Source organism: Thunnus albacares, chromosome 10, assembly GCF_914725855.1.
Source record: "Thunnus albacares chromosome 10, fThuAlb1.1, whole genome shotgun sequence".
Lineage (NCBI taxonomy): Eukaryota > Metazoa > Chordata > Actinopteri > Scombriformes > Scombridae > Thunnus > Thunnus albacares.
This window is the reverse complement of record NC_058115.1, coordinates 2464614-2536702: the sequence shown is the minus strand read 5'-3', so window position 1 is coordinate 2536702 and position 72089 is coordinate 2464614. Positions and strand designations below refer to the sequence as shown.

The 72089-nt window shown below is 40.0% G+C and overlaps 1 protein-coding gene and 1 long non-coding RNA gene across 4 annotated transcripts; one reads left to right on the top strand and one right to left on the bottom strand.

Annotated features, from left to right (window-relative positions):
• Nucleotides 1–42662: 42662 nt before the first annotated feature.
• slc7a11 (solute carrier family 7 member 11) lies at nucleotides 42663–71458 on the top strand. 2 transcript variants are annotated; one of them, XM_044363485.1, is made up of 13 exons: nucleotides 42663–43633; nucleotides 46380–46506; nucleotides 49093–49208; nucleotides 52241–52366; nucleotides 54673–54772; nucleotides 54901–54945; nucleotides 61469–61592; nucleotides 66326–66429; nucleotides 67311–67407; nucleotides 67907–68056; nucleotides 69109–69286; nucleotides 70260–70317; nucleotides 71230–71458. In XM_044363485.1, the coding sequence occupies exons 1-12, from the start codon at nucleotides 43345–43347 to the stop codon at nucleotides 70313–70315; spliced, it is 1512 nt and encodes a 503-aa protein (XP_044219420.1). In that variant the 5' UTR covers nucleotides 42663–43344; the 3' UTR covers nucleotides 70316–70317; nucleotides 71230–71458. The 2 variants fall into 2 exon arrangements, with proteins under 2 accessions (XP_044219420.1, XP_044219419.1); XM_044363484.1 differs by lacking the exon at nucleotides 71230–71458 and having other exon boundaries at nucleotides 42670–43633; nucleotides 70260–70526.
• On the bottom strand, nucleotides 45558–68497 carry LOC122990237. 2 transcript variants are annotated; one of them, XR_006405289.1, is made up of 4 exons: nucleotides 68460–68497; nucleotides 67308–67416; nucleotides 66684–66763; nucleotides 63881–64551 (listed from the first exon to the last, which is right to left on the bottom strand). It is a non-coding gene; the product is annotated as an uncharacterized LOC122990237 (long non-coding RNA). The 2 variants fall into 2 exon arrangements; XR_006405288.1 differs by lacking the exons at nucleotides 63881–64551; nucleotides 66684–66763 and adding an exon at nucleotides 45558–45857.
• Nucleotides 71459–72089: the final 631 nt, after the last annotated feature.

Sequence of the window (72089 nt, the reverse complement as noted above, 5' to 3'; positions counted from 1 at the left end):
CAGTCATCTTTCTCAGTGCAAACTGTTCCAAGACACGTGGTCTGTGAACACATGGTGTCACATACAGTACATTCTACATGGTATTTCTGCACCGAAGCTGCTGATTGCTGATGTGATGTGGGGGACAATGAGAGCTTGACTGCTCTACTGATAAGAGACTGACAGCCACAGCTCCAGCTGCACAGCTGAACACTGCATTCATTTATTTGAGGAGAGACCTGTGTCGGTGCACACCTTCAAGGTTCGCTGTGGAGTTTTCTTGTTAACAAAGCAATGTTTATAATCAGTGTTGCTCACCAAAGCATTTTGTGTATTCTGGAGGTCTAACAAATGTCTTGAATGTATTTACTTCTTCATAAAACATTTACAAAGCCGTATTTTAAATACCGCATTGTTTCCTACACATTCACGTGTATCCTCCTGCGTATACACAAGACACACAAAATGGGGACTGACTCATAGAAAAACTACTGCTACCTTTTGGACCAGAACTCCACAGGCTCCCTTTAATGGCTCTCTTTAGGTGCTTGGATTCAACTGATAGCGGGTTGTCCATCACTATACCCAGTGCTGCTCACACTGAATGATGAATTACGTGCCACATGTTTTTAACTTGTGGGTGTATGAGTGATATGCATGAATAGTAAGATGAATGTGCATACAATGGCAGCATAGAAGTACAAAATATTGCAATTTGGTCTAAATCTTATAATGCAGAACATGGAAATGACATGAAAAATGTTTTGCCTACCTTCTGATAAAGAGTGACATAAATAATATCATGGCAGACACTGACATGTCATAACAAGCAACGTGTGATTAATATCATTAATAATGGCTAAATTACATTAAAATGTGCAAGTTCCAGCTTTTTCTTTATAGAAAAAGACCAAAATATTAAAGTCAGGACAGCCACAGAACATAAAGTGGGTGCTTAAAAAAACTAGACAACAATGACAACTGAAATGGGCACTCCCATGATTTAGTATTTCATTTCTTGCGGGACTCATGAGAGATGGACTAAAAAAAGAATGGTCAAAATCCAAGGAGCAGAGTCCAAGATATGCTTCTAAGATATGCTATTCAGTGTGTTTTTAGTTCATGAAAGTTAATTATAACATTTTGGTCACCTAAAAAATCTTGTTTAGCATTTGGTTGTACTAAAAGACCCTCTAAGGAGTCGAGTGTTCAGTTTTGCCAGTAAGTACATTTTGTTTTAATGGGTTTAAGTCTGTTTTCCGCTAGCAAAAAGTAGCATTAGCATTATCACACTTAGCCATAAACTGTAAATGCACTGTGCTAACCAAGCTAGCAGTGAGACTCAGCTTCACCCTCTTGTCCAAATATATTCACTTCTCATCACTTCTGGCTCCAAAAATCCAAGACGGTGATTGTCCACAAGCCAATGGGTCATAGTGGCTACCTCCATTATTTTTATAAAGTCTATGGTCTTTCATTAGAGCCTATGTGCCTGGTAAATACTCCCTCTGTCAAATTCCACACCCCCAGTTTGTAACACTTTTTCCAGTAAATATGAAGTCTCGAAAACCAAGCTAAAATAACCTAGATGACATCACTATGACATCATGAGGGTTATTTTCTCAGACAACATTGCAGTCGGTGGTTCTGGAAGGAAAAAATGTACACAGAAAAAATGATACAACTGTTTTCACAGGGTAAGTAGTACTTTCCAAATAAACAGAACTTGAAATGTAAAATCAGTGGAGTGCCCCTTTGATAAATACATTAACATAGAAAAGAGTTAATGAATAAAAATGTAACTAAATTTTGAAAAAAATCTATGACTTTTATAATTGCATTGCAACAAAATATATAATTTATGAGTGCATATAATTTGATTCGAATGTAGGGGTGGTTTGGTGCTTTTTTACAAGGATAATATGTTTTTCTTCTTGGTCCTTTACTTGGATGTTTGAGCTTCACTATGCAGAATGATGTATGTGCAGACTTTGACACTAAAAGGCTGTTTTCACATTTATCTGTTTAAGTGGGAAAGTTTCTCTGTGCTCATTGACAATCTCAGTTTAAGTAAGGTGTAAACCTAAGAGCATGATTTGTGACATCACAACTATGTTGGAGCCATTCATTGTTCAGTATGTTACTTATACAGGTGTGATGTGGAAACTTGAAGCCTACATTGCACATACACTGAGAATGGACTTTGCAGTGAAGTAGAAGACATCTTGTGTCCAGCAGTTAAAGTTTTGAAATGAATAATATTTCCATATTAATAGATTCTGAATGAATAAATAGACATTTTAAAGTTTCTAACAAGATTTTTGTGGAAAAACCAAATCAGAAACAAATTATCATTCAAAGCAGAGTATTTTTTATATTTCTTTAAACATGCCTGGAGGGGATCTTTGAGGAATTTTAAAAAGTAATAAAAGTCTACCAAAACTAGTGTATAATTTGGCCTGGATGCATTATTCTTGACTTATGAATGTGGAAGTTAAGAAGAATCAGAAGATTGGTGGTATCATCTATTACAGAGTTTTCAGTATTACAATCTGAAAACAAGACAGCTAATTACTGAAGTTCTTAACTTCTGGTGAAAGTGGGCCATTTAAAGAATAAAGTGGAGCAAATATGTGTTGCATGAGTATCTACAGCCTGGTCACCAGAATAAACGTTGGCAGCAAACCACAGAAATTTGAATATCTACGTTTCAACACGTGAAATACGTAGCATATTAACATTTCAACAATATGTATCATATCAACATTTCTACAAAACGTATTATGTCAACATTTCCAAAATACATATTATGTCAACATTTCTAAAGTGAGGTAGTTCACATGCGATCTATATGAGCTGATCTTTCCTATTGAGAGGAGGAGGGGATGTTTAGTAAGTTTCTTGGCAGCAAGTTGGAAGTCAGCAGAGTACGGTTCAAGACCACCTCGAAATCAACATCCGCTTCCCGTTTCAACCGACAAAAGCGGGTGTTTTTAGCGAGACATCGGCTGTTTTTATTTTATTTATTTGTTTTTTTTTTTAACCCAAACCACAATCTTTCCCTAACCCTAACCAAGTGGTCTTTGTGCCTGAACCTAACCAGACCTTAAACACAGTGTTGTCACACCATAAAACATCATTATTCAATGGATAGAAATATTAATAAGCTATGTTTGTAGAAATGTTGATATGATACGTATTTCATGTGCTGAAATGTATATATTCAACGTTTCTGTGATTTGCAGAAACGTTCAATGCCAATGTTTTCTTCTGGTGATTGGGTTGATATCTGTGTAATCTAATATGTATTTCTTTGACTTTATTTTGTAAAACAAATTTGAGGATCACAAAAGTATAGCAAATGACACTGAGGAGCACTTCAATCAAACAGACATCATTATCATTAGCTACAACTGTGACTTCTTTGATGTTACTAGTCGAAATGTCTGCCAAGAACAATTCTTCCGCAAGTAAGCACCATATTAACTAGAGCACTTATAACATTTGCTACAGGATCACAACAGCAGCTACAATGCAGCTAGCACAGGGTGACAGACATTCTGCTTAGGCCAGCTGTCCGCTAGCACGTTAGCTTAAATTGTGCCTTACCATTGAAATTCTGCTGTATACTTTTAGATGACTTTAATTACAGTGTAGTTATTTTTGTGTCTGTGCTTTGCTTGAACTGTTGCAGCTTCTAAGTAATGTTTGTTGTGCCTGTGTGGCTACTGCCATCTACTGGCAGCAACTGAACTCCTGCTCTACTTCAGGGCTAGTCGGTGTTTCATTAGCCTGAACCACAAAATGTAATGTTTCAGTGTGGGTTTTTTAAAATTTTATTTTCATGTTCCTGAAAAGTTGAGCTGGAGTATATTTAAGCTGAATGGCATGTTGTAGACTACTGACTAGCATTCCACGACAAGTATTTCCATGAGTCTAACAAACAGGTGCCTCATCAAAATGCTAATATATTGCGGGAAAAGAAGTTTTGAATGTTAAAAATGTATTTAATAATATCTGGCATTTTTTATGTGCAGCTTTGAGACACAGCCTTGAAGCTTTCGCCCTTCCTGCTTGGTTGTTGTATTATCCGGTGCTTGACTGACATCTTTCTCAGTCTGCTGGGTTTTTTTTTTTTTGGTACCTTTTTAAAAGCCACATCTACAGCTACCATTTTATAGTGATGCATTTAGTGACATGCGTGGGAGATTCTACACTATGCACACAGTTTCATCTGTCTTTTCCATTATGTACAACTTGATGAAATGGTTCACTTATTGAATCTACAAGACTCTTGTTCTGACTCAGTTGAATGCTCTGAGGATTGCTGTAATTACTGATCTGACGTCAGTTCATTTCATCTCTGTGGGCAGTAAAAGAGGCAAAGCCATGCTGTGAAGACAAGATACTGTTGTGATGGATGCTCCGATACTGAACCTGCCCAGATTACTACACAGAGAATATTGAGCCAGTAATCAGAGCTGAAGGAAGCTGGAATTGTGAAGTCCGTAGCCCCATCATTCTCAACTGACCCCTGGCTTACCTCCTGCACACACGCAGACATGCATGAATCATGAGGGGAAACACACGCACATTGGCACAGGAGCACTGTTGCACAAAGAACATAGTCAAACATGAACTGATACATAGAGGCAACATTCAACTGCAGAAGAGAGAGAGAAAGAAGGGAGAGAAAACAATATTTTTTAGAAAGTGTGTAATTCTTATAGAATGATCAGTTAACACTCCACACACACAAATAACTAGAGGATCAGGTTTGGCTGGCTGAGTCGCTGTGTTAAAGTCAGCTGGGGTGATATAGCAGTATCTACGTCCCCATAGGGCTTTGTGTCCTCCTGCTGCTACTGATGATAAGAGAGGCCGACTTGTAGATTGCACTCACCCTGCTCACACACAAACACCTCAGCAGGAGACAGTATGTGTTTCTGGCTGGGAGATACTGCAGGTAGTATGAGGTACCTTGGGATGTAAAAACCACAGAGTGCACAAAGGAAGACCAGCCTTTACTCAGGTGCCTTTTCATTTAAAATCTCCACTGTTATTTCAGCTGAGTACAGAATGTGGATCAGAATAGAACATTGTTTAGATATTTGCAAATTAGTTATATTTGTTCTGTTTTGCACAACAGAATAAAGGAACAAATTCACTTTCCATAAGAGCCATTTACCAGAATAGATTTCAGTTATGACAAAGTATATGACGCTTTTACACAGAGACAACTGGGTGATTACTTCCAATGCCAGCAGGTGCTCATGAGAATTAGATCTTGGACTACAAGCACATCCTGTATAAATAGAAAGTATTACCACTGAGTGCAAGAAAAGATAAACATTTATTTTTTAAAATTATTCATAAAAGGTTATAAGATCCAGGCATGCTGCTGAGTTCATCCAAATATTTACATGTATTTTGAGAGATGTTTATACAGTTTATTTCTGAGTGAAATGAGAAGATCACTATCAACCTCATCTTTTTGATTTAAGGAAATGAGTTAGCCTAGCTTAGCATAAAGATGGAGCTGGAAGCAGGGGGAAACAGCTGGCCTGGCTCTGTCCAAAGTTAAAAAATATACCTACCAACACCTCTCTGTACCTTGTTTATGTAACTGGTATCCAAATAGAACAGTGAAATCACAGTGAGGTTGTCAGGTTTGGTGCCATTGTGCTTATACAGAGACTAAATCCAAAACTTGTCTTCACCAACCTTATGTGGCAAACCACACTGTGATGAAGAAACTGCACAGAGGGCAGAAGGATAAACTGTTCATCAAGACATAGTTCCATTCAGAACTCTTCCCTAAAACCACAAATTATTATTGTTATATGTTTGTGTGATTAAAGCTTTAGCGATGTTAGTAGTCCTATTGTTTTGAGTCAAGTTTGTGTGCTAGCTTCAGGTCTTTATGCTAAGCTAAGCTAACCATTCTCCAGTTCTGCTTGAAAAATATATGTATTTAAACCTGAGCTAAAGTGTACAAAGAAGGTTAAGCAGGCCATTGACGGAAAATGTGCTGTTTTATTTGTGATCGATATTTTAAGGCCTTGCACATCCACACAGGTTTTTTGAGTTATTCTGGCTAATTAGACCTCTTCTCAGGGAGAGTTGGGTGATGATATGCTGGGAAAGAGGCCGAGGCATTTGTGGAGCTTTGTGTCTACCAGTATCTTTGCCCCGTCAGGAAGAACATTCTCCACCTTCAAACAACTGAAACCTGGCCGTGAAGTAACACAAGCCACAATAGATTGACAGATCTGGCTGTGATGCAGGTGCATAGCAACATTCTATACAGACAGGATATACCACCTTTGTTAGGAGCTTTATCAGCAACACACCAGAATGCAAGGCCATGTTTGATGCCCTCTAAATCCACGTAAGACACGATTTTATTCATAACTCTGCCACCGTGCATTTACTGCTTGTTTATTAATTTCAGTCACTTTGCATGTGTGTAGGAGTTTGCCTGTGTGTGTGTGTACCTTGAATATTGTACATGAAGATATAAAGTAGAATCTCATAACTAAAATAGAATGGAAAAAATGTTTAACTTTGCTAGGCGGCATTTCTCTAAGCCACTCATCAAGAGGAAATAATTTGTCTGTTATTTACTGTGGAAAGGCAATTTGATGCAGAATTATAGGTTACAAAAACAATCTTCTTCAATCAAACACGGTGCAAGGGGGAGAGCCAGTGAAGTGAAAGGCACGGAATGGGGATGGCTGATCCTAAATGCATTCTGGATGGACTGGCACCCAATTGCACCAATACAGTCTCCACCTACCTGGACCTGAAAAGGGAAACACACAAACAAAGCAGCCCAGAGCAAGAGACATGCTGTGTTCTGAATCACATACTTCTTCTTTGTACATTCAGTATGTGCTGCAGCTGCCCTTACAAAGTATGTACTCTTGCATGCACTGTGCATGCAATTGGGACATACTACTTCATCTGTCATTGGGGCTTCTGTCGTTGCACTGGCTTCCGTCATTGGTCTGTGCTCTCTTGGCGGCTTGATCGATATGACGTATCTTCTGCTATGCAGAGGATTGTGGGTCAGAATAGCCAGAAAACCATGCTGGCTTGCATGCTGCAATATGCAACCGGATGCAGGAGGACATCCTGGCACTTTTGGCATACTGCATTTGACATTCTATGCATTGGGACATACTAAATCTTATTCTGGTGTATGGTAGTATGGGTATTGGAACGCACCTACAAGCCTAAGGACCGCGGCAAAGCCAGAGGGCCATCACAATAATGTCAACTGAATGTCTGATTGAGTGGTAATAAAAAGGGTAAAGGTTAAAATAAAGAAGTTCCTAAATTATTAGGATGTATGAAAATAATGGGTGATAAAAATGGACCAGAGATTTGTAATCGGTTACATTTGTAGATTAAGAACTGTGAGTTCCCTGAAACAGCAGTTTTGGTTCCTGTCAAAGTGAGAAATTACAAAAAGGACTTGAAGAATGTGAACATAAAAAAAGGGAAAAAAAAGTAAGGGTTGGATTGGAAAGCATTTTCTCTGTGGAAAAACAAGGAACCAACTGACCTACTTTACACAGCCAGGATGAGCGAAAAAGGGGAAACAGATTTTGAAAAGAGTTGGTTCAAGACAGGACAGGAAAGTGATTTGTTAAACAGTAATATGTTATATAAGAATGATGAACTGTGTACATTGCCACTACATTTGATGTCCACTGGTCACACTCATATGTGTCACTGGCCAAATCTCCTCTATTGGAGTAATCGTCAGAACTCAAACGGATAAACAAGGGAGAAGTAGTGCAATACTCAACCTTGCTAAAAACATACAGACACCCATTTGTGAAGTCATTCACTGGGGTGAAATCTGTACATTTAACTCAGTTATAACCTCAAATTCAAATCTGTGTTTTTCCAGCTGAGAACACCTAAAAGCACTTATCAACCATGTCAACAACAATACCCACTGAAACTGGAAGCTGTTGAGGGATTCACATGCTATCAGCAGGAGTGATTGTGCCATGCTCTGACTCACCTGTCAGAAACTATATTTTTCCACTCAAAAAGGTACAACAGGAGGGTCCGAGTTTACCTGCATGTAGTGTTTTGACACAGTATGTAGATGACCTAGTTATGTGATCACCTACCCCGGAAGCATGCAAACATGAACTTAATCTAAGTTTTTAAAACTTTGTTTAGATGCCGTTGAAGGTTTATTTGGATCAGAGATGTTGTAAACAAACTGAAAAACTGATCAAAACACTTTAGTAAATTAATCATATTTCAAAAGTTGTTGAGAACCACTGTACATCACAAACATCTTGAAATTGTATATTATTGCATAATACTTATACAGACTACAGAATTGATGATGATGTTGCAAATCTCTTTTTAGTTTAAAGTGCTGCAAATGACTGCTTAAAATAACTAAGTATAGCCAATTTAAGAGCTCACCTTGTCTAATATCTCCAGTAACATGAGCATGATTCACTCTCTGTGGCTGTTTTTCAAACTGAAATTCTTCTTCATTTATCAACAAGCTAACTATTATAATTGGCAGCCCCAACAGCTACTTTCCCTCTGATCCTTCTTTTCTATTCTGATATCCTGATTTTACTTTTTTTTAAAAGTGACATGATAGTTTCAACTTTGCCTGAACTCCTTAGCATTAGCTCCTCTTGCCTTCCTTACAGAACTAGCAGAAGCCCAAAGCCATGCCTCTGACACAGAGAAGACAGCTTGGAAAAAAACTAACTGTACTGCTTCTTCTTTCAGCTGCTCCTATTAGGGGTCGCCACAGCAGATCATCCATTTCCATCTCTTCCTGTCCTCTGCATCTTCCGCTGTCATGCCAGCCACCTGCATGTCTTCCCTCACCATATCCATAAACCTCCTCTTTGGCCTTCCTCTTTATCTCTTGCCTGGCAGCTCCATCTTCAGCATTCTTCTGCCAATATAACCAGCATCTCTCCTTTGCACATGTCCAAACCATCTCAATCTCGCCTCTCTGGCTTTGTTCTTCATTCTTAATCCTGCCCATCCTCATCACTCCCAATGAAAATCCCTGCCCCCTGTCTTTTCGTCAGTGCCTCTGCCCCCAAACCATCCAACATGACTGGTCTTGCCACGCTCTTGTAAACCTTCCCTTTCACTCTTGCTGGTACCCTTCTGCCGCAATGTCAGAAAAAAGCTAACTGTACATATGTGAATAATGTGTGGCAATCTCAGGATGGACGGTCCATTTCCCTTCTATGCTAGGTTGGCACATGGGAATGTTTCATGAACGGTAATGGCGGATGCAGAAAACAAACACTGGTTCACTAGAGGCTTCACAAAATACTAAAATAAGAAAATATGCATATTTTGGCTCACAATATAATAAGAGAACATGAAACACAAGCCTCCCATCATCCTGTGGCTGACCAACCATCTGATCACTTGTAAATGGATTTAATTGAACTAACACTATGCAAAGGGAATAAATATTGTCTTGTAATGGTTGACATGTTCTCAATAATGGCTTGAAGTTTCCCCACAACATAAAGCTTTGAGCCCAGAACTAACGGAAGATGTTTTGTTTAATTACTGTGTGCAATCGAGGGGCCTCTACACAATCTCCAACTGGGAGACTGGATTGTGGTAAAAGATCTGAGAAGGAGAAACTGGAAGAGACCCGGGTGGACATGACCACATCAGATTCTGCTGACCACATCTGCAGCCGTCACGGTACAGAGATGAAACAGCTGGATCTACGCCAAACATTGCAGGAAGGTGCCATTGCTGGAGGAGGAGGAAGGAGGGGATGAGAGACCAGCTTCTCCCAGAGCAGACCAGGAAGAGAAGAAGTTAATAAGGTGCGACAGACACCCACCTATATAACCTAGGACGAGAAGCAGACGTGGCCTGTTCCCACTGAGGTTTAAAAACCTAAAGGGACAAATACATTATTCGGCAAAGCACAAAGAGTGGGTTTTTAGGAACGCAAGGGACTCCTTCCTGACCATATCACTGTCATGCCAACAATGACGGTAAAGCACATGTTTTATGAGCCACTCCATGCAAAACTTGCATTTTTGGAGGAGCACCCAATTGAATTGGGATGGAAATGTATGCAGTACACTGAGGTGAGAATACATCCATATCTAGTGAGGCTTCCTCTCTCTGCCCAGGTGTTTCCACACAGCTCTCTGACAGCAACAGGCAATTATACACATGCCAAAAAGTTGCAAACAACTTGAGAAATGTTTCCCAGGGAAACCTGTGGTTTGTCAGTTTGTGTTTAAAAGTCAAAGCAGCAAATTCTGAAGACAGATACCAGAATCACAGTGATTCATTTTTTCTATTAAGTTATATTTAAGCTTGAATTCTGATGCATTTTCTTCTTTTTGGCTGTAAGGTAGAGAGTTTTTCTTCCCTTTTTGATTTCAGCATTTCATATTCAGAGAAATGGCCTCACTCTTCAGTGTATTTTGTGTTGCGGTGTGCTGGGTTTTGTTGTGCCAGCCAGTGCTGCTGAACAAATGGAAGAGATTCTCAGTGAAAGATGAAAGGACAGGCATCAAGCATTTTGATCTAAAATTGTGAATAAAAACATCTCATCAAAAACCTCCCTTTTGGGCCAAATAGCAGAATGATGACTACAAATCAATGAGGACTACAAATTATAGAATGTTAATTAAAACCTTTTTTTTTAAATCAGTATGACTGTTTTAGTGCTTTTTTGTAAGACAGATATAAGGAAGTCAAATTCCAACTGATGTAACTTTGTCAAATTACATTGAGTAATTTATGATTCGGTATTTATTTATTGATGATGTAGAATCTTCAGCCTCTTTTTCACACTGAGTGCAGATCAACAGCACTCTGTCTTGAGGATTTTTCATCTACTTTCTGTGTGTATGTGTTGCATTCTTATGGCAATATAATATTCCATTTTTAAAACAATGTTAAATACAAACGCTGATTATTATTTATTCCTTTCTAAAGCCTGCTAGAAATTGCAGTAAAACTACGGACAAAGTGTCTTTGAAAAGGTGCACATGCAGTTCTATGCACTATTGTAGATTGCAACAGTCATGCTAGCAGCTCTGTGAGGCTGGAGGTACAGCAGTTCAGATTTTTTTTTAAACACTAAATCTGCAAAACATCAGAATGTTAGCATTGTCATTGTGAAGATGTTAGCCAGAGACATTAAGCTATTTATTCAGTCACTCATCCAAGTTAGCAAATTCCAGCACAGGGTTAGGGTTAAAACAGATGCTGTCAAATAATAATAATAATAATAATAATAATAATAATAATAATAATAATTATAGTAATAATGATGATTTACAAAGTTACAAAGTGCTTAAGAGTAAAACAGAAATACTTAAATAATTAGATTACATGAAGAATTGAATAAATGAAGAAAAGATTGAATGAAGAAAACCTAATAAAACAATAAAACAATGAGGGACATAGAAAAATAAAACCAAAACAAGATGTAAAGATAGTTACAATAAAAGAAAAGTCTTTGCAAATGAAAAAAGAAAAGGCTTTGCAAGCGAGTTTTAAGAAGTGATTTAAAGGAAGCTACAGAATTGCCACGGAGCTCAAAAGCTGCAGGTGATATAAGTATCCCTCGACTCTACAATGGCTGTTAAAAGAATCTAGCTAAATGAAAAAGCTCAACAGCTCCAGATGATGTCCTAATACACTCCAGGCCAGAGGCCTTGGCAATTACTGAAACTAGCAGAGAAAGAATGAAAACAGAAGAAGAAAGCACAACAGAGAATGATAAGTGAGTGCGGTCGCTCCGCCACTTATGAGATGCGTAGAAAATTAGATTTGCAGTTTCCCTCTGAATGCTGTTGCGGTAGACTTGGAGCCGTGGGCTTAATAAATGACCTTGGTGTTAATGCATCTGTGACTCTCTTCCACTCCGTCACATCCTCAGAGTATTGACTTTTTCCTTCACTGTGTTTATTTGAATTTCTCATTATCTCGATATTTTCAGAGAGGCTCGTCTTGGTTTATTGAAATCCTTTGCTTCTGTGACTCATGGAGTCATGCTTGGAGTGAGGAGAAATCTTGTGTGAGGAGAAGAAAATGCTGTCAGACGCCCCAGGACCTCAGCAGCTTTGACAGTGAATTATAGTATTTAGCCTGAAAAAGCTTTGTTTGTAATTTTGCACAGTATAATATGAAACATTCAATCATTGTGAGGAATGTCAATGTAAAATAGTGATTATTTGTTTCATAGTTTTTATTTGAGCTTCAGTTTATATAGTAGTCTTTTCTAATTCACTGAAGTCTATAGAAAAGAGGGAGGACTGCAGAGGACAGAAAAGTGCAGCAGTTTTTACTAAAATCTTGTAGAAGAGAAAATATGATGAACATTGACCCATCCAAAAAGCATTAGGCCACCAGATAAACAGGAGACACCTGGAAATATTAGGAGAGGGGGAGCAAAGTACACCACACACACAAACACAGCAGAAATGAAGAAATGTCCAAATGGCGCAGAGACATCTACACCCATTGGTCAAGAGGTGATTAGTGAGCAGCAGTATAGTTTCATGCCAGGAAAGAACACAACAGATGTGATGTTTGCTTTGAGAGTGTTGATGGAAAAGTATAGAGAAGGTCAGAAGGATCTGCATGGTGCCTTTGTGGATCTAGAGAAAGCAAATGACAGGGTGCAAAGAGGTGTGGTGTTGTATGAGGAAGTCGGGAGTGGCAGAGAAGTATGTAAGAGTGGTGCAGGATATGTATGAGGGCAGTGTGACAGTGGTGAGGTGTGCAGTTGGAGTGACAGATGGGTTCTGGGTGGAGGTGATCAGCTCTGACCCCTTTCTTGTTTGCAATGGTGATGGACAGGTAGACAGATGAGATCAGGCAGGAGTCTCCGTGGACTATGATGTTCGCAGATGACATTGTGATCTGTACTGAGAGTAGGGAGCAGGTTGAGGAGAGCCTGGAAAGGTGGAGGTATGCACTGGAGAGAAAAGGAATGAAAGTCAGTAGGAGCAAGATGGAATGCATATAGACGGAATAGACGCTGTGGCGACTCCTAATGGGAGCAGCCGCAAGGAGAGGAAGAATATACACTATCCTAATTTGGCAGACAACCCAGCAATTTCAGTGTAATTAGACACTGAAAATGCATGTGACTGCACTGAATGGTCATGCAAAGAGCACCTAACTACTAGAGCCGTTAGCGCAAATTTACAGAGTACACGTTGTAGTTAGATGGAGGTCAGATCACGTTCCCACCGCCATTTGTGGTCAGACTGAGACCATTTCCTTTAAAGGATCTTCAAATATAATTCAGATCTGCCCAAAGAGATCTGCCGTTAGTCCCATGACTTTTCATCTAGCACCATCATCAGGTCAGAATTTAGATTTATCCTATACTGTGGCTTTAACATTCCAACCAACCTCAGCATTTCTTTGTTTAGTGCTAATCAGCAAATAATAGCATGCTAACATGCTAACCTGTAGTGAAAATCAACATTAATTTCCATTAGCGTGCATCAGCATGTCACTGTGTTAGCAAGAAACATGTTAATTGCATTTCCAACTCAGAGTCATGGTAACTTGTGAAATAATCACGACATTTAATCTATTGATTTGTGTACATGGACACAAGTTTTCCATTTTTTTCGTGACACTCAGCATGACTTACAAACTACTGTATTTGAGTAGGAAGTACCTTTCATGCCTGCAGCATGTTTTTCTGGACTTGGGAGCATGGATGTATTGTTTTTTCTCTCAACCATTCACAATGTACAGATGGTACGAAGTGTTGTAAAATGTTTATTAAGTGTGTGGTAAATGTATATTAATTATCTTGTTTATTTACTTTTTTGTTCCAAGGGCATTATGACTTGCATCAGCCACTACATATATGTAAAACGTACCATCATCAGTGGAACCCTGACGTAAAGGACCTTCTTAGCAGTGGATATTGGCCGACCTCTGTCAACACTTCCACCCTTTACACATCAGACCTCCTTAGCTCCTTTCAGGAACTCAAGGTCATCAAGTCTGGATTCTCCAGACAGGTGTTTGCAAAGCTGCTGGAGCATCATACAAAGTGTTGAGGAAGTAAGTGTAATTGTTCACCATATTATAAAATTTATTACCATAAGCAAACAACATCCCAAAAACTATTGAATTCTATATATTTTCCAGTATGGACATATCAATTGTGATGCACTGCAGCGCAGCTTTTTAGAGTTTTCATACTCTTCATTTGAGGAGGCTCTGCTGTGTTTCTCCTTTCACTTACCCAGCCTGCACGCTGGAAATGTTGGCTGTTTCAGCAGATGGAAACAGACAGCTATATCGCTTTCACTGAAACAGAAGGTGCTCTTTGTCCCACTGTTTTTTTTATTGCTTTATTTATTTACTTATATATTAAATTGATTTCCTATTTTTCTTTCTTCCTCAGCTCTGATGACCTTGCCTTTTTTGAGGCTGAAACAACACAGTATCTGGATTTGAAGACATCATACAGAAAGCAGTGAAAAAAAAAAGTTTTAATTGTAATTTTGAAAAAAAGTTGAGTTACTAAAATAACCATATCTGTCATACCTAGATTTCCTCCCCACTGCAACTAACCCCACTACAACTTAATATGTGCAGGGGGGAATTTTCGCCTACTTTATGTATTCTCAAAAGCCAAGGCACAATTCTTTGCCATGGATGTGGCTTGCAAACAACAGCCATACCTAGAGATACCATACCTGCCAGTTTCCTTCATGCTCTCCAGGAACTGACTACAATGAAACCTTTCCTCAGTGTTATGCATGCTCAAGCTCATGCTTGTCACACCCTGCCTGGACCTGTTTTTGTGTTCTTTGGGGTTTCCTGGTTTGCACTTCTGTTTAGTCCTTCTGGTAATGGTTTGTTTGTCATGATTTGGGTGGTGGGTTTAGAAGACTACCTGTGTTTAGCTTAGGGTATTGTGTTTTTTGGTTTTCTGGTTTCCCTGTGTTTTTTCCTCCTGTGTTCATGTGCTCCTCCTCTCACCTGCCCTGCATTGCCCTCATTAGCCCAGCCCTGCTCTGTGTCTTCTCCACACTTGCCCTGTATCAGTCTTGTTAGCCCTGCCCTGCTCCCTGTGTTTCCCTCAGCCAATCACTCCCAGCCTGCCCTTGTATCTAGTCACCTATTTCCCATTCCCTGATTAGTTTGGTGTGTATTTATAGTCCAGTTTTGAGTTCAGTTCTTGTCGAGTCGTCTGTATTTGTTCCTGTGGATATGGTCAGTGTTCCTATGTTCCAGTGTCTCCTGTGACTTTTGAATTTTCATTAAATATTTCTGCATCCCTCCCAAGGAACCTGGGCCTCCAAGCTTGCCAGCCACCAGCACTGCCATTCTGCTTCCACACCCGTCATTCCAGCTCAGATGACTCTGTTTCAATACTTTTGCTATCAGGCATCCAAAACTGCTAGCAAGGAGTCAGCTAACCTGCAGCATGCTAGCCACGGGCCTGCTAGCCTTTAGCCTCCACCTCGGACTGCTAACAACCAGGCAGCCCCCATGTCTATTAGGCTTGGGGTCATGAGCCTGCAGCCTGTAGTTCCTGAGCCATCTCCAGCCCAAAACCCCTACTTGGGCACCCACCTAGCTCTGGGAGGTCCTCGGAGCACCAACCAGAAGTCGGGTCGTCAAGGCAGACAATGTTACCACTCCTTGGGTCGCCATGCCACCATGCCTGTCCGATCCAGAGCTACACCCTCTGTCCCTGTTGGCGTGCAGCAACTCCCTGTCCCTGCTGGCGTGCAGCAATCCTCTGTTCCTGCTGGGCCGTCGCAGCAATCCTCTGTTCCTGAGCTGCACCAGTTCCCCGATCCTCAGCTGCAACCATCCTGTCCCTGTCTGCCTGAAGTCGTGGAGTCCTTGGTCATTGGGTTCCTGTGCGGCTGTTACCTCTGGCTCTCATGTCCCTGTGGTTCCGGCTTTCCCAGGAGGGCCAGGTCTCCACTTCCTGTAACTCCAGTGGCGTTGCCTTCTGAGCCTGCAGCATCCCCCGTGGCATCGCCCCCCTAGGCCTGCAGCACTCCCCATGGCGTTGCCCTCCGAGCCTGCAGCATCCCCAGTGGCTCCGTCCCCTGAGTCGCCCAGCCTTTGCCAATGCCCTCCAGAGGGGTTCCGCCTTCGCCTTCCCTGTCGGGCTGCAGCTTGACCTCTAAAGGGGCTCCGCCTACACAGCCAGCCTCCTGCCCGGCCTCCTGAAGGGTTTCACCGTCGCCGCCAGCCTGCAGTCCGACTTCCAAAGGATTTCTGCCTTCGCTGCCGGCCTGCAACCCAACCACCAGAGCGACTGCGCCCTGGTCGCCCTCCAGAGTGACTTCTGCCATCTGTCTTGCGCATCGGTCACCCTCCAGAGCAGCTTCAACCATTGCCCCTGCCCTCAGGCGGCTCATCTGAGACCTTTTTCTGTGCCCCTGTGCAGCCCCCAAGCTGTTCGCCTGGGGCTCCTAGCTCTGCCTCTGTCTGGGCCCCTGGCCGTCCACCTAAACTCTTGTGCTCTGCCCCTGTCCGACTTCAGGCTGCCGCCTCAGAGTGCCGCCTCCCTGGTTCCCAGTGTCCTGGCCGCCTGCCTGTGCGCCACCTTCCTGGTTTTCCACACCCTGCACCACCTCCCTAGCTACCTGCTCTTTATCATGGCTTGTGGACTGTCAGTTTTGGCCTCCTCCTCTCCTCATCTTGTGTCAGCCATCCATCCTGTGTCCCTTGGTGGCGTTTGTGGGACGTCTGGGATCTGTCCCTAAATGGGGGGGGTTCTGATCCTGCCTGCCTGCCATCATCTGCGTTTGGGTCCACCTGCTCCACACACCTTCATGACAATGCTACTGTCAGGTATGTGTTTTTATCATATGTAGCTATGATCAAAAATGAAGTAAATATGATATATTTAAATTTTACAAGCACAATAATATGAAATTGAAGTTAATGTCTAAACTATAATATGTAGCCTTTTTGTGTTACCATTCCACCCACATTTTACTAAAAGATTAAATGGAGTGGTAGGAACCAGGAGGGAGCAGGGACTACCACCGGTGAGGGAGTGGACCAAGTGAACAGCTAGCTCTCCCGTTGTGCCCTGACAACAAAATGTATGTTGAAAGGAGGTGATCAGAGTTTTTTCCATTTCTTGTATGCATACTTTTTTTTTAGATTGCACGTCATAACCTCATTATTTGCTTTAAACAGCACAGGTGGACATGCTTACATCGCATACAATGACGTGGAACCAACAAAAAGTCATCAGGCACTTTCCACAAAATATGTGAAGGTAAGTATCCTTTTAATGGTTTTGTTGTGTCCTTTGTTTGCACTTGGCCTGTTAATCATACAAAGTTTTAATACTGAGTATTCTATAACACTGCTTGTCAGACTTGCCAGAGACTCCTGGATGAGACTGCAAGGCTGGTTGAAGTAAAAACAGAGCCACATTGCTCAGATGAAATGGAGTCACAGTGGATTTCTGATGTGAAGGAATGGGCAGCTGGTGGTAGGCATGACCAGATAACAGAAAACAACATATTTCCTTTCCCCCTACTATTATAATTTTCAGGTTTGATATTAAAGAGCAGCCAAAGACAGTAGATCTTTACTGGTTGGTAATAAGACCATCTATGGATGTTGAGTTTATTGTTAACAATATTTCTGGTTATTTTGTTAGCCCAAGTGTGCAATGCTCGGTGTTCCCAGTAAGATAGCGTTAGCTTGGATCCGATGTAGTGGGGTGTGTTTTCAGAGCATGAAAGGCAACACCCCGCTGTCCTTATTTGAAAGGTCTTGGCTCCAAACAGAAAAAATTATGCCTACCATAAGTTGCAACATCTGGGTTTCAAACTGGATCCAATGCAAACCAACAGATGATGTCACTCCTCGTTATGTCCAGATTTATATATGGTCTATAGGTAAAAATAATTGCTTCTTTTTCATATTTGTGGATGTCACCTTATTGTGATCATCAACCATACATTACCCTCCTTTTAAATCACCATTACATCGCTGTCATGTCTAATAGCCACTGTGATAAAGCCACAAGTGTACCCACTGGTCCCATTTGGATAAAAGCCAAAGAACAGGGAGCGAGGAGGAGCGATATTAAATAAATAAAAGTAGCAGCTTTAATTAAAGTGGGATCAGTAAAGCCATGTCAGTCAGCCTTCCACAGGATTAGTTGTACGCTCCTCTGTCACTGAGGACTTGCCACGCTGTCACACTGTGATGGCTGATTTCTGTTTTTCTGTTTCTCTTACTCGCATTCATACTTTTCTTGGTAACACTTATAAGTTAGCTTTTAAGTTATCAGCCCAAAAAAGCCTAGTTAATATTATGTCCTTGTGAGAGAAGGTGTTGGCCAGTATAAAAAAATCCTATACTATATTTACATGGTGTGTCTTGAGTAATTAATGAAATGTTTTCTGTAACTTGCCCAACATTGATGAGGAACAGCCTCACCTGTAGGAAGATGTGTCCCATTTCATTTGCATTAATTTCATTAGTGTTTGTCCAAAATCATTCAAAATTAAAATCAATCAAATAGACACTTATTAGTGCACTCTATACTGAGCAGTACAGAGAACTTTCTGATATATCTGACTGATTCAGTCATTGTTTTTCATCAGCACTGACAGGTTAGTGTAGCACCTGCAATGTTTGCCTGCATGGACACTACTTTCTAGCATTCCATGTTAACTTGTGGCACTAGTGTTATGTTAAAGGACTCCTCCCTCCATCCATTCATGACGCTTTTCACTAGAAATGAGTGTGGAGCTCTGGAAACCAAACAACCGTGAACTGTGAAATGAAAACTTAAAATACATGAATGCTGTTTTCTCACTCATCCGCTTGTATTCTGAAGCAACTTACCGCCCCATACTCTGCTGTCAAGTTTTATGGTGTGTTCAGTCAGAATGTTAGCAAAGTTTCACCTTGTGTCATTTACACACATTTGCACACTGGACTGATGTTTATTCAGCCAAAATACCAACTGCACATTAGCTGTTAACTAGCTGGCAACATACTATGTCTGTGGGACTGTGTCTGTTATTACTGCTATTTACTTATTATTGATAATTGCATTTTTGTTGTGGAATTGTAGTAGTTCTGAAGTTATGAAATGTAAAGTTTGAGAGAGAAGTCTATTTCCCAACCATAAAATGGTTACATGAAATACATGGTGGTCTGTGGCTGCCAGTATTGTGATCAATTCAATTGTTTAAAATTAAATATTCTTTTTATGCAATGTATGACAAAATTAAAAGTAAAATTGTTAAATCATTTTCATGTTTGAAAATGCTTACTTGCTGCCAAAATGCAAATCCAAAAGAAAACTCTTCTGACAAAGAATCTTCAGTGTACCCCTGAGCGTGATGCTATAATAAGCACCTTGGCAGTCCCTTTTGTGTATCTTTTTTTATTGAAAAAATACACCAAGGAAATGCTAATGTGAAAATTGAATTTAAATTTTAAATAAAGGCCTCTTTTATGAAATCTGTCCAAGGTGAACCATTCTGACACTGGTCGTGCTGTCCTCTGTATGTGAGGTATTTTGACAGCTGGATAAACTCCTTACTTTCACTAAGACTCTATAGACAGAATCATATTTTGCCCACAGGTCTATTGGCTAAGGAAGTTTAAAACTGAAAACAGATGCAGAAAGTATGATTACTTAAACTGCATTGCATTTGACAACAAACTATCATGTGCCTAGCTTATAAAGTAATCTTTTTAACTAAATTGTCTTTTTAGTACTTAATGAATATAAACATGAATTATGATAATGATGGAGCAATTAAATCTCAAGATTACTGTACATAGATCTATGACCTAGAGAAAACATAGCATGTAGCTAGCACTGTGCATGAACTAATACAGAATATACAGCATATTTTATACACTCTCAAAATGATGAGGTTACACAAAATGAAACTGTAGAAATACAATTAAGCATAAAAGGCAAAGATACATACTGACAATACTGCCAAACACATAAGGTGTATGCAGATGGATGTGGATTAACTAACTACAGGTCTGTATGTAAACAATACTGTCCTCCATGAGGCTGAACATTGAATTCCTATTTTCTGTATCTAATCACATGACATGGAATGAAGGTTACGATATTGTAACCCTACTTCTATAAGCACAGGCAGAGCCCTCAACTGGACTCTATGGGTAATACTCTCCTCCAATTACATGCATGCAATCGCCCACTGAAATCTGCGTGTACGTAGCCAGCCAATCAGGATGTGCCTTGCTATTACGTGTATCTCACACAGTGTAAAAAGCAGTGTCTTGCTGCTACTCTCATCCCGAAACCACTCAAGTGGACAATATAGGAGCGGTAGGGTCCATAGGTAGAGGGCTAACCCTGTGCTTATAGAACCAGGGTTACAATATTGTAACCTTCATTCTTTCTCATACATGTCATCAGACTGCCTCACTGAGCCAGACCGGCTATAGGTTAGTCGCCACAGCCCTCCTACTACTCTATAATCCAAGCCTATTAAGTGTAGCAGTAGGGGGCCCAACCCAGGCCTCAGGGGGTCCTTACATGCCTGTCTGTAGGTTTGGGAGACTTACAAAGCCAAATACCAAGGTGCTTCTTGGATAGGACTTTACCGGCCACTCCCTCTGCATACACTTTAACAGTGGCATGAGACAGCCCCTTTTCCACCAAATACTGTAGACAGGAGAGAACCTGTTGCCCTGCACGACAGGGTTTCAATCACCTTTCCCTGCACCAGCATTGGAATCCCGACCACTTTGCTTTGTAGCAAACAATGGCAGATCCTGCTCTCGCTGCCTGGATGGTCAGCACCACTTGCGCAGACAGTCCAACCGGCATCAGCCCGTCCCCCCCAGCAGCCAGTGCTGGAGAGGTTGGCCCAATGTGGGAAGTGCATCTATCCAGCCCACGTCTTGGGACAGAGGCCCCTAAACTTGGGGAATGGACAAGGGCTGGGCCGCCAACATCTGGGTGATCTCTGCTTACCACCGTGCTGAAGGGTGGTCCAGGGTTTATCAGGATAATCGATAGTGGCTCTTGTCTCACTCTCCTCAGCAGAGAAAGAATGAGACGAAGAGGAGGAAAGGCTTAAAGCACCCTCCTTGGCCATGGCATGTGTGGATTGTCTTGCGGCATCATGGAGAACCAGAGCAGACAGCGGGTGTTGATGCAGTACCCACCTGACCGATACTGAAAGGGCCAAGTTGAGTAGCTGTGTATGCTTTCCCATGTAGGGAAGTGGCATAAACAGCAGGAGACAGTACTTACACTAAACAAACATGAATTGTCCTCTCCCTGGACAATGTGTGGGTGCAGGCATTATTCCTTAGTGATGATATAATAACATAGTGCTCAAGAGTTCAGTGCTGAGCTTTTTCTGGCTAGCACAGCCTGCAGCTGCATGAATGCTTTGTGCATGATGCAGCTTCTGTGACCAGCTGGATGAGGCAGGTTGGGCTGCTATCATCCCAGCGTCACGGAGGACTGGAGAGGTGGGGAGGGTGGACAATTGGCTCAGCGGCGCCTTCTCTTCTTCCAGCCTCTTGAAGTGCTGAGTAACAGAAGAAATGGATCCGAAAAGCCCATCCAGAGCCATGACAGTTACCTCTGTAGGGTGGTGAGTCCCAACCACATGTGACGTGAGCCCACTGTGGCAAGTGACAGCGAAGCCCAACACTCCCAGATTGTTAGCTGCAACAGCCAGCTGTACGCCCAGCTGGAATCTTTTCTCAAAAATATTCCCGCATGTCGCCATTCCTGCACCAGTGGAGACTGCGGCTTCCTGCTCACCACCCAGCCACCCCGATTAGGAATAAGGAGGGCTGCAAGGGCCTCTTCCAGGGGTGGCACACTGGGACAGCCTGTCTCCGTATGGCCCTGCACTCTCAAGAAGGAAATCAGTCCCACGACTGGTGACATTGTTTTCAGTGGCTCCTTCCAGGACACTTCAACACACTGCCAAGTGTCCAGGAGACGAGGCGAAACAAAGGCAGGTTGAGCCGGATGAGCTGGGCTGTAAAAGCCTTCACATAGCTGGCTGACTGGTATGGGCAAGATAGGGGGCAGTGGAAGCCCTACATGCTCCCCCGCCATGGCCATAACCTTTGGGAAATCATGGCAGACTGAAGTCGGCGGGGGATTTTGGAAGGTCAGCAGTGTTGCAGACACAGATGAGAGGTTGTCGTCGTCGTCCATTAGCAAAGCTGCTGGGATAGTCTCGGCAGAGGCATCTGGCGGTGGCAATGGAGGTCCGGACGGAGCGGGGGACTCATCCTTGATGCGGAGACTCATCCTCAATGCAGAGATCAATCTCACGTTCCAGTTCACTCTCGTCACAGCAGAGTCAGTCACACAGCCGAAAATGGTCCCACCATTACCAGCACTGAGGTAAAGAAAGTCCTCAGCAGTGCATGCATGGTTGTGGCTGCATCATACCGTTCTCTGCATGGTTCCATCTGAGGTAGCAGATGTGATGCCTGTTGGCAGCAGCAATGAGACCAGGGCACAACGGGCAGGAATGAGCTTAGAGAGGTGACTCTATCCATGGAGAAGTAAGATCAGTGAGCTGAATTTGCCATCGCTGAAGTGATATATTTTTATCTTTGAAATTGTATCCTTTTATATTTCTTTTTTCCAATCCTTATTTTATATATACTTTTATTCTAATTGTTATTTTTGCACATTAGCCTTTCAGTACATTCTCTAGAGTATGCTATCTTTGCATTTTACTGCACATATTGAAAATATGAGCATGTGACAAATAAATCTTTGAATCTTAAATGTGTGGTGTTAAGGGTAATACTGCCTATTTGACCTATATCCTTTTCATTTCACTTTTAATTTTGGCAGCAAGTATGCATTTTCCAAATGAATCATTTTTTTTTAGTTTAAGTGACTGATTTCATTTTAACATTGGCAGCCACAGACATGAGACATGACAGACAGTGGTATGGTGAAGGAGGAGATGGGGAAACAAAACAACAAACATGGTTTTCTTGGACAAAGTTAACTATTAGATAATCATTTCATCAGAAAATATGTGAAAGTCTCTTCATTCTGTCATTCAGAAGGAACATAATGATCACTATTGGTCTCCAGAACATGTAATTTGTCTTTCAGAGATTGTGCCCATTTCACTAAATTGTAAGACTGTGTTGGCTGAACACTGTGTTGTCTCATTCCAAATTACAGCCATTGTCTTCCCTCTCTGCTTGGCCATGGCGCTACAGAAGCCAGGCCTCTGTGTGAAGCCCTAAGCAGTAATTTATATTTCATAGAATAGGTGAAATTGCGGTGGTGCCAGCAGGACTTACCTCAGGACTAACCACACTCTTGGCAGAGAATATTGGATTAATAGCTAATAATACAAAAAAGGAGCCTGAAGCTGGTGGCCAACAAGCTGCAAACTCAACAACATTCTCACATTCTTTTTCTTGCTTCCTTTCTCTTCCCTCAGTTTGCTGAAGCAGCAGGTTAATAGATTATGAATCCCCACTGATTAGAGCATCAAAAATACATGGCTCACTGTAGCAGCATGTGCTGTCTTCTTGGTATGTCTGTGAAACTGGAAGCAGAGTGAGCTCAGACCAGTTTGTGTGGCTGAGACTGGCCTTTTATTATAAATGTCCTATCAGTCAGGCACTATGCCTCACCTCAGATATGACAGGAGATTCTAGAAACAGCCCAATTTTGAAACTGTATTAAAGACATTAAATATGCTAAATAGTGCTAAGGAAAACATTGGTCATAAATCTATACCTTTAAGTATAAAAAGACCTGCAAACTTGATGCCTTTTGGCAAATTTGCAGTTTTCAATTAAATGAGTTAAATTAACTATGAAGAACAGGTTTTTGTTTTTCGGGCAGCATGGGCTTACCACTGCAATCCTATCACCAGACCAAAATTCTGCAAAATCCAGTAATATTTATTAATTAAAGACAAGTTGTTTTTTTATGTCCTCTGACAGTGTTTTTAAAACTGCTCACTTTCTACAATATTTGCAAATTGCAGCTATGGTATGATTAAGGTTGGGGAAAGATTGTGGTTATGGTTAATATATAGGTGAACATTAATTGCAGGTGACATTATGCAAACTCCAGCGTGCATGAAAGCGAGAAATGCTACTTGCCCATCCACCACCCTGACCTCCGCACCTTCACTATTCCCCTCATTACGTAAATAACACACTTCCGGGCACAGTACAGTAGTCCTATGGAACTATACTGGGCTGGGCTACCTCTACATGTATCTGGTCGTCTCCCTCCACCTAGGCAAATCACAGAAACATCTGTACTTGATGCAGGATACTGCGTCACCACATGTTTAGCTACTCAGCTAATAATGCAAACTGTGGTAAGCTCCACTGTTGGCCGGTGCTGATTAACTAAGCTACAGTAACTTGTCCTGAGTAAGCTAACTTACCTTTGTTTTGCCCAGTGACAGCAATGTTAACTATGGGTGAAAACCCACTGAAACAGGAGTGTTGCAAAGCAAAAAAGTGATTTACCTCTCTGGGGAAACCATGGCCGTTGCCTGGCATTCCAGCCTGTAGCCCCAAAGACTTTTTCTTTAGCCCCGAATAATTCTCCACTGAGCGGTTTGTCAGTAAAGAAGATGTTGTAATTTTGTATCTTCAATGAACGCAACGGAGGCAAGACCAGTCAGAGAGGGTTTACAGAAGAATACGTGAACATGCTGTCTAATTGGCTGTCTGTCAATTCTTCAGTTGATGGGATTACTATGCCAAACACTAGCTCACACAGCCAGTCAGTGTGAGGAAAAAATGGATATGCGAAGAATTTTACTGGTAAAGGGGTTGAAGCTGAAGCAGTGGCACAAACATCCTCTCATGCAGAGCCAGGAAAACACTGACAGCTTAGTTGTGCCTCCCTTTAGCTAGGGACACCAAACTAGCCCAGTCTTGTCTTAGAGAGCCAAAAAGGTTTTATATTTTATTGGTCTGGTAGTCCGACAAACAGTGATAACACCCGAAGCGAGTTTTATGATCAATCCAACTTTTTTTTTGATCGTGTCATACACTGACAGCTAAGTTACCACAACTTCCATAAAACAAAACTTTAGGCTACTAGCTGAGCTGATAACAGTTTAGTCAGTTTAAAAAGTTGGCTCACTCACGAGAGATGTCAGATTAAATAAACACTTAATCTAAATGATTTAGATATGTCACACACACATCACTGTAGGTCAGTGTCAGGTGTAATTACAGTATATTGTGTAATCATATATTGTAGTTCATATTAAGTAGGTCCATCAGCAATGATTTTGAAATCAAATTATGAAAGTTTACTCAGTCACTCAGTCAGTGAGTCAGCTCTTGTTTGTGAAATTGACATTGTACTTTGGGTTTTGGGGATTTTCCATCGTGTAAGCCCAGTAATAATGGTAGTAGGTATCTGATATGACGCTTATTTTGGTTTAAGACATTCGAGTGGCTGGAATGTGCAGATTATACAGTAAATCAAATCCAAACCCTTCCTTCCTTCTCTAATTTTCACATTTTTAAGCAAAGCCCTCACATGCAAGAAAAAAATGCATGGAAACAGTCTATTTAGGGATGTTTTTAAAATTTTTTTGATTATATAGTAAATCAAATCCAAACCCTTCCTGCCTTCTCTAATTTTCACATTTTGCCCCTAGTCTAAACTAGTGAATTTTGTTCACTGTAGAATCCCATACACCAGCATGTGTGATGCTATGTGTGTATGTGCACTAAAAGGGACGGAGTTTCACTGCTAATCATTCATAAGTGCAGTACAAAGAACAAAAGAAGTGGTTAAGGAAGAAAAATTGGCAAGAAAGAGGCAGATGGCTAGCAGCAGTCACAATCACTAGTAATCAAACAAACAAACAATGGTTTAATCTAAAAATGTCACATAGCTGTGAAAAATGCTCATCAAAATTACAGAGAGCACAAAAGCACAAGGTTGTCTTTAAATGATTTGTTTTGTCAAATATATTCAATTTATAATCTAACCAAACAGAAAACAGCATAGTCACATTAGAGAGGCTGGAATCAGGTAAGTAATTGAAAATGTTATTTAATTTGCCATTGACTGACTAATCAATTCAGCACTAAAAAAAGTTGCTAAAATGAGACATCATGCAGTTAAACTGAATTACTGGCAAGGTAACACAGCAGTTGTAATTTATGATGATAAACGTGGACATGTTCTCCTTCTATTCTTATCTCAAAGTACACCAGAATGCTCCATTTATGGGTTACAAATTGAAAACATTTTCTTCCATTTGGGGATATCCCTGACTCCCTTACACTGGTTTGATTTTGGAATCTGCACTATTTTCATTCCACTTGAATTTCAGGCCTGATAAAGCCTTCAAAACCCCACATTGAAGTCCCATATAGAGTGTCACCATGTGTGTGCAGCCTGCAGTAAACAGATCAGACCACAGGATGTGTGGGGGTACAGCTCGCATTGGAAAAGCTGACTGCTTTAATCAATAATGTTGTAATGTTGTGTTTAATTGCTTGTTGCCCACAGTTTGGGCCATCATTTTCTCTTTTGTTAATTAAATTTAGCACTCGAGGCTTGTTCCCATAAATTTATCAAGTAGCTGAGGCTAGCAGGAACAGCCACAAGAAATAAAACATAACCATTGCCTCTTTTCTAATGCATGCTGGGATAGACTCCAGCTCTCACCCCCCTGCAACCCTGAACAGGATCAGCAGGTAGAAAAGGCACAAATGGATTTATCACCAATAAATCACATGTATGTACAGAATGTACGTACAGTTCATCAATCTGAATTAATCAGTTAAACAGTTCAGTCACTAGTTTGTTCATTGTTTATTAACCGTTGGCCCCTGGCTGGCCTGTAGACTGCTATTCTTTGTACTATCAGATTATAACTCACATTTCAGTTGCTTTCATCTCTTACTCATTAAATAACTTAAATGATAGTTCAACTTCCTTCAGCGCTTGCTCATTCAACTGCTTTCATCTCCTCAGCAGAGAGTTAATTGTTAGTTTGTGTGTAAGTACTGAAAGTAGTTGAACTCAAGTCTCTCTTAATACAATACTGAAGTGCTCAATATGTATGTTGAAATGGGTTTTGGTCGCTGTAAGAATGCCTACTCTCCATGCTGACCCTGAAGCTTTTCATCTGGAACGAGACTACGCTGTAAGAAATGGAGGACAAATCTCATCTTCATCTTCACTCTTTTTGTTTCCTCAGACTGAAATGAGCTGAAATAACATAACAGCTCAGATAACAACACAACACAAAGACAGTGATTCAAACAACATGCAAGTATGTGGTTTCAGCAAAAGCAACATCCATAGCAACCACCATAGCAACGATAGACAGCCTGAAAGAATCTCCACAATAACTGACAAACTAAACATTATATACAATCACTGAACTGAAGATTATGAAAATAAAATGCACATTTCTCACGCATTTTAATGCAGAAACTATCTTAAAATATTACATTTTCCACTGAGAATAAAAGGGATGTCAGCCATTTTGTTTGTTTTCGCAGAGAAACTGGACAGTCACATGACAGCACATGCCTGATAACAGGCCTCCTGTGCCTACTGGGCTCCACCAACATTGGCTCTGTGAAATAATTGGATAACAGCCTCCTGAACCTACTAGTTGGTTTAGTAGGCCTCTACTAGCCCAAATATATGGGACAGATAACGCCTATTCAATAGGCTGATAACAATCAAATTGGGTCCATCACCCGCTGAGCTGAAAACAGCTGATAAAGTGGTAAGTATAAAATATATAGACACATCTCAGTGCTTGAACAATTTACATTGCAGCTTCCCATACATGCAAAACACTAAACATTTAAAGGCATTTTAATTCTAGTTTACAGTGTTTGTACCTGCAATTTTCAGTGTAAGCAAGGACATCTCAATTTTCTAGTAAATTACTGTATGTATTGGTATATTTATTCTGTAAATGTGTTTTTGTACATGTGGCATCCCTCCCTCTCTGCCTGCTACTTGTGTGGTTGGTTTTGCTTCCTGGCTCAGGAATCTACAGGCAGAGAAGTGAAGGACATTTGCAAAACAACCTACACCTAAGTAGTTCGGGTCATTACCTATTTACCTGGTATTGTTGTTATTGTATTTGTAGTAGAATAAAAGTGGAAATAGACTAAAAATCCAGTTTTTATTTTTATTATGCTTTTAATTGTAGGATATTAAAGTGTTAAAATAAGCGCTTAAGAATAAACTATCTTATGAAAGAGGTCCCCACGCTGGGTCTTGAAGGTGAGTCTTCCAGATCATAGGTGACTGCACTGGCTACTGAGCTAAACTGAATGCATCACCAATGTATGCAGACAGACCTCTATTTATACACCCATAGAATGACATATCTTCAGTTTGGTTATGTGTTTTATAATTTAGGCTATTATTAATTATGAAATGCATGTGGGACAAACAAGGTGTAGGTATAGACCAGGCCCGTCTAATATTAGCATTCACTGATATGTAGTTCAAGAGAAAACAGTCATCCAAAAATAATCTGAAGACTTGCAATCAGCAGTGAAAATACTGTTTAAATTCAAACTTCCAACTGAAGAACACTACCTGGAAATGCTCTCTTGTGCCTGTCAGGTGCTTGCTAGGATTATACCAACTTAATGTTAGCAAAAATTAAACATAGTCACTTACTGGGTAACCAGATGCACAAATGTTATTCTATTTTCTGATACTGACCTTTTGGTTTGCTATTGTGGTGGCAAAAATGAAAATACTGTATTTTACCATCAAATCTTCCAAAAAGCATCAAAATTGACAGTATTTTACCGTATTTAGAAATAACAGTACCTTACTGTTAGAATTCGGCTGTATTTTTACAGCAGTTTATTACAGTGTACAGTTAGACAATAAAACAATATAAAACAGCTATCAGCAGGTGTCCTAACTCCCCGCAGAAACAAAAACATTGTTGTTCCTTTTCCACTGCAGCAACTAAACTGTTTCAGGGTGCAGGTTGCCAAGCCCAACATCCACCAAAGCAAGCACAACACTGGAATCTGTGTTGAAGTGGTATCAGACATGTTTTCAGGTCTTGATTTTATAAATGGATGCAGGTAGCGTCTGTGGATAGTTTCTACTGCCACACAACTAAATAGTTTCAGTAATAATTTCCACAGCAAGACAACTAAACTCTTTCAGTAATAGTTTCCACTGCAGCAAAACTAAACTATTTCAGTAATAGTTAAGGCCAATGAGCCATTGTTTGATGTTTCCATTTTTCAAAATAAAAGACCCTTTTTTTTTCTGCTGCAGACCAAGGTAGATACTGAACACCAAGATCAGAGAGCCATGGCAGTAAAATGAAAAAACTGTGTCGGGTCTTGGTTCTTCTGAACTGAGTTGACCCCTTCATTCCAGAGAGTTAGATCAACACAGAACGAGAGAGAGAATGTAAGAGTAAAGGGTGTGTGTGTTTGTGTGTATTGTAGCTCTGGCTAACTGGTTATGACATTGTTATCTTTGCTACTGCTTTACTCCACATTCCATACACATAACTCCTATTACAACAAGTGCTGTGCTATGATCACACACACACAACAGATGGCTGATGGCTGTTTTCTTTGAAGGTTTTTTCTTTGACCTATGCCAGGTTTCTAAACCCATGGCAGAGCTGTAGAACGGTTTTGTTGTTATTTTTACTCTGTGAAACACATCACTTAAATTATTATTTATTGTTGGGTAGCAAGGGAATTAAGAGATCATCAGAAACAACTAATACTGAATCATCACTATAGAATAATACCCATCCTGTAATCCTGCAGGAAGCAGGAATCAACACAGCAGTCATTGTTTTTCATTTTAATTTAATTTCACTGCAGGTTGCTTAGAAACCATTCCACCATGTTGTTATTTAATCATCTGGGAAGTTAAAATGGTGACTGACATTGGCCTATCATTACCATGAGTGACGGCTTTCACATTAAACATGATCATACGATCCATTGTTAACATAGAAATATAAATGACTGCAGCTTTAAACGCTTATCCAGTAATTATGAAAGTAATGGGAATCAAATTATTTATATGGGTAACTATGAGCAAGAAAGAAAAAGATCTTAGACAGTGCTGTACACTTAGTAAACAAATTTGAATTCCTGTAGTTTTTCATAAATCTCCTCCTATCTGTATGCTTATGCCCTGTATTGATAATGTTGAACTAGAATTTTCAGCTTTCATGAAGGGCCAACTTGAATTCTGTTGTAAACATTTTGATTGATCACTATCATTGCCGCCGTCACTGTCCTCCACTGGGGAAAAACATGCAGCCAGTCTGTGCTTGCTAGGTGATCCAGCTGTGTGTTCCCACTCTGTGGGAATGCTGGAGAGTCTGGGTGGCTGGGGCTCTTCTGCAGGGATGTCTACATGGATTCATTAGCTCAGGCAAGGGCGAGAATGGTACTGCATGTTTGTGTCGGGCAGTTTGTGCGGGAGACTCTGCCAGAGGTGACTGTGTCCTTGGCTTGCTCTTTCTTCACATTCAACATTTTTGTGGGAGGGCTGTCAAACTCAAAATGTATTGAAGTCTTTGTGTGTCTCTGCCTCTCTTTTGTCTCTCTCCTGCCTTTAAACACTTGTACTGACAAGAGTATTTAGCTGGAGGGGGAAGCGTATCAAATCTGCAAAGAGATTTTTCATCCCACACAGAGAGAACAAAAGAGAGAAAACCCTTTTTATCTCACCCTTTTTTTCCCTCAGTCCTTCTCTTTCTGTTGTTTGTCACCAGCGGCGGTTATACTTTGTCAACTACCATGAGCAGCTCACCCGATACAAACACAATTACTGAAACACTTATGCTTTGCCACAAACCTACTGCCTGGTGGTGACTTAACGGAACATGAAACAGCTTTGCTGGAATCCTTTAGAAAAAAAGGTGTCAAGTTGACACTATGCTATATCAACTATAAAGACAGAAGTAATAAACTTCTGGTGCACTTTTCAAGAATGAAGCTAAATACTCATCAATAGAGAAACTGACCCTTCACTAAGCTTAGTTACTCTTGCTATACCTGTTAGGGGTTCCTTTCTAGCATTGCATACATACCATTTTTCAATGAGTCCATAGCTGTGTCTCAAATCACATACTTCTGTTAGTACACTTTCATGTAGTACACTGTGTACACTATATATTACTGGCATAGTGCGTGAATTTTGACAGGGTAGTGTTGTCTCAAATCACACACAGCCGTTGTGCACTTACTGGAAATGACGATCGCAAATTAGCATTAGCTAGCGTTAGCATTCGCGTTATCGCATTGCATTTCCTATACTTCTCAGTGTGAACACACTTATGCACTCAAAATGTTAAGTGTAAGTACAGAAGTATGTGATTTGAGACACAGCACATGATTTCTCCATTTTGCTAATGATTTAACAAGTTTTGCTGGCAAATTTGAGCAGCCATAGTTAGCTGGTTAACTAACATAAACTCCGTGAGCTTGTTCAAATCTCTCTCTGGCTGAGTTACTAATGTGCCTAACTGACCTGCTTGAAAATGAGAACCTTGCAAGACGGTATTATGTTAATTTAATTACTTATAATTACTACATATATAATATGTATAATACTAACTCAGCAGTGTGTAATGATGCAAAAAAATGCAAAGCTAAAGCTAAAGGGGATAGGGATGAGGTTGGGTTCAGATTAGAGGCCTATCTGAAACCCCTTCCTCCCAGACATCTTTCCAATGAGGGAATTGGTGGGATGTCCTCTCAAGCTCTTGAGATTTCATGTGTACAACAGAGTGCAACACAGCGAATTCCTTCCCATAGACTTTACAAAAGTGTGCATGATTATCCCAATTTTTACAATGCTTTTAGCCCCAAGTGCAGCCATTCGGAACAGCCATAAATACTTTTTCCTTTAAAGATGGCCAGATGACACATCATAAGTTTCAAGCATACTTTCAAGCATCAAGGCCCTTAAGGTAAGAAGAAACACAAATTGGTGGGGAAACAGACCTCAAAACAACACTGGACTGGTGCCTTCCAGTAAACGAGGCTTCCTGTAATGTCACCTGTAACCCTGCTCAATAATGTAGTTAGCTAATGATATGCTAACTCTAGGCCTTAGCAGTAATAAAGCTAATATTAGATTACTACTGTAGGTGATTACCTAGTTAGCTAGGCATGCTAACATAAGTGGTTTGTTTAAAGCAGACAAACAGTGTACATTTATTCTTTATGCTCAACTAGGTTTGGGTTTGGGAAGGCAAAATCCCCCCCCAAAAAACAAAAGAAGTCACCACCCTCCAAACTATTTGGAGACTTAGTATCTTTCTTACTACAGCCCCATGCACACCACTTCAACATGTTCAGAAATCCAAAGCTTGACAGACCTGCCATTTCTGGTTGCTAAGCTATGATTGGACCATCTCTGTCTGTTTGAGAGAGGAGAGTTGTCACCCAGCAACGTGAAGTGTGCATTTTGCCAAGCACAACACTGGATTCTGTGTTGAAGTGGTATCAGACATGTTTTCAGGTCTTGATTTTATAAATGGATGCAGGTTGTTTCTGTGGATGTCATCTCAGCTCTCGTTTTGGAGCAATAATAATACCCATGTTCAGAGTGATGGTGAGAGCTATTCAACCTATGTCCAAATGATTGCTGGGAAGGAGTTTGGAGGTGGTTTGGAGGCGAGGTGACATGTTTTACAGTGTAATTTGGTTATTTGTAATTTGTCCAAAAGTAAAATCAAGAAACGTGGACAGAGAGGTTACAATCTGTCATGAATGAGGGATGCATGATTGATTGAGTGATCAATCTTGGATGCCAAAACAATATGGTGCATTCAACATGTGTGTGTTGTGGAATACGCTGAAATGCCAGGAAGTGTCAGAGTCTGATTCCAGTCGTTTGTTCTCCTGCAGTCCTAAAACATGCAGCTGTGAGATTAGAGAGCCCAGCTGATTCTACAAGCTGTTTCTGCTGCTGTGGCTAAAACATCAGTGATAAGAGAGATACAGCGTATCAAAGAAAACCCCAAAATGTAATCTGGATATACAACACACAGTGGGAAAACTGTTTGCAGAAACATTCATCACCCTTATCATTGCAACTTTTTGTAAGAAACAAATTTACAAAATATGTGACAATAATTACACAGCAGCTTCACTACAAGCACTCCACTGTTGCACCATTTTCCTGAAAATTTCAGAACATTCTGTTGTGTAAAGAACTCAGTCTTTATCACTGTGTGGGTGTCCGGGAATCTCCAGTATGTCTTTATACAGAGATGCATGACTTTGGCCTTAAATTCCATCCAGTGTCTTTATCTCAAATTTGGTTTGGCAAACTGTATGGCCTGTTTCCACCCAAGCCGCAGGCTCTTACACTTTTTTTCACAACAGACTTTACTACTACTCTCTTGTGGGAGGAGAGGAATGTGCAGAGGCTGATATGTGCTTGCCCTTCAGCAGTGTGTAGTATAACCTGACTTTCAATTGCATAAAGGAACATAATAAGGGTTCCCACATGCCTTAAAATAACACTGGAAACTATAGAATAGTTCCTCAGTTCTAAAAAAGCACCTGTATATTGACAGAAAAAACTCTCTTCGTAAAGTATTTCCATATTTGCTACCAACAGCTGAAGTGTAGTCAAGACCATGGTATTAAGTAATTTTTGACCAAAATACAAAAATACTAAGAGTCTACAGCCATGCTAGCAGCTATACTGTACTAGCAATGCTTTAAGCTAAATGCTAAAGCCAGCATGCTAACATGTTCACAATGAGAGTGAGAGGAGCAGTATATTGTGCATGGAATCTGTGTTCATATTCTGTGTTTTGGTGTTTTGTTTACTCCATATGTGTGTGCTTTTTATTGTATTGTTGTGGACAATTTTATGGACTACTGCATGACATGTATAGTGAAAGTTAGATTGCATGCTGTTTAATGTGACTCAGAGCACAGCCCCTGCACCTCATTGTACTGCCTCCCCACTGATTGCTGCTGGGACATGATTCAGAAACCTACAATGGTTGCTATCTTTGCTTAGTATTTTAGAATGCTAATATTAGCTTATTACACTAAACACAAAGTGTAGCTAAACTGTTGGGAATTAGTTTTTCAAGTATTTGATCATAAACCAGTATATATGTCCAAAGTATTGGACAAGACATACTTTGACATTTCAGTCTAAATAAAAAATGTCAAGCTGCTGGTGGCACTGGAGGAAAAGTCAGGGGATCACCAAAGTCAGTAGAATCCATTGTCTGGAACCATGAATGGCATGAATTTAGTGGCAGTCTGTACAGCAGATGTTGATATATTTCACTGGATAATTGAAAACTTTCTAATGTTGCTATCAAAATTATCACTAAAAGGGAAACTTCAACAACATTACATGCGGGATCAGTTTCTTCACCTTGGGTATTTACTCAGCCTGCAGAAACATTTGTATAATACTTTCTGTTGGTCTGGATACGCTTTTTCAAGTCTTCCAACATAACCATAGTGGCATCAGGGTTATCTGGGATTGGTTTGGAAATGACTTATTTTTAGCAGAGTTCCAGTGTCTCACATGGCAGGAGGAGAAAGACATGAAGGATGCTATCAAGTTGTATGATGGTACTATATACCAGGGATGCGTCTCAACCTCATTTGGATTTGTATCTGACTCAAGTGGTCTTAAAAGGACAGGTTCACAATTTTTCAGGTCTGTCCTAAAACAACAGTTAGGAGTCAAATGAAATGAGTCAAATGAACACTGACACAAGTTTTTCTTGCCATAATCATTCCTCCTATTCACACTGACCATTAGAAGATCCCTTCATAATGCACTCACTTACAATACAAGTGATCAGGGACAAAATCCACAGTCCTGTGAAAAAAAATGTATTTAAAAGTTTATCTGATGCTAATATGAGGATGCTGCAGTGGCCCTGAGGTGCGAAACACAATATTTCAGGGAACATGACAAGAAAACACAACAACATTTCACAAAAATCATATCATTTTTTGTTAAGTGTTTTGTTTTTTGTTTTTTTGTTGTGTTTTGTGAAATATTGTCGTCCTTTGCACCTCAGGGCCACCGTGGAATTCAGCTGTCTGAGTTAGTCAAATCAAGTGGATATCTTTCTTTCTAACAGTCAGTATGAACAGGAGAAATGATTACAGCAAGCAACAACCTGTTTCAATGTTCATTTGGGAACCTGACAAATGTTTTAAGACAGACTTGAGAAATTGTGAACCTGTCCTTTAACTGCAGCTCTGCTCACTTCATCATCTGTTTGACCATTTTTAAAATCTGTCTGTTGTAAATCCCCTAAACTTAACTTAATGGAAGTGCAATATTAAATGTAGATATTATAGTCCCTGTTGTCTCATGATAAGGACTTCTGTTTGCCCAATTCAATTTTAAGGCTTTAATCGTTTCATTGTTCATTTTGACTCATAGTAGAAAAAACACAGGTGTAACTAGTAACATTAATGACTCCACTCAGGTGTCACATTTAGCCATGACAATGAGCAAACACTATTACACTTTTCCTGCTGTGACATGTTAAAACTGTCAAATGCTCTATTTCCTCTGTGCTTTGTATTAGGTCACTAAGTGCAAACTTAGAATTAGGTTATCTTCTGTTGAGGACTTCATTAAACCCTACCAAAATACTTTAATTCAACTCGCTACATTCATGCTGAAACATGCCGATGTCCCGTCTGAGCTGCTGAAGGCTAATTTCATCAGTGGTGTTCATACATGCTACGCTAGGCAGGTTATAATCTCTGTCTCATCACTGTGTTTGGTTGCAGGGCAAGTTTATCCTGCGACTGTAGGAGGCCCCAGGACAAAAATGAGCTGTGGGCCCCTGTTGTCCTCTTCCTCTCTGTGTGCTGTGTATGTATCCTGTTGCTTCAAGTACCCATCATGTGCAGATCACACTGCAGACTACACAAAACAGCTCCATTATATTTTACCCAGAGCCCCAGAAACCAACCAGTGCCCCTATACTGGTATACTACCCTGCCACAGTTCGTTTGTGGTAACCTGATTAAACACAAATCATTTCATGAATATGCACCATGTAAGAATAATATAAAATTAAATAATAAAAGGTATTTGGATAATGAGGGAGAAGGGACACCATGGAGTAAGGTGAACGACAACAGTTTACTGAGTTACCTGGAAGTCACTTACATTGAATTATGGGTACATACACTTAGCAACAGTGTTATATCTTTGTCAAGTCCTTTTGTTTTTTCCCTGTTTGAACTTAGGTTTCATTCACTTTTCCTTATAAACAGAGTCTCTCAGGAGCCCTTGAAACTCTGCCTGATCTAGTGCCTGGTGGTTGTTCAGGAGGATTCCCTGTGGCTCTAAGGTGGATTCTGTTTCTCCTTAGAATGCCCCTGTCAGTCTCTACCAAGTATGACCTTGGCATGTTGGCAGTTCTTAATACAGTTTGTGGAGCTTCGTCTGTGGTGATCCATACTTTCTGTCCAGAGATGAGCTCTGGGAGTGTTCTTGACCGGTGGTGGAGGTTATAGTGTGCAGCTTGCTTACACCTCCCTTCCTTATCCTTCCTGCAAAAAGCCTGCAAGTTTGGCCATTTAGGATCTCTGTATGCCAGTAGTGCTCTGATTTAGTCTGTGTCTTTTTTTCATAGACTCTTGACAGTCTTAACAGCACGTTCAACGTCCAGGACTGTGGTCTGGATCAGTGGCCCTCTGTACTGTGTTCTTTGTTTCTGGTGGTTCAAGTGGTTCCGCTCACTTTTCTCTCTCAGTAGGTCTTTGAGTGGCACGGTGACCGTAGCCAACTGTGGCACAAACTTAGCAAGACAGTTTGCCATGCCCATAAGGCGCCGCAAGTCATATACAGATGTTGGCTCTGGCATCTGTAGGATTGCTTTAACTTTGTTTGGATCTGGCTCAATGTCTTTTGCGGAAACCTTGTGACTGATGAAGATCATGTGCTACACTTCTCGTTTAGAGTGAGCCCTTCATCCTGCATCTTCTGTAGCACACGATGTAGTCTTTGGTCATGTTCTCTTCTGTTCCGTCCATACATTAACACATCATCTACATGACATAACACACCCTAAAAAACTCTTGAACATCTGCGACATCCTTTGAAAATGTTCAGGAGCTGATGCAATGCCAAAGGGTAGGCGGTTGAGGAGGTATCTCCCAAGAGGACTGATGAAGGTAGTCAGGAGTTGGGATTTGCCAAAATCCAGGTCGAGCATCCAGTTTTATGTAAACTTTTGCATCTGGCATCATTGCAAGTATTTGGTCAACAGCCAGTAATATGTGGTGTTCTCTCTTCACTGCCATATTCAGTGGTGTGAGATCCACACAGATCCTGAGTTTGTCTTTCATTGGTTTTGGAGCAGCAACCATTCAGGAACACCAGACTGTTGGTTCAGCTACTTTTGATATGACTCCCATGTTTTCCATTCTATCTAGTTGCTCACTCTCAGAGGTAGAGGAACCTGTCTAGGCGTTGAGAGGGCGTAGGTTGTAGCCCCCTCTTCCAGCTCTATGTGGTATGACTCTTTCAGCTTACCAAGCCCTTGGAACACTGCTGGATATGCTGTTTTGAAGTCTGTCTCAGTCTGTGTCACTGTCACTTCATCAGCCCTGTGTACCAGTCCTACTGCCTCTACTGCTGGTAGGCCCAACAGTGGTAGTGTCAATCCTGCCACAAAATGCACATATTGATCTGGAGAGTGCCCTTTGGCCATCATTTTGTTCTGGAAGCAGCCTTTTATGTTCAGGAGATTGTGACCTGGTCTGAACAGTCTTTTAAGTGGTCTTCGCAGCTTACTATCTTGCTCTGACTTGAAGACAATTTCTGGTATGGATGTGATGTCTGCCAATTAATGGCTCCCCATTCAGACTAAATTTTTTTTCCATCCATAGCCTTGTAGTTTGTGAATCCACTTCGCCTAAGAACATGTAGTCCTGAGTACCACTGTCTGATGGGCCTGTGTATTGCTTGACCACTGCAACATACTACAGCATAATGTCCTTTTTTGTGACACTTTCAACATTCATCGTCTTTAGCTGGACAGTCTTTCCATGCATGTTTGCGTCCTTCTCTGCATTAGGCCCTCTCCTTTTTACCTAGAGCATCTGACTTTTGGTCTTTGTTCATTTTGTCCTGTGTGCTGGAACACAGTATTCTTTTTTCATGTTTGTCTTAACGGCATCAACATTTGTTTTGCGGTTTGCCATTCTGACAGAAATGAGGGCTCTGGGTGTGATTTTTGTACAACTGCCACTGCCATTTCATCTTTCCCCCCATTTGTTTTATGTTCAGAAAAACTTTTATGCCGCGTCATTGTTTCTCCTCTTCTCTCCGCTGTGTTTGTATTTGGTCAGGCTCTGTTGCTTAGCACCTCACAGACAAGCAGACTCACTGGCTTTCTTTGCCTTTGAGAACATGCATCATTTGTTGCTGTTTTCTGCACATATTTCACTACTAAGCTGCTCCCCAAGTGTCTGCTCACTGAGAAAAACATCCGCAGCTTATAGCAGAGCACGAAGGCTTTTGAGTTCTTTTTCCCTCACACCATGTATAATGAAGTAGACAGGACACCATGGAGTTAGGTGACTGACATCAGTTTACTGAGTTACTCGGAAGTCAGTTAGTTTGCATTATGGGTACTGTAGTCTCTACCGCTACAGTATGAAAACTACATTTTGACTAAGGGCTCCTGTGTAAGACTAAGGGCCCTGTTTTAATCACACAAGCACAGACTGTGTGTTGGTCTTCAACCTGTTATTTGGGTTCATTCCTGCACAGCAGCACAAAGTCGTCAATTGTTGGCAGTTTTTCAGTCTGCATCAGTGTGGAAAGGCTTGTAAAACATCACAAACTACAGAAGACCACACGCCCCAGCTGATGCAAACAAAGACCTGGCTGATGATCTGAATTTCCTTTACTGCATGTTTAAGGCATATAATATTCAGACCAAATCAGGAGGTGTGGCGTTCAGCCACAGGGTCGAGCGGAGGTGTGTGGGGGTCTGTGAGCCTGTTTATTTGTGCTTTAGAACGTAACCACTGAGAAACAATCAGAAAATAACGTTTTATTGATCTGATTCACTGGCTTTCTTGCTACCAGTTCAGTTTCATTCACTGTCTAGTTTGCTCGACCACCGCTGCTCTCTCTCTCTCTCTCTCTCTCTCTCTCTCTCTCTCTCTCTCTCTCTCTCTCTCTCTCTCTCTCTCTCTCTCTCTCTCTCTCTCTCTCTCTCTCTCTCTCTCTCTCTCTCTCTCCCGCTGGTGCTCTCAGCTCTCTCTCTCTCTTTTGCTCTCATCGGGAAGCAGACAGCAAAGTCTAACTTTACTTTTAACGTTATCAAATGAAGAGAAATGTCCTCTCCTCATCCTAGTAATGTCTTTATACTCCCTCATGGCAGAGTTAACAGCTCTGATCAGTTTGATCTCTGGCTGTGATTGGTCAACGCAGATTTTAGCCTCAGTGATGTCGGGTTGCATCTCTCCAAAAGTTGACTCTGGTTCAACTTTCCAGCCGCAGTCCAGTACGGCGCCACATTGACCAAAACAGCCGAAGCCAAAACACAGGAGCAGTTTGTTTCTTATGCCATCACCCTCATAAATAGCTGACCAGGGGCCATATTCATAAAGCTTCCTAGTGATGAAATTCTAAGAAAATTCTTAGAATTGTGATGAGTATGGAGGAGGACTTCTAAGAGTCTTAAGAGTTTCTTAAGCAGAGGAGAAATTGGCAGAAAGACAAAGAGGCAGGAGAAATATTCTCCAAACACTGAATGACAGTAAATTAATGAAACGCCACAGATTAGATCATGCAAGGATAATGTTTGTGGTCGATCTCATCTCAAGATATTTGGCAACTAGAAAAATTTGGAATTTGCTGGAACCTGGAAAAAATAGATTTACACACTAACCAACGCTACTACTTATCTAGACAGACCAGTAATCACAGAAATTGATGAAAGCTGAGCCGTTTTTCCCCTGTTCATATCAAATAGATTAAATACTAAAATGACCAGCAGGGTAAATATATGTAAGAAAATAGATATAACTATCAGCATGTGAATAGGCTACTGCGCAAGTAGGCCTGTGTTTTCAAACATTTCATAGGCTACTTTTAAAGTGTGGCTTATAATTTATTCAACAGAGATGTTCATTACATAAAATAGTATTTATAATTACACCATGTCTTAATAGAGACTAAATTCTATGATTAGGCCTATTGATTCCACTCTCCATTCTATGTCCATTATCACTAAGAGTGCATTTTTATTTCTTTTCTTTTTTTTTTTTTTTTCCAATCACACCTTTTAAAAGAATGAGTCATACCTAGCAACGGGGTCCACCACACCTCCTCACTAAGGTAAAAGTTTCTGTCCCTTCCTTGCTCAGAATTGCTCTGAGAATTTTCCTAAATCACGCCTCAGATAGGACTCCTGACTAGAAATGTTCAGGCTAAGTTAAGAGCTCTCAGAGAGCATTCTCAGAATGTTTATGAATATGGCCTCAGTATCATCTGCTATGCCATAGCTACACTTAGTTCTTGGTACAAATACTCATACATCACAATTTCATTCCCATATGTGATGCACATTATTCTTGTTGCAATACCACACTCTTGCACTTTATGTATAGTGTCTGTCTTTTATATAATCTGTACAGAGCTTATATATTGTGTATTGTCTGTAAATAGTATGTACATTGTCTGAATATTGCTTATCAGACACCAGCAAATAAATCTGATTCTGACTTTGAAAGTGCAAAAGAGCTAGATGAAGGTGAATATAGATCAACAGGTGTGGTGATTAATAAATACACTCTCAGCCAGTCACATCATTGGTCTCGTAGCTCTGAAACAGCTAAGCCAATCACACGATGACGCTATTTCAGTTTTAATCCTACTGTATCTCATGTATGCTCATATCATATTGTAAGACAGCTCTGTGATGTATTCAAGGAAGAGAACATGACATGCCACTTTTGCTAAAAAAAAAAAAAGAAACTTGGGATGGAGGTAGTGATGCACAGAATTAATGAGCTCAGTAATGTGATGTTTCCAACATATAAAGAATATTGAGTTATGGCCGTATTCAGATTAAATCAGGCGTTGCGGTGTACCTCTGCAGGGTTGTGTGAGTCTGATGTGTGTAGAGTTGTGTCTGGTTATTCTGCAGCTGAAGGTAAACACAGTGAACAACCGTGTGAAATGGCAATAATATAATGTTATTGCTGTGTGTTTGTAGTGACGTCATGCCAGAAACAGATAGTAGTTCTGAGACATCTAATCTCAGCAAAATATCAAAGACCCACTGTCCACCAAAATACCAATCACAGGGTCAGGAAAATACCTGGCAGCATTCACTGGGAAGAGGTCAAAGGTCATGGACCAAGCGTCAGTGGATGGCTGGAGAGAGATCAAGGAGGACACTCACATGTGACGACAGAGACCGTTTTTGAACAGAAAAACCCAACATACAACCTCCTGTTAGCACCTGACTGAATCTCTATATTTTTGTCAAGTGATGACCAAATCTGCTGAAGTAAATGTAAATGTCAGCCGATTGAGATGTTCCTCTAAATGACACAAATAACAGTGGGGATTTCCTGTTAAACTTACAAAAAAACACCCTCATATTTGATACCAGGAACAAAGACACATGAATCCAGGAATGAACAATACACCTATTGTCAGCTGTTTGTGCCAAAGTGCGTCATGAAATGTCTTTGTGTATTATATGTAAAAAAGGCTTCTCTTTCCCATGGTTTTGGGGTAGTGAAAGACCGTCACAAGCAAAAATCTCAAAACCACAGAAAAATCTGAAACTATCAGGGACAGAGAGGGAAATTTGTGTGTGTTTCAAAGTCTGATATATTTTATTCCTCTGTGCTGTAGAGCTCCACTGTTGTTCAAAAACTATTAAAGACAAACACTAGTTGATTTTGACTCATTCCTACTTACACTGTCATCCTGCTGAAAAGACTACAGCACCAAAGGGGATTAGTTAGGTTTTTTTTGTTTTTTGTTTTTTAAATCCCCACTAGCATTGCAATGGAGCAATATTTTCATGAGTAGATCACCACTATGTTTGCATCATTACTGGAATCAAGGCAACAACTACTGGAATATGGACCCTCAGTGCATACTCAAATAATATTTAAATGGTTTGACAAGTAAAACAAAACTCATCTCAGTTCATCAAAACACACATATTGCAAAGAAATGAGAGTAAACCTATTTTTCTTTCTTCTTAAGACCTGACTTCAAAACAATAAAGCTGTTTTGAAACTATTTCTTAAAGTTAAAAGACTACATCTTAACCTGTCTTCAACCGTCAGCTATGTGAGATCAGCATTCATTTTGATCTCTACTGCTCTCACTGAACAGCAGAGTGCAGTTTAAGTGCAGTTTAAGTTTAGATGTGTTAATATGAATGATATTAGAGGGAGTGGAAAGTTTTGTGTGTGTATGTGTGTGTGTGTGTGTGTGTGAGAGAGAGAGAGAGAGAGAGAGAGAGAGAGAAAGAGTGTCTGTATTTGTGTGTGTGTGCAGTGTATCAGTTCCAAGTAAAGCCCCGGAGGGTTTGCAAACACTTTCCTGGTTTCTGTTCCTTTTAACATATTGTACCACACCCCTCTGCAACACACAACAGTAACAGTCTGTCAGAAAGTGTGTGCTGTCCTATCACGGCTTGTTCCTGCTGGTTGTCATTGATGTATCTATTCCGGGACAAACACAGAGGCGGATAATGAATGAAAACAGGAAAACAGACCGAAGATAAACCGGAGAGCCGGCAGAGACGCGGAAGTAGGTGAGGTGTGTTTGAAAACCCTCTCTGCAATGTCATCATTACATCGCACCAAAGGAGTGCAACAGCTCACCTCAGTGACGCACAGCTGGTTTTAGAGGCAGAACTACAGAGATAATTAAAAGGGAGAGAGAGGGAGGGACTTCAGAAGTAAGTAAACCAAACTCAGGATAACACGTCAATACAGACGAGAGTAACAGACAAAGAGGCACTGGAAAGTTTGGTAAAGTTAGAGAGGTGAAGAGCATGCACCCGGGGCTGTAGAGGGAGATTAGTGAGCGGGGCATGAATGACAATAAGAGAGAAAGGGAGGACAGAGAGAGAGAAAGAGAGGGAGCCTGAGGAGGACTTTCCCCCCCTGGAATCTAGTTTTACTTCCACTGTTGTAACTTTGCCTGCCCCAGTCACACCGGCAGACAGCAGAGGGACCAGTCACAGGTGAAACACACTTTGAGTCCATTCTAAAAAAAAAAGAGAGACTGTGTGTGTGTGTATGTGTGTGTGTGTGTGTGTGTATTAGACAGTGTTTAAAAAGATGACCAAAAGGTCTACATCTAGTCAAAAAGATGGAGGAGTCTCAGCTAACGGACACAAAGTTTCCCAAAACGGGAGACAGTCAGATCCCAGCGGGCAACTCCTGGAGAAGGACGATAAAAAGGTGGGACTGGGGAAGAAGGTGACCCTTCTCCGAGGGATCTCAGTCATCATCGGGACCATCATCGGAGCGGGCATCTTCATCTCTCCAAAGGGAATCCTTAAGAACTCGGGCAGTGTGGGAATGTCTTTGATAGTGTGGATCGCTTGCGGTGTGCTGTCGCTCTTCGGTGAGTTGGTTAACAGGTGTGTCAGTGAATGGCTAAGCTGTCCTTTCTGCTGTCAGAAGAGCTACAATGAATGAGATGATGCTGTAGTGGAGTCTTTTTTAACATGTATATTGTCTGTACACAGGCTAAATAACTCGTTACAGCAAATAAAGTAAATAATACACACAAGTCTAAATGTATAGTAGTTTGACAGTGTGGCAGATATCTTCTTCCAGGAGAGAGTGCTTACTAAAAACATTATCATACATAAAGGGCATCTATCCAGTAACTACCCAGAATGAACTGTGAAAACTAATATTCAGTTTCATTACTAAAAACATTGTTTCCTATATGTAATCTATGAACAAAAATACTGTTTTATTTGTAAAAAAAACATGGTTAAACTTAGTCTTTATGTGCAAACAATACTGTTTTACCACAAAAACAAAACAAAACAAACAAACAAAAAAGTTTAGCTTGTATTTGTGTCCAACTTATGCATAAAAACAGTTTATTATCTAAAAGCAAAGGTCAAGCTTGGTGTTTATATGCAACCTATATCTCCTTTATTACTAGTAACAAATATTATGCTTGGCTTATATGTGCAACTTATTTGGAAAAAAAACATGGTTTAGTTTAACAAAATCCTTTCACCTCTAAATTGTTCACTATCTAATAAAATCCCACATAACATATTTTAGAAAAAAAGGCTTGTGTATATATACTGAATTAACTAAAAGCAAATGCTGAGCTTTTTTAATGTGCAACCTATTAAAATGCTTTATTTACTCAAACCAAGGTTGTACTTGGAATTTATATGCAAATAATAGGTTTTATTACTAAAAACCATCTGAGGAGTTGCTGCTTTTTCCTTTTGACTGGATTTTTTTTCTATATACACACATATATACAGGTATACTGAGATGAGAGTATCACTGTCAGTTAAAATGAAAACCCCCTCTGAGTTTATAATGTCCTGCTTTATTTGTTTTGAGACAGCCTAACATGACTAAATAACCTGACATGGATACTTTTTACAGTGTGTGAACACACACTTGCTGCCACTCTACAGAAATGTAAATATTAGCATTGTCGTCTAACAACTGTTAACGGCTGTAAGAAAGCAGTGATGTAATTGTGTGTCACCCAGTACAACTCCACTCCGGGGCCTGCACTCTGTCTTCTCTTAGTCACACTAAAGTTGCTTAAGATTATGATTTTGAAATAAATATTTTGTTTCATGAACACAAATAAATCAAACCTCTCACTTATAATAATCTGGGTCACTATTACATTGGGCTAACATTCAGGTCTTCCTTTCCAAAACACCCACATATCCCCATAGTGTGTCATTTGACATTTAGAGGCTTGATGATCTAAAAGTCAAAGAACCTGCGGGCAGATAGTGATCCAAACTCAAGTCAAACTGATCCAAAAGCAACAGACTGGATAGATTTGTGTTCACAAGCACATGTTTACTTTGTGCCCTGATCAGTGTGTTTCTGTGCCAAGGTCTTACAAACATTTTGAATCACCTTTTGTGTCAAATCCATGTAACGTGATGTTTAAGGGGATTTAAGATAAAACCAAACAACTGAACAGATTCATAAATTACAGTTACTGTCAAAGTACTGTCATGTCACTTCCTAAAAGGTTATTCCAGGCTACTTGATCATGGATCTTTGAAATCTGAAACAACCACTACATTACACCAGTAGCTCTCTGAACCCTCCTGGTGTCCTAAAAGTCAAAAGGACATGTTAACCTAAATACATTTTTCATCATGAAATTGGATGACCTTTTTCTGAATTGATATAGCCATTTTTCTTTTAAAACCTTTTTTTTTTTTTTTTAACAAAAGCTGCACATCATCAGGGTACAAAGATTGTCTTGGGGTCTGTTTTGACCTAGCAACAATCTACAGATGAAATTAAGTATTAACTGATGATTTATAGCATTTATAGCATAGTTAAGAACACACACACACACACAATTTATTATTTATCACTATATGTATAAGGATAATAATTATAACAAAAATAATAATGTAATAACAGCAATGCATCTCAGTACTCCTATTCCTGTCTTTTGATGGATGAGTAAAGCAGGTAATGACTAGAGGCTTCAGACATCCATGTTCACCGTCTGTCAGTTGCCAAACAGCAGATTTGTGCCACGGGGCCCCAAACAGGTTATTCCGGTCATTGCATTCAAGGAACAGATTTTAGTCCCAGTCCACCCGAGGCTGCAAAATAAATACATAAATGACTATTGTGTACTTATTCTCCAAATTGTTGAGCAGCAGATGTTTCTTTGGCAAATCTAGTCCTGCATGGCATGCACTGATTCAATATAAAACCTAAAGACACATCCAAATACCGGTGCTGCAGGAAGGGGTGCTGAGGCCGTGTTGTGCGCACTGTAGCATATATTGTTGCGGTATCCTTAAATCCTTTCGTTTTGTGGTGTAATGAAAGGTCCAAGCACATTATCCTTTAATACTCTTCCTTAACCCCTTTCCTGCTTCCCTTAATTCCTAGTCCCTAAACTTGTAATTAAAATTCGTCCATCTAAATCTTCCTCTCTTAAGTTATGGGTTGAGACCCAGAGAGGCTCCCACAGTAATATATTTTGGTGATCATGGGGCCCAGGGAGGGACTGTACATGTCTATAGATGTGGCTTAGACAGTTTAACAGCCCTGGGACTGTTCTGTGCCTACTTTCTTGTATTGAAGCCAGAGCTAATCTGTCACCTCTGTCATTGCAGGAGCCCTGTCTTACGCTGAGCTGGGGACTTGTATTAAGAAGTCTGGTGGACACTACACATATATACTGGAAGCTTTTGGACCACAGATGGCTTTCATAAGACTATGGGCTGACCTCATTGCTATAAGGTAATGGATGTCTCCTTAACTCAAGTTTACTGTACCTTACCTCAAACTTAAAGCTGCACTGATAACTATTTTTACATGAATAGTTGATCTAAAGAGGTCAAACCCACAGAGAATTATCACAAACTCAGCAGTTCCCCTCAGCTCTACAGAGCTTTTTAGCGTCCTTCAGCCCATTGTTTTGGTTTCACGGCCCAAAACTTAACTGTTTTGTTTAAGTCTCGCTGCTTTCCTCAACCAGATTTCAAGCAGACGGCTGTTTTCAGTGAGAAAGAAAACTCACTGTACATGACCTGCTCAGTACCAAACGGCAGACAGACTCAGCTGCCAGATATTTTTCTCAGGAGTTGGTGGAGACCAAAACATTTCCCTACTGTGAATAAATCCCATGTGCAGCGCATAGGGGCCAAAAGAAAAGAATGCTGCTTTAACCCACATTACTTTGCCCACCCTTATACCGTGAACTCAGTTTTAAAGGCTCTGTCACACCAGTCTTTATAACAGCTAAATTTCAGACCAAATTTTTAATTCATTTCAAACAGAATCCCTGCCAACAGTGGATTTGCTTGCAGAGATAAAGTAAATCCAAATGGATCTTTCTGTGGGGATTCAGCTTTGGTGAACTCTACCACAAGTTCAAACCCTCAAACCTTTCTGATAGACATTATCTTTGAGGGTATGGACACCCAGAGAGTTCAAAATGGAAAAAGCTATGGACTGCTCCACAAGTAAGGCACGTTTTGCAGTCAGTTGAGATACAGGAGTCAAATGGACAAATACATTGAACTGTGAGAATTTCTTGTTCTGTTTGTGACCTGTTTTACAACAATGTAACAGTTCCCTTTCTGGTCTGACTGGGAACAAACTCTGCTAAACGGACATTAATATACAATATATTTAACAGAATCAGCAGTTACAAAATAACTTCTCAATCCACTTCTGCAGCCCAATTTTCTCCAGTGTAGATGTTCAGTGTATTCCAAACACTTAGTTTCTCCACAAGAGAGCTAAATACACTGCTTCTGCTACTTTGAGTGTTGATGTGATGATCAATCTATCGCATTTATTTGCATCAAGTAGTTGCAAATCATTACAGTTTAGAAACATAACCCTTAGATTACCAGGATCTGTTTTTCACAGCTCCTGTTTAATTTAATAAAGCTTTGTTAGAGTGTGCTGGGTGACACAGACCAATAAAACAGGCAAATAAAGGCCCTGGCTGGCTGTGACCTTGTGAGATACTGAGTGTAGTTTAGAGCAGTGAGGTGAGAAAAACCTCCATATGCAGCTGTGTGTACACAGCAAAGGCGAAGCAGTATAAACAGTCTCGTGGCTATCCTGAGCTGCACAATTTTATGCTGGCCTCAGGCTAGTGGGACTCAATGGAAACCATGGGAAATGAACAGAGACAGAGAATGAAAACAAGAATGAGTGAGACAAAGAGAGATTTCCCTGGCTGCAGCAGCTCAGTGGCTGTTGTGGGAAATGAAGAGGGAAATACTGATGAGCCATAGGATGAACATGTGGGACCGGCCAGTCTTATTTGATTCTTATTGAAGGCAAGCCTATAGACAGTCAGAACACTGTCCACCACATGAGGATATGATTATGGGAACAGCTTACCTAGGTTGGTGCCCATCAGATACCACACACACACACACACACACACTCATATCTGCTGATTATAAAATGGCCAAAAAAAAATCTGAAATGACCAGGATTGGGGTCATGTCAGGCTGAAGGGGTGGCTAGTTCACCACCAGCTTGAAAATTGGGTTCAGCATGTTCCCTGAACTTTATTCACATTCTTTGATGGTTTAATAAGATAATGCAGATATGTTATCATTACATTATTACTTATCACGTAGTAATATTAGCAGTAGTTATCTCTTCATTACTTTGCCTCCAGTACTGAGCATCAAATTTCATTCTTGACCTTGAAAATGGTAGTTACTACTACCTACTGCTACTAATGATACAATTAATATGTTAGCATACAGTTAAACAGACACAGAGCAACATTATCATTCATGTGTTTCTGTCCACCAACTCCTGACGGAAATATCCTCAGGAGTAGTCTACAGCTATCTGTGTCTGTCTGCTGTTTGGTGCTGAGCAGGTCACTATGAGTGACCCCATAAATATTCCACATAGTCATTTGACTAAATGTTTTTTTTTTTTTAATTATGCATAAATGCATTTTTTATGTACATTTAAGTTTGTCTTAAAACAACAGTCAGGTGTCGATATGAACACCTCACTGTAATCATTCCGCCTGTTCATACTGGTTATCAAAAGATCCCCTTCAAATGTGCTTTCAATATAAGTGATGGAGGCCAAATTCCACAGTGTGTCCACTCAGTGATTTAAAAGTTGATGTGAAGTTTATATTCAGCTTCAGCAGTCTGAGTTAGTCATATCAAGTGGATATCTGACACATTTATGGTCTTTTTAGCATCAAATTCCCTCTTTGTGTTTCCTTGAACAGTGTTTCCTTGATTGTGAACATATCAATTAATGTAGTATTATATATGTTTGTACTAAAACCTGCTGTATGTAATGGTATGTTTGTGTGTGTGTGTCATCCAGGCCTGCAGCAATGGCAGTCATCTCTCTGGCCTTTGGTCAGTACATCCTGGAGCCTCTGTTCATGCCCTGTGATATTCCCCCTATCGCTGTCAAACTGGCCACCGCCATCGGCATCAGTATGTACCAAGACCACTGCTAGACTAATGCATCAGTCTGATAATAAACATCACAATGATATTATCTCTTTGACCCATTGTAACCTGGTCTGTAAATGACAGGAGGTTTAAGTGTGTGTGATAACAGGCATTGAAGTGTGGAGTTAGTGGCAGGAGGAGGATGATGGAGATGATGATGTCAGCTGTCCACATGACAAAAAGACCCAGGATTGTCTTTATCTTACCCAAACCTGTGCATTAAATAAAACACAGATCACAACACAAACAGACGCTACAGCAGCTTTGCAAAGACGTATAATAGGGAACATGACTGCTTTCCGCACAAAATGCAATGCTCTTAAAGCAACAGGCACAATTCATGAATACTTTTTAATGTAGGTTGGTAAACATGCAGCATGTGTCACATTTGCTCAGCTCCTCTCGGATCCTGCTGGGGTCTGTCTGTCTATACAGTGATGGAGCAGATACAAGACGGCGCCATACATGAACAAGACATATATTCCTTTTCTGTGGCAGTGAACACAACACATGGCCATGCTGATAATGGTATTTAAAGGATCACAATTTTTCAAGTCTGTCTTAAAACAACAGTCAGGAGCCCAAATGAACATTGAAACATGTTTTTCTTACTGTAATCATTCCTCCTGTTCATTCTGACCATTAGAAGATCCCTTCATAATGCAATTATATGGAGCCCGGAAGGAAAAAAAAATATTAAGGCCATGTTTTACTGCATTGAGTGCTAGAAATGCTATTGTGTGAGCACAAGATACAATTTGTTCCTATGTTTTGGTAAATTTGTGTGCACAATATAATTGCATATACAGAGAGCCAGCACAACAGAGCAGCCTTTCTCCCCATTGCATGAACTGCAGTGAGAGTACTTCAACTGTCTGGTGTCAGACTGTGGCTGCCCACTGCTCCTAAATAATTAGGGTTGGTATATAGTATAACAATATAACAGGATGGGTAGGGATAGGATGCAGAGTATAAGTTCCTGGTAAATAAAATATTTAAGTAAGATTTTGAATGCAAGACTTTTAATTATTAAGGAGTATTTTGATATTTTGGTATTGCTACTTTTTGAGTTAATGCAGGCCCAGTGCCAGGATGAAGTGACTGAGGAGGCTGTTAAAAATTTCAAGGGGGCAATTTTATTCATAAGATAAAATTCATTGATTTAACCATGCAAAGGCCTTAGAAAGGCAAACAACATGAGGCTATTGTTTCAAAGTCAAAGAATACACCTCTTAATCAGGGAAGAGGGCTAAATATTTTTTGAATTATTGGAAGATTCTCTGTCAAAATCAGCAGGGGGAGACGCATGGAAACGGCTGTTTGTGGTGCACACACGCCCACACACAAGCCCTCTTAAGACCCCTCGTGGCACTGAGCCTGAGTAAAAGGTGTCGGTACTTTTTCCAAACGGTTCACCCGATGTGAAGTCACAAACCTCTTGTCTCACCTGTGATTCAGTGTTCCAACTCCGTGTTCACATTTACCGACCTGATGGGGAATGTGTATAGTCAGACAGTCTTGGACTGCTTGTTGACACTTGACAGAAATCCATTCATCATCCAGTTCCAATCAGTATCTCTTTATTTTCCAAGTACACTTTATATACCAGGAGTTTATACTCTGCATCCTGTCCTTACCCTTCCCATTATACTATTATACTATATATCCATCCTAACTATTTAGTAGCAGTGAGCAGCCACAGTCTGACACCCAATAGTTGAAGCAGTCTTACTGCACTTCATGCTTTGAGGAGAAAGGCTGGTCTGTTGTGATGGCTCTCTGTATATACACTTATCTCGTGTTCACAAATTGTATCTTGTGCACATGCAATAGCATTTTGAGTGCACGATGTAGAAAAAAGTGGCCTCAACTTATCCACTGTGTGTGGATATTGTATCCAAAGAGGGAATTTGATGCTAAAAAGATTGTAAACGTGTCACTTACACTGGAAGCATATTTGAAGGGGATCTTTTAACAGTCAGTATGAACAGGAGGAATGATTACAGTGAGGAAAACCTCTTTCACTGTTCATATGGACACCTGACTGTTGTTTTAAAACACTCAGTTAAGGTTAAGGAAAGATCATAGTTATGGTTAAAAATAAGCAAACATTAACTGTTTTTGACGGGACACAAATTCTGGTCTTCAAATTAAAGTCAGACATAGTTACACACACAAATCCAACACCCTGACCTCCACGTCCTTACTACTTCCTTTGCTTCATAAAGAACACTCTACAGTACTTCCTGCATTGCACTGGACGTTGGCTCCTACTGTGCTGCCCAGCAGGAACATAATTGTGAGGGGAATCTGGGCCTAGAGTGCTTTTATATTACTGCACTTTTATCCACTTGATGCAATATATCTGATGTGCATTTAATGTGTATACAACAAAGCAGTTGTCATGGTAAAATCTTCAGATGGGCCAATAAATCTTCACCCACAACTTAGCATTAAACTCAACACTTATAAGAGAAAGACTCAAAGAAATACACTGGAAGCTGGTAGAGTTCAATGTGAATAGGTTTACTCTGCATAAAGAGCAATACAAAGCAAACCGCGGCCTTGATCCCGGGATAAAGAACCTAATGCAAAATCATAAAACAATTAAATTATATACCTCTCATAACCCCTCCTAATGCAGAGCTTCTTTCCTAAACTCCACCTCCCTTGACCTTGACACTTAAGTAATGATCCAGAAATGATTCATCTAAAAAAAAAAAAAAAAAAAAAAAGGGTGTCTCAAACTTCTCTGACAGCAATTGTACCCGGCATTTTCCACATTTCTCACAATACACATGGCCTAGTGGCCTTCAATCAGTACACGGAAAATCAAAATGTGACATTACTGATCATCCCCTTCCAAATTTGGGAACTGTCTGAAACTGTAAGAGAAAGAAATGAACACAGTGTACTGAATGTAACAAGATAACTTGAAGGTTTAGAAACACATTAACTGTAACACATCCACTGTTCCAGGATGATGTAACATGACTGTCTGTCTGTCCCTGTAGCTTCTGTTATGTACCTGAACAGTATGAGTGTGACGTGGACAGCCAGGATTCAAATCTTTCTCACCTTCAGCAAGCTTCTGGCCATTGGCATCATCATAGTGCCTGGAATGTATCAGCTCTTCAAAGGTAAGACACCTTCATCTCCACCATCATCACTACCATTAACACAACCATCATCATCATTACCATCATCACCTCTAATAGCCTCTATTAGCACTATACTAGAGCTTCAAATACCCCTAGAGGGCATTTAGTGTTGCATCATCATGGTTGTATTTGTTGTTCAGAACATTCCCTGACTTCACACAGTGTTCTCAGCTGCATCAATTAACATAGCTTCCTTTTATTTCACAACATGTGCACTGTAAATATAACCTTAAACCTTGCAGGCCATGATTCACAGCTGCTCACAGCAAGCAATACCCGATGTGTTTCACAATGTCCGGCCAGCAGGTGTTCATTGGGCTCTGAATCACAGCATCTGGACTCACTGTTCTCCCCTCAGCTATGGACCTCACTTTAAAATCTGGTTATTTGTATATAAAGCATCACTGTATAAGCAGTACTAGAGATGTTCACTGGTCCACGTCCTCTCATAATGATCATTAACATTTCTTGAACTACACACCCACTGAATCTAATGACGCTACTAGTGCCTGATGATTGCAGCGATTCATCTTCTAACCCTGCGGTGTAGAATGGATAACAGTACAAAATGGTTTGTATTTAATTCTGAAAAGCAGCTAATGCCCATATAGGATTCCACATGGGTCTGAGTTTAGAGGTAGGACTGGATCTGTGCTCCTTTCTTAAAACTTCAGCAACAAGTTCAAATATATATTTGAGAAATCTTATCGTAAAAAAAAAATCTTAAGTAGAGGTCCATGCACTAGCTTATTTTTGAGCTTTAAACCATATTGTCCTCAGTGAGGTTGCTCAGATTTTGTTGTAATGGTTGGGTTGTAGTTGATCTTTGGTCAACCAACAAACAAAAAATATTTGTTAATTGTAGCCTGGCAGCAATTGATGATTAAACTGCAGATAATCTCTGAAGGCAAAATCTGTATTTTGTACATTTTCATAAACTGTACTCATGAATTAGTTTTTGTTTGATTTTTAACCCATAAATTCATTCCACTTTGGGTTTGGCTCATGTGACATTCCTTAAACACATTTGACATGATAACATTGTCTTTATTCTGGAAAGTCGTGAGAACACTAAAAATCATTAAGTAATTTGGGGGAATTAATTAGTAATTAAAAACAGAGAAGTGAATTATTTGTTTTACTTTGAGGGCACAGATGACTCATCGCTGCACACAGATTATCAAAAACTGGACTCCGGATACCTGCTGGGCTGAAGAAACCACAAATTACAGACTCTAATTTCATTTTAACAGAGCTTAATAAAACTCTAAGCTTGTAACACTGATTAGGAATGGTATTAATTACTGTAATTATACATTTTGTATTTTATTGTATTATCCGGGACTGGAATACCAATTAGATAAGTATGATTCTGCTCCAGGGCCTCAAACTCCTTATAGCCTTAAAAGCCCCATATTCAGTGTGTCAGTTGGTTTGTGGTAATTTGACTGATTGTAAATTTGGGAGTATGTGCCACAAAAATACAATAAACTCAAATGTTAGGGGCCTCAAGCAGAGTCCTGCAAACCTATCTTTCTTGCCAAAATTTACATACATTCTTCAATAAATTTGCATTTAACCAAATTAAGGTTAATCTGACCCTGGTAATATCTATGTTCATCTTTGCAAGTCTTCACAAAGTGAGCAGTAAATACAATTGTTTGAGCCCATTAATGTTTGAGCAGCTTTTGTTCCTAAATAACTAAAGTAACTGATTTAATCTTGGCTGAAGTACCTGTGTGATACAGTATAATCTATTTCTCCAAGCTAATAAGGCAGATTACTGCTCCATTCATGTGTCTTACGGTTAAAACTACTTTTATTATTATTATTATTATTGTTATTATTAACTCCGCCAGGCATAATCCTGGAGGGGATCATATGTTTGGTAATGTGTGTGTGTGTGTGTGTGTATCTGTCTGCAGCTAATCTCACATACTACTGGACCCATCAGCCTAATATTTTTTGTGTACATTTATGACTGTATGCTCAAAGACCTTTTGTGGTTGAAAAACCTATTTTATAACGCCATACCCAATGTGTTATGATCCACTTAAGTTAGACATAAGACATGAATACATCCCTGTTTCTGTTATTGGTGCCACCATCTTGACTGTACAGACCTGGCGGAGATCTGCACTCTACTGAGTGCACTCCTCTAGTTATGGCTATGAATGCTCCTGGTCCTGTGTAAAAACAGTTTGTACAGATCATTCCACTGCTGCAACAATCCCTTCTCATGTGTGTGCATGTTTGTGCATGTACTTGTGTGTGTGTGTTTGCAGGGGAGACCAGACATTTTCAGAATGCCTTTGATCTGAACAATGTAAAGCTGTCTGGTATGCCACTGGCCTTCTACTCTGGGATGTATGCATACGCTGGGTGGTAGGTATGGTCCTCACACACACACATACACACACACACACACACACACACACACACGCAGTCTGAAATATTATCCATTAGTCAGTGGAGCTATAAAGGATATATCTTATATCTATTTTGTTTTCCAGGTTCTACCTGAACTTTGTGACAGAGGAGGTAGAAAACCCTGAGAGGTGAGTTTAATCCATGTGATGGCTTCAAATAAAAATAATGATTTTTATTTATATAGCACTTTCCAAAAGCAAGTTTACAAAGTGCTTTACAGAAATAAAATCAGAAATTACACAGTGCAATTACAAATCAGAATAAGTTGCAATCAAGAAATAGAAAGACAATGAATAAAAACCTAGCAAAAAATCAAGAACAAAAATAAAAAAACAAAAATTAAAAGCCTGTTTGTAAAAAAACGAGTCTTTAAATGTTTTTTAAAAGAGGACACTGAGGTTGCTTGTCTGATTTCCAGTGGAAGGTTATTCCACAGTTACGTAAATAAAGTAAGTTAAGTTTATTTAGTATAGCACCTTTCACCGAGCAAAGTCACAAAGTGCTTCACAAGAGTAAAATTATTAAAAATAAGACCACAAAAAGCAGTAGAGAAAGAAAAACAAACAATAAAATATGCTCAACAGGAAAACATTAGAAAAATAAAATTACAAACACTAGATAGTGTGAGGCGAGACAAAGGCCTGTTTGAATAAATGAGTGTTCAGCTGCTTTTTAAAGAAGTCAACAGAGACTGCAGATCATATGTCTATAGGAAGAGTGTTCCACAGTGTTGGAGCCAAAACTTCAAAGGTACGATCACCTTTTGTTTTCAGTTGAGTGTGAGGGACAACCAGTAAGTCCTGTTCAGAAGACCTAAGTGACCTACTGGTGATATAAGGATGGAGAAGGTCAGAGATGTACACAGGTGCCTGACAATGCAGGGCTCTATATGTGAAAACAAGAACCTTAAAATTATTCCTAATCTTGATGGGAAGCCAGTGTAAAGAATAGGGATGTGCAGAGAGCCAAGTATTTGTATTTGCATCTATATTTGTTGAGGCAACAAAATTATTTGTACTTGTATTCAAATAAAAGTGGAAAGAGGCTTAAAAATCCTGTTTTTGTTTTTATTACGCTTTTAATTTTAGAAAATTAAAGTGTTACAATAAGTGTTTATGAATAAACTACCTTATGAAGGAGGTCCCTACACTGGGTCTCAAACTGGAGTCTCCCAGATCATAGACAACTGTGCTGACTACTGAACTAAAACTTTACTCATCGCCTCATTGCAGACAGACCTCTACCTATTTATACACCCATAACACAAAGACAGCACACCGTGTAACATGTAAAGAAGAACTTCAAAGGCGATTCTTGCTTTGCACTTTTCATTTATTGCCTATTTTTCACAACCTAATTTTGTAGAAAGGAGAAGGGGAACAACAGGTTATGGAGAGTCCCTTGGGAGCACTTCGCATGTGTCAGTAGCTCAGCTTTATCTCTGGGAAACACCCCCAACTCGGCAGTAATGTCCAAATTAGGAAATGTGCATTATGTAGCAGGTGGATGTGACTCCCCTCGTTGAGACCTTTTGATAGACGTAACAGCAGAGCAGAGGAGAGAGACTGAGATAGTGATGTAACTGACTTGCGCGCTGATATTTGACATGGTTTTTTTTCTTCCTGAAAACAAATAATTTTTAAAATATTTGTATGAAACTAATATTCGTAAAAAACCCACTACTTGTGCTTTGCCGAATAATGTATTTGGGCACACCCCTGGTAAAGAAGATAATATGGGTGTGATGTGAGTCATCCTGCTGGACCTGGTCAGCAGCCTTGCAGCAGTGTTCTGGACCATTTGTAGACGGTCCAGGAATGACTTGCTGAGGCAGGTGAAAAGAGTATTGCAGTAGTCTAGTCTAGTCCTTTATGGCAGACAGACAATTTTGCAAAATAGTCAGTTTATCAGTCTCATCAGGCTTAAGAGAGACATACAGCTGAATATCATCAGTGTAACAGTGATACGAGATACCTTTAAATTTGATAATAATATGACTTAGGGGAAGCATATACAGAGCAAATAGTATAGGACCCAAGACAGAACCCTGGGGCACACCACAGCAAAGAACCACAGTTTCAGACATGTAGGGACCAAGTGACACAGAAAAACTGCTATCTTAGAGACAGGAGGAGAACCAGTCCAAGGTGCTCTTAGAGACACCCACCCACTGCCTATGCCTTTCAGTCAGGATGCTGTGATCGACAGAACTGAAAGCTATGTTAAGATCCAGCAGCACCAAAACAGAACATTCACCCACATCAGAAGACATCATTAAGTCATTGGAGACTCTGAAAAGAGCTGTGTCAGTGGAATGCTTCTGACAGAAACCAGATTGGAATTTATCCAAAATGTTGTGTGTAGTCAAGACAGCAGTGAGCTGAGTGGCGAAAACTTTCTCTAAAATTTTTGAGATAAAAGGAAGCTTAGATATAGGCCTATAGTTTATGGGAAGGGATGGATCAAAGCTATTTTTCTTCAGAAAAGGCTGAACAACTGCATGTTTAAAATAGGCTGAGACACAACCAGATTGCAGGGAGCTTTTTATTATAGCGATTTGATTAGGGGGGTGTATTCCAAGCTCCTCTGCCAAGTCTCAGTCAGAAACAGAAAATCTTTTGAGATGAAAAAAATGAGTTCAGTACAAAGGACTTATTTGCAATGGAGTGAGCATTTATCAGCGCCATCCTGAGGGGCACAGACCCAGTGCTAAGCCCAGCAGAGCCCAAGTCAAGGGTTGCAGGTAATGAGGGTCTTATCCACCGTGTACAGTTGAACATTTCACCAGGGGGAGGTCCTATGTGTAACAATGGTCTGAATAAGGAAATGAACAGGTGAACGTGTTACATTTAAACCGGAGAAAAAGAAGGAGGTTCCAGGGGAGGTATGTGGAGTGTAAACAGTCAGTCATGTGGAGAGGACTGCACCGCATGCTGTATGTTAGCATTCGTGAGCCCGGTTTGTTTTGGTGGACTCCATCAGTCCTGAAGAGGGAGAAACAATCCCAAAACAGATTAAAATTGTCAATAAAACCTATTTTGTGAGCTCTGCAGGCAGACTGGAGCCAGGTATGGAGCTCGTATTGCCCCACTACCCTCTGTCTCAAGCCTTGCCCTGGGGGCTGAGAGCAACAGCTGGTCTGCAGATCTGAGTGTACGAGCAGGGGTGTAAGGGGTGAGAAGGTCGATAATGTAAGATGGGGCAAGGCTGCTTAGGGATTTAAAAACAAGTAATAAAATTTTAAAGTCAATTCTGAACACCACGGGTAACCAGTGCAAGGAGGCTAGAACAGGGGAGGTATAGTTATCTAGATGGCTGGAGACAAAAGCATGATTTGGAGTCTGTGCATGGCTGAATGGAAGAAACAATCTAATCTTGGCAATATTCCTAATTTGACAGATACTGGACTTGGTGACATTGCTAAAATGTTCAGGTCTGAATCAAAGATTACTCTCAGATTTATGGCCTCATGAGTACACTGCAAACCCTGGGGAACTAGAATCTTTATATTATACAATCCCTGTGTGCTTTGGGTCCAAAGCAGGTTTGAGTAACATTTGCTAAAATCTATCGTGTCTGTGTTTAAAATATAGAACAATATATTACAAGTGAAGGCATGTATGAATGTATACCTGAGGACCTAGGATGAAGAGAAAAAACAGTACTAGACAAATAAATGTGGATACTTAATCTCATCTGTTATTTCATGCCACATTTATTGCAGACTGAATTTCACCAGACACACTGAATAACATCACTTTAAAATCACTGACAACAACAGTTACAATTGCAATCAAGATTAACCAGGGTATCATGGCAACTTTATCATAGTCCTTTTGGACTATAACAAATCATACATTACATGAAGAATCTACTGAAGATGCATATGATCACTCCTCAGCACTCTGACAGTGAGGTAACAAAGTAGAAAGTAGGAAAGTGGAGGTTGGGTGGATGGATGGGTTGATATATTGCACTCATGCCTTTGCATCTATTGGTTCTTACTGAGCAGCTATTTGTTAATTTTATTTGAATTGCTTACACAAGTAACCCTGTCTCACAGCTCTTTAGCTAAGTGTCACAGCTTCTGTCTTTACCTTGTGATAAATACACAGTATTTAAGAATGGCAAACAAACACCTGTGTCAGAGATGTCTTGTTACTTAAGGTTAATCTACACCGTCTAGCCTATCAGAATCAATAATTCTTAATGACCATGCTATAAACTGCAATTTGTCATATTTTAATGAACAGTTTGAATGTTCTCAGGGGGTTGTGTAACTAGTTCACTGTATCATGGCAACAGTCAATTTTGTTGATGCACAGTGGGGTCAAAAAGTCCGAGACCACATTGAAAATCTCTAATATTTTCCATGTTAACCTGGAAAAAATCAAGTTGGAGGATTCAGAAACATTTAAAAACACAAGATGTCTTGACATGTCAAATGAAGAAGAAACATTTAAGATTCTGCACTATTTCTGTCAACAAATTAAGGCAAATTTGTGGCATTGACCAACTTAGCTTCTTTGTACAAAAGGTCAGATTTCCTTGAGTTGTTTTCCTTCCACTGAATCATGCCTCCAGATGATGCTCAGGTGAGTTTGATCTACTCAGAGGTTTGTTAAGTAACTCGACTTGCAGTCAATGTTCACCTGTTATAAATATGGCTGTGCCAGTTTCCAGCAGATCCTTGCTTACTAAGTAGCATTGTGATAGTGGGATACATGGTATCAGAACTAAGAGTAAGTGTCAGAAGTCTAATTGTTATTCTAGGCAAAGAGGGGCTCTCTCAGTGTCAAATCATGGCTAGACTAAAGGTTTCTAAGGGGGCAGTGAATGGAACTCTAAAACGCTTTGCAGAAACTGGATCAGTTGTACCCAAAGCACGATCAGGCAGACCAGAAGTGACCACACCATCAGGAGATCAATACATCAAGCTTAGTTCCCTTAGAGATAGAAAAGCAATGTCATCATAGATACAGATTTGCTAAATAAAGAATGCAAGACTCCAATCAGCAAAAGCACTGTCAAAAGAAGGCTGTCTTGTAGTGGTCTCAGAGGACGAGTAGCAGTTTCTAAACCACTTCTCAGGAGGAGAAACAAGGCCAAACAAAGAAATACCAGCATTTCACAGTGGATAACTGGAGTAACAGAAAGGTGTGTAAGGAGAGAGAATGATACCACAGTGTTTCAAACCCACAGTCTAACATGGTGGTGGCAATATTCAAGTCTGGGGGTGTTTTGCCTAATCTGGAGTTGGACACCTGCACTGAATGACTACACCCTGACCCAGGAGAAGTACCACTCCATTCTTCAGAGACATGCTGTACCCTCTGGTTTGCATCTTTGTGGAGAAGGATTCATACTGCAGCAGGATAATGACCCAAAACACACCTCAAAGTTTTGCAAGAACTACTTGAAGACCAAAGAAGACCAAGGAGTCCTGACTGTCATAGACTTTCCTCCACAGTCACCTGACATCAACCCTACTGAACATTCATGGGGGCACTTGAGGACTGAGAAAGCTAAGCATTCTGTGACATCACAAGAAGCTCTTTGGAACATTGTCAAATAATGCTGGGATAACGTGGGTCATCAGGTTTTGCACAAACTTGTGGAGTCCATACCAGCTCAAGTGTATGCTGTCATTAAAAAGGGGGACATACCAAATACTATGATATTCTGAAATTCATTGACACTTTTCAAAGATTCAACTTTTCACTCAAATTGTTAAGCTGATATTATCATTTGTAATGAAAAAAACAGTATTACATTTGAACCAAATGATAAATAGAAGTATCTTGGTTAGTGGTCTCAGACTTTTGGACCCTGCTCTAAATATATCCGATCAACCGAATAATGCTCCATTATAGGCAAAGTCATAGCCAGGATTTAGACATTTTAGAAATGAGTCAATGCACTCCCCACGACCCTCAGTAAACTGAGGAAGAAGGAAAAAAGGTCTAGATTATATTGTATTATCTTTTAGCTAATTTGTTAACACATATTATACTTTTACTATTTATTTTATTTCCCAACATGAAGATGTAGATTGTGTTTCAGAGCCTTCTCCATATTGCCAGGAATACAAATTTTTTAAGGAGAAATGCTGAGGCCTGTATTTATTTATTATTTTGTTGGCCTATAATCCAATCACACTTATAAACAAGAATAAGAGTCTACAGTCAGGACACAGCAGTGCTTTCAGATAAACGCTAACGGCAGCATGCTAACATGCTCTTAATGACAACGCTACCATGATGATGCTAAGCAGGTTTAATGTTTACTATGTTCATCACCTTAATTTAGCATGTTTTTTTTTTAAAGATTTGATAATACACTTTGCGTCTGGAGGTAATTGGTGCATTATCTGGTATGGATTATCTTTTACTTCATGTTTTCTTTCCACATCACTGTTATTGTCAAGCCCCTCGAGCAGCTCTTGGAAAGGGAATATCAAGATATTTGGATCATGCGCTTTTGAAATCTCTTGCTTCAGTGCCTTTATAGCTGACATCAGCAGCAGAGTGGCCTCCCACTGTTTTATTTCTATGAAGAACACACAGACAAAAAAAATAATAAAGGCAGAGGTCAAAACAGGGGAGAAATGGAGGTGAATGACAGTGTACGCCTTCTGTTATTATCCCCCAGGACTGTGCCATTAGCTATCTGCATCTCCATGGTGATTGTGACTTCCTGCTATGTTCTGACCAATGTGGCGTACTACACCGTGATGTCAGCTGAGGAGCTCCTGGCCTCAGAGGCTGTCGCTGTGGTGAGTAATACTAATACCTTCTAAGAGAGAAAAAGCAATCAAAATACTGTACCTAAATAAAAATATTATTCACCATCATGTTTTTCAACAGCAAGTACACACCAAAATTGGTGTTATTATTACAAAATCTAACTATTATATTTACCTGGTAAAATCTGGGGTTTTCACAGTTAAATACATGTACCTGCAAAGTATAAAACATTAAATAAAATATAATATAACATGATACAAATGAATAGCAGCTGCTCGATAATTCCAGGGGATTCATACTACAGTTGTTAGAATCATCCGCTTCATCACTCTTTGATAGCAAACTGAGCTCTGTAATTTCTATGAACATGCAGTATGTAATGCTTGTTTTTATGGAATGGCTGGCCTCCTACCATATATTTTCAAACTGTTGATTATCCTTGAGAATGAAAATGTATTCTTGACCTGGGTAACCCTAACTGACAATTACACACTAGCTTTTTCTGGAACTTTTAACCAGATTTCCTGGTTTTCCTCAGTGGGTGGCGTTTGCTCAGATGATATGGAGATAAATAATACATTTCACTGATGCAAAAGAAGATGTTTGTCCGGGAGTTGCAATGTTGTCCCCACATCCAACCACCTGTTATCATGTGACCACAAGATACTTAGGTCACGTGATGACCTATGTGTCTCCATGACAACTGAGCAAACTGCATCTGCTGAGGAAAATCATGAGATTGAAAGCTTGAGAAAAAGCAAGTAAGTGTACCTTTGGTAAGAATTTTTTTTGTAAAACTGTTGATTTTCCTGCTTAACTCCTTGGAGAAAAACCTGAAGGTCATTTACAGTTCTAAGTAAACTATGCCAGTTATGTCACAATGCCAACTAAAAATAGACTGTTTTCTTCTTTGTTATTGTTTGCTTTTCCATTCCATTCCATTTTCCATTCTGTTCCATTGAGTTATAGACTACGTACATGTATCATGTGTCCTTGGCAAAGGACCCAAATAGACTGCAACAAAGAACTGTTACTTTACAACCTGGGATTTGTTGTCTGTTTTGGCTAATATCTCTATACCATGTTGTAGTAAACACTGCATTCATTGTAGAGAATGTGGATGCAACAGCCTTACAACTCATTCCTCATTCATCATTTCCTATTTTGACTGATCTCACTTTTGTCATCAGTGCTGCTATCTTAATTTACAGGTGTGATTTACAGAAAATGGTGCAACAGAGGGAATGAATTACCATGGTGAGAGCATTTAATGATCACCTTCCCTCACACCTCAAAATAGTTTGAACAAATCTTTTTATGGCTTTGGTTGCCATTAACTAAGTGCTCTGTTCAAAACCTGTCTGAGCTTTACCTCTTTCCCCATTGAAATATATTTTAAAGATGCTAGCAGAGAACGTGTATTCACATTCTGTATGACAGTAGTGGGTGCAATGATGTGCTAATCTGTAGCATATTTGCCAAAACTATGACAGAAGGAATTTTCCTGAAAGTAAAATCAATGAATGATTACAGCAACAGTGTAGCCTGACTCTTATTTCTACAAGCTGTCAACAGATTTTTGATGTTGAGTTGTTCAGAGTTTGAGCTGGCCTTGGCTCTCCAGCAGTAAGAAGGTGTCTGCCGCTTCAAAGCATTTAGTTGAGGTCTCACCTCTCTGCTGTAAGTGATGTTTACTCCCAATGTGAGCACCATAGTTGCCTTCCTGCACTTAACATGCCAAGTGTCTCTGACAGTTTAGCTTCCCAGCAGCTGTTAATGTAATTGTTTCAGCCCAGCCCAGTTAATGCTAATCACATCACAGACATTCCCTAATAACAGCCACCACTGCTTGTTAGACTGAGGACTGCAATCAGTGCTACTGTAAGCCTGTAGCTGGGGAAGACTCATTCACTAAAAGATCTCTGATCTTTTCTAATGCAGTTACTTTTATTGCCCTGTGCACAATGAGTGATGGGAGCGCCTTAAGAAAGGTGTTAAGAGCATTTATCTGTTCTTAGAAGGCTGCGATAGGATAAAAGAATTACACTCTGTTCTTCCTCTCTCACAGACAGTGGGCAAAAGTTTACATCTCAAACTTAATTACGGCGTTTAACTCATGTCTAGAACTTGTCTCGAGGAAGCTGGCCTCAAGGCCCAATTAGTAATTTTAGATCTGATATATTAAAGGGGTATTCACATAATGTAAGAGTCTGAAGAACACAGTAGACAGAAAGAAGTGGAGAGCTAATATGGTTACATATAGATAACTTTTCTCTTGTGTGTATCTCAAGACATTATAAATTAGCCACCATTTAAGTTTGAGGTGTATTGTCATTTTTAATCCAAGAGTTTGACATAGATGCAAAATGAGTAGTTTGTCTATTTCAATCAAAACAATGTTGCCACAGCAGAAAACATGAATAACATTTGATTGTTTGGTGCTGGTTGGTCTATGAAAATCAATCACTTTGAAAGTGAAAGCAGATACCAATCCAATTTTATATGGTGTTGGTGGAACTACCCTTTAGTTGACATTTTGATAAGACATTGTGCACATCATTATCACATTAAAAGCATTATTTAATAAATGCAATGCTACAATAATTACATTTTACATTGCATCATAGTTAATCATGTTTATAAGACTGGTTGATCAACCTGTAAGAGTGACAAGTGCTGCAGCATAGATTTATCTCTCACTGGCTTCCTGCCATCACTGCCAGTCCTGTTTTGGGTTTTTTCCACTGGCACTTTCGGCTGTGCGGAGTCAAACCATGCTGCACTGATTTGCGTTTCCATTACCAGTTTACGGTTGCACGGAGTTGTGCTGAGTCACGCCCCAGAGATGGACCATTTGCGAAGTCGGGCCAAAGTGCGCCCGACCCGCCTCCAAGCAGGTTGTGGTGATGTCTTGCCAAATGCAGCAAACCAGTGATGTCCCTCTCAAACAAGCATGTGCTGTGCAGCGAGATTCAACTCACGTCTGTGCTGGAGACCAGAGATAAAGCTGTTTTTAAAAGTCTCTGTGTGTTCAGCTCTGACTACTGAAACTGAATCTCTATGGTTTGAAGTTTAATTTCTCTCTTGTCTTTCTGTTTGTACTTTCAGATATCTGCTTTGTTTTACCGTTAAATTAATACAGATGAAAACACATTTCCTGCTGCTGCTGCTTCATGTGAAAAGCTTTTAAATAACAAAATCATGGGGGACTTTTATTGTGAAGAATTGAAAGGAAATTAAATGTGTTTATCAATCCTTTTACAGCCACGACATTGACCAGTAGTCACAGCTATGATGTATACAGCCTGCTGCTTTTCCACTCAAGACAAGTGCGTCATCAGTTAAAGACACACCTTCAAGCAGGTAGCCTTATTGTAATGGACATGCTAATCCCTGCTGTGCTGGGCTCACGCGCTGAGTCAAATCGAGTCAAGCAAAGCCAGCACATGTGTATGGAAAAGGCCTATTTCACAGGGCCAAACTATAAGCACGGTAAGTACTGGGATTTGATCCCAGTACTTTCTGAAGCTGAGTCATCAATTATGTTTGACAGGGCCAGATTAAAAGTGCCACTAGCGGGAATTGAATTGGATTCTTTTCCATCCATACCTAAAGCAATGAGGAAGAAAGTTCAGACATTTCAATATGACATAATGAGCTCATGACAGCTTCCTTCTGCAGCCTTTTCTACCACCAATGACCTTTATAGGGGGTAAACATAATATTGTTTGCATGGTAACAGGTAAGGACCAACCCCAGAATCTATCAAAATACCAAATATCAAAATACATTAGACACACTACATATCTTGTAGTGTGTCTAATGTGGGACTACATGACTAAATTAGCTAAGTAATAATAATAGTAAATAAATAAATAAATACAAGGTTGTACTAGATGACGTTTTACTAACATAAATGTTAGTTAAACCATGTGTCAATATCATTGACTAAAACAGGAAACATACAGTAAACCTCTCTTGTATTGTCAATGTAACTGTTGGGTTTTATTTAACTTGCTTCATGTGTGATACCACCACCTTCAAAACGAATTATAACACAAAATTTAAAAGTATGTATTTTAAAGTTTTTCTAACCATTGCATCTCAGGATGAGAAGGTAAAAGTACTGTAAATTCCATGACAAACACAGTTTCACCTTATGCACCAAGCTAATCTTTAACAGCACATAAACTGACTAACATTTAGTAGCATTTAGCATTAAGATCCTACTCTATTGTTTTCTCATAGTGTCGATCTGGGCTGCAGTAGGCAGCTGTACACTACCTGCTCAGCTCCAAATGGCAAACAGACACAGTTAGCTGTAGACTAGCTGGTGAACATAGTGGAGCATTTAGCAGCTAAAGAGCCAGATATTTCCCTCAGGAGTTGGTAGAGAGTAAAAACAGAACTAAAAGAGAGTGAATATTAGACTTACATTCACCAGGTGGACAGAAACACGACTCCGAATGAATGATAATGTTGCTACATAACTGCTGGATGTGGAAATAAGCAACTGTTTGCTAACAAGTTCAACATTTCAACATAAAATGTGATGATATGTCAGTGTTATGTTCACTACTTGTTTTTCCTGCCACAAAGTGGCCAAAAAAAAAGACAAAGTCTCTGATACGTCTTCAAAAACAATGAAATCAGATGAGCTCATTTTGTGCTATGTTATTATACCTACTGCATCTATAAAAAAACAAATACTATGCTCACTTTTCTCCCTTACTGTTTGTGCCTGTCCCCATCATATCCTCAGACTTTTGCAGACAAGCTGTTGGGGAATTTTTCAATAGCAGTGCCTGTGTTTGTGGCCTTGTCCTGCTACGGCTCCATGAATGGCTGCCTGTTTGCCTTGTCAAGGTACAGATTCTTTCACTTGGTGGCCTTGGTCTCACACCAGTGTACATTCAAATGACAATAACAAAACACTTAACCTGTTTATTTTACATTCACAGTGGCATATTTTCCTCTCGATTACACTGTACTAATTCAATCAGTACAACAACAGAGTTGTATTTTATTCCCGATTGCTGTTAAGCTACCGTCAATGAAAATGAAGACTCCCAGCTGATTTTTCATTTGAAAAGCCTCTCGGAAAGTAGAGGGAGTATTACCTTTAAGCCTTCCAATGTGAAACATTTGCTCAGGAAGTGTTGAGTTTCATTTATGGTAACAGCGATCCAAAAACAGCAAACTGGAGGAGAAACAGTGACGCTGCAAAATATGACAGAATCTCAAACTGAGAAAGTAAGGAAAGGTCTATCTGACTCTGACTCTAGGCCTGTTTCACATGAAGGCCTGCAGTTGAGGCAAATAAAGCCACTATGTAAGAACTTAAGGTATGTACAGTAATGAAAGCAAGTCACACTAGTATGTTTGACTCTTGTGTACCGCCTCTGTTTGGAATTCTATCTTCCATAGTGTGCAAGTTCTATCTTATCAGCCTTTGAACTACACACCTGAGACAGTCTTGATGGAAATGAGAACACAGAGTGCAGTCATCCTGACACCTCTATTGGATATATGCATATTGGAAGTTCCCACTTTACATCATGCTGTTTGCATTGCATGACATTACTGGGTAGCAAAGCTCGTTCTCTGTTGGTACAGCAAATCATCTGATAATGTCAACATAAAGTGAATTTGATCCAAGATTAAATCAATTCAATGTTAACTCTGATTTTATTATCATTCTTATTCACACTTTTGTACGTGTGTGTGCCCATGTGTGTGTTTACCAGGATGTTCTTTGTGGCATCACGTGAAGGACAACTCCCCGAGGTTTTGTCCATGATCCACGTCCGCAGACACACTCCATTGGCTGCTGTCCTCATACTGGTCAGTTTACTGCAGTAATAATAATGATGATAGCAATCAATCACTGTTAATTAGACAATACCGACAATAATAGATATCACTGATACCTACATTTGCAATAACAATCATTGAAAATACCAGCAATTACCATTAGAGTTGAACAAAAATCAATAATGTCAATATAAACATAAATGTTGAAACAAATACTACTCACCGTGTTACATGCTAATTATTGTTTTGTGTTGGGAAGCATAAGTTAGAAGTATAAGTATTGTTGCTATGGTTACCTGCGTATACCTTGCACGCTTACATAGAAGGGTGGATAAACAATTGACCTCTGACCTACGTTTGAGGTGTTCTGATAATGGATTTTAATGTACACCTGCCAGCCAATCAGAAACAAGAATCATTTCTGCAGCCATAGTATGAATAAGAATGTCTACACAAACCACATAAACTACAACATCAGTTACAAAGCCTTGTCTTGACTGTGCATGTGTGTGTTTGTATGTGAGTGCAGTACCCAATGACCATGCTCCAGCTGTTTGTGGGAGATATCTACAGCCTGTTGAACTTCATGAGCTTCCTGCGGTGGCTGTTCATCGGTGTGGTAGTACTGGGTTTGATCTACCTCCGATACACCCAGCCTGACCTCCCCCGCCCCTTTAAGGTCAGTGTCTTCACACCTGTACACACCTGTAGCCGTACTGAATCCTACCTGGACTGGTGTCACAACATTTACCACGTTACAGCTCACACACCCTCCATGTATCCTACAGTGTCCCTGTGACGGGGCGCCCGTGAACGCTCCGTCATGCCCTAACCGGCGTGCGTTTCTCTCTCTCTTGGCCGGAGAGAAAGCGCCGGTGCCGGGAGCGCACAGCCCGCAGCGCTCCCACTGTTCCTGCGGAGCCATGCTCCGGTTAAAACTGTTCCTTGCAGGCCCGCACTTGTGTCCCGCGGTCCTGCACTCCAACAAACTTTTCCCCGCTGTCCGAACTCTTTTCTTCACGCTAGGCGTTCGAGGGTGCACACTCGGTGCTGACGCGACACACACACACATATACACTTACCTGCTGCTGCTGCCTCTGGTCGCCTCCGGGAATGGGCCAAACTGAAGCAATACCTGGACACACAATATATAGCGCTTGGTGGCGCGCTTAAGAGGGTCAGGTGACCATGGACTATACCATCAACATTGTATGAACTGATATTTTATGATTTATTTTGGTTTGGGGGTATTGGGCCATCGCTGTATGGAGGGCGATTAGTGCCATTTTTCCTGTATACAAAGTATATCATTGATTTTTGAATTAATGTTCGTTGTGTTGTCAAATTTGACTGTAGGAGTCTGTAATTTGGTAATTGGTTTGCCCGGGGGAGGGGCTAAGAATATATAAGGGGGAGCTCTGCTCATTTAGGAGGTTGGGTTTTTGGTCATGGCTAAGTAACAATGTGGGTGATGAGCTGCCAGTAGGAAACCTGTCGTGTAAATACTTTTTTTTTTCTTATTGGGTTTTTCCCACTCCTGCACTGTAAATATTTTTGCCACTCTTGTTTGGGGAACTTGGTGTGAATAAAAAAATCACCACGCTGAAGTTTCTCATCGTCTGAGCCATCATTGAAAGCGAACCCGTGACAGTCCCACTTTGTTCTTATGAGCTATGTTTCAATCTAGCAAACTCTTTGTGATAACATACCTCACTCCCAACTTCTCCGCAGGTACCGCTCTTCATCCCAGTGGTGTTTTGTCTCACATGCTTCTTCATGGTCTTCCTGTCTCTGTACTCGGACCCAGTCAACACAGGGATTGGATTTGCCATTTCCCTTACTGGCATCCCTGCCTACTATATCTTCATTTACTTCGACCACAGACCAAAGTGGCTTCAGAGGGCTTTAGGTAACTCATAACTATCAGGCACTAATACAATGGATCTTTACATTCATCTGCACATACGACATTGGGATAGATGGATCATTCTGGGGACACAAGGTCTTGCTGTACTTTTTCTTTCATGTTTCAGTTTTACAAAATTGTTACTTATTGTTACCCTGAAGTACCCTGATAAATATGTGAAGACATTTGGAAAATAATGCTGTAACTGTATCTGAGGCTTCCACCTAGCATATCTGAGTGGAACATTTCTGTAAAGGGTTCACTTAGTAAACTATGACAGTTATTCAAAAAAAACAAACAACTATATTAAATATGGATATTTTTGAAGAAAAAGCTGAAAAACTACACCCAGTTAAAAAAAAAAAATCATATTCTTGTCACCTTCCAAGGGTAGGTTTGATGCCGTTCTTACTTTGGCCTGGTGAAGGCTCTGACTACAATATTAAAAACATTTTCTTTAAACCCAGGTTCTTTACAGACAAATGGTTCTTTGTGTTTGCCTTTCAAATGACATTTACAAAAGCTAGTGAAAAGAAAAAAAAATCTCCTAAGGTTATGGTCTTAGGTAGAGCTCTATCTGTGGAGAACCCTTATGAAATCCTTTTTTTTTGATTGTATAACGTCATTTTAAAACCAGATTATACTGAATTCTGTCCTATTTGATGGACTTAAAATAGAGACTTAAATAGTTCAGCTCACTCTGCCTAAGAATTCAAAGATAATCATGGAAGGAGAGCAAGCTGGCAAACCCTCAGCTAACAAAGCATGTTCATTTTGCAATGCTAATAAGCTCTGGCTAATGTGCTAATAGTATCTTATTTCTGTTGTAGCTTAAAATGTGCACATTCCCAGGTTATCTTTTTCCTTGTTTGTTTTCCAACCAAACAATCTCATTAGGTTAACATGTGTCAAGCAGTTTTCCTTATATAAAATGAGAGATGACATCATTATGTTTTTTTTTTTTTTCTGTCCTCAGATTCCTTCAACAGAACCTTACAGATCCTCCTGGAGGTCGTTCCTGCTGAGCAGTAATGGCACGTACACACCACATCACCTCTTTGCTCCCTTCAGATCACATATATACTGAGCTGAAGTCAGAAAAGTGAAACTGGTTCCTCATTTTACTGCTAAAACTGCTACTGCTACTACAGAGAGTGGAAATTAAATACTGTATGTCTGTGCTAAATGTGAGTTTACATAATGTGTTTTGATAAAAAATTTTCATGTTGAAAGAAGTGAAAATTATTTTTTATCCACATAGTTATTTTTTGTGACCATTTGTGATTATTTATGTATCAGTAAATGCTCACCTGATTACCATTCTCTTCTCAACAACCCACACTAACTGTGTGACCTGAAAGAGCAAATCACTGGACATGATATGAACACTAGGCCTTATGCAAGAAACACTCATACGAACAGATTTGTGCTTTTAAGAAAATTTGTGGCATTCATCAATTTTTTCATACTAAGAATTTTCTTAAGGGTATAAATGGGATTTAGGAGTGCTCCAGACTTGTCGTACGAGTCCTGATCAGACAGTCACTGATGTCTCTACAGGGGAGCAACACTTGTAGTTTAAATATGATACCAAAATCATCTAAATAAAATAGCCTATATAACTAAAACTAAATTCACCATATTATTATAATGGCATATTTTGGCGCAGCAACTTCTACATTTCAGTAGTTGCCTCTTTCTGCATCTTTCTGCATGTCTCTGTCCAGTAGGATCATCTTCTGTTGCAGCTGATAGTATAAGATTAACTGTTATATTCTCTTGTCTAAAATCTCTGGGACTGTCACATCCCCTGACCACCTCCCATCATGAGCGCTTTGCTTTAGAAAGACGTATATAGGCATTCATGTCAAAGCATTCCCTCTTTATTTCTGTCCCACTACAGTGCTGCTCTATATCGTTGTATTAATATTTTCTAATTGTTTCAGGTCCCCTACTGACGCTCCTAAACTTATTATGTTTTTGTCTGCTGATATCTGGAAACAGAACTGGAAACGGTGTGAAATTCTTGTTTTTACTCTTTGGTAACATTTCTGTGAATGAAACTCGCCCACAAACAGAAGCAGAACACGAAGCCTTACATTTTAGAGGCATTGATTAAGCTAACGATCACATCTCATGAACATTCATCTCCTCATAAACAGGTGACATTCATCAGGCAGAAATGAGAGATTTTCAACAAGTTCAGGCACTTAAGAGAGTCTGTTGAATCCAACTTGGAGTACTTTTTATGAGCAAACCTCACAGAAAAAAGTCAGAGGGTTTTAGGATAAGAATATGAAAATGTTCTTGCATGAGACTGTCTGGATGAATGTGGTTTATTATAGAGTATGACACTGATTGTTTTTAGAGAGACTTGTCCCGAGTTACCACTGTTTTCTTGAATTATAAGCTACTACAAACTCAAAGGTGCACCAGTCACAGAAAGATGTTAAATAAGCATCATGTCTTAAATTTGAAATGTCATGCCTTATCAATAAAAACTAAGCAAAAAAAATTGCAAATTCCCAGTGTGTGTAGCTCTGTTTTAGTCTGCAGCAACTCTTCAGAAAAATATCTGCTGCTAAATGCTCCACTGTGTTCACCACAGGGTGTCTGCACACTTTTTCACATCAAATTTATGCTAAGACCTTTTTCAGTAAATGCAATAACCTTTCCACAGCAGAATGTATGTATGTTTGGGCTGGATGATATGTTTTAATTTGAGATGTTTTATTGATATGTATCTCCACATAACAAAGATATGCAAAATCACATATAAAAGTTTAAAAATATAATAATCAAAATG

What these genes read in the sequence shown, in the direction of transcription:
- slc7a11 (XM_044363485.1), top strand. Translation starts at nt 43,345, where the DNA reads ATGACCAAAAGGTCTACATCTAGTCAAAAAGATGGAGGAGTCTCAGCT. An exon ending in AATGTATCAGCTCTTCAAAG is followed by an intron (nt 52,367 to 54,672) that starts GTAAGACACCTT and finishes GTGTGTTTGCAG; the next exon opens with GGGAGACCAGACATTTTCAG. An exon ending in ACCTCCCCCGCCCCTTTAAG is followed by an intron (nt 68,057 to 69,108) that starts GTCAGTGTCTTC and finishes ACTTCTCCGCAG; the next exon opens with GTACCGCTCTTCATCCCAGT.